At 46.6% G+C, this 72,089-nt stretch overlaps 1 protein-coding gene across 1 annotated transcript; it reads right to left on the reverse strand.

The window, feature by feature from the left end:
- Nucleotides 1-9,441: 9,441 nt before the first annotated feature.
- Nucleotides 9,442-60,271, reverse strand: TNIP3 (TNFAIP3 interacting protein 3). Its single transcript, XM_066384531.1, has 12 exons — nt 60,190-60,271; nt 45,403-45,489; nt 42,992-43,069; nt 41,255-41,320; nt 39,707-39,838; nt 37,548-37,676; nt 26,394-26,513; nt 22,885-23,010; nt 21,346-21,396; nt 20,442-20,540; nt 17,606-17,666; nt 9,442-9,839 (listed from the first exon to the last, which is right to left on the reverse strand). The coding sequence occupies exons 2-12, from the start codon at nt 45,466-45,468 to the stop codon at nt 9,808-9,810; spliced, it is 960 nt and encodes a 319-aa protein (XP_066240628.1). The 5' UTR covers nt 45,469-45,489; nt 60,190-60,271; the 3' UTR covers nt 9,442-9,807.
- Nucleotides 60,272-72,089: the final 11,818 nt, after the last annotated feature.

The following is a 72,089-nucleotide window of genomic DNA, read 5'->3' on the forward strand; positions in this document are numbered from 1 at the left end:
AAGCTTGGGCTTGGAAACCAATTGACTTTTTTTTTTTTTTAAACTACAAAGAAGACTTCTCAGCTAGGCGCGTTGTGGAGGGAGCCTCAGCTCCCAGCCAGGTGACGGCTTCCTTCTGCCTGTGTGCTGGTTTGCACCTTCAGCCTTTGCTTCTTCCATGAGAATCGAGTCCCTGCTGTGGACCAAGCCCTGTGCTGAGGACTCAAGAGTGGAGTCGGGTCAACACAGGTCCCACCCTCAAGGAGCGCCAGTTAAGTCGTGGGAAGAGCCAACCAAGTAGGTCAGCGTGTCCCGCAGAGCACTGACACCTGTCCCCCAGTGACACCGCCTTGTGAGGACACGGCTTGGCCAGCTCCCGTGGAGGCCAGGGATAGAAGGGCCGGTCTCCAGAAAAGAACATTTGCACCTAACTTGGAGCGAGACATCCAGTTATTCGTTCAACCAACCAACATTCACCAAGGGCCTCTTCTGTGTCCGGTGCCCTCGGGCTTGCAGACTTCAGCGCCTGCTGAGACCCAGCTTGCCTGCAGCGCAGCTTTGCGGGAGGTCTCTGCTGGAGTCTCCTAGGGTCCGAGTTTCTCACCTGTGTCTAGGTGATGATGGCGCTGCCGCCGGTCCCAGGTACTCGGTCTGCTGTGGATGAAGCGCTGAGAAACAGGGAAAGCCAGATGGCGCCGCAGGTTGGGCTGCACAGTGAAGGCACACCAGCCGGGGTTGGGGTGCTGGTGCTGGTGGGTGGTGGTGCTGGGGTGCAAAGCCTTCAAGCCCCACCCCTCCTGCACCGGGTGAGCCCTGCAGGCCACATCAGCCCAGGAAGGGCCCTCAGTCTGTATCCTGTCCTCCCAGAGAGACCCTTTGTAAGACTGACACCCTGTGGGTGTGTCTTTTTAACATTGGTCTGTCCATAGGTGTCCCTTTTTTTTTAAAGTTGCATGTCCATAGGCTTTATGCCCATCTGGAGGAGGCATGCAAAGCAGGGTCATGTGACAGGGGTCCAGAGATGCTCAGAAGCCGGGAGACAGTCGTGACGGTGAAGATACAGCCCCACACGGTTCCAGCTCTGCCTGTGGTCTCTAGTTCTCCACACCCTCGACCCTCCTGCACGGGTGGATTCCATGTGACACTGTTCCACCCCCGGGCCACTGTCCACGGCATCTCATCCTGTCTTGGCTCGCTCCGTCCTGTCACTGTGGACAGCTCCTCAGATTACTCACCAGGTGATGCTGCCTGATTATCTTAAATAGATACCCGGAAAAGGCAAAGATAAGGGACTCCAGGACCGAAGGAAGACAACTCATAAAATAACAGATTGAGTGGGAGATGGTGAGGGATTGGAGAAGACCCACAGGACCAAAAGGCCTAGAGAAGGTGCCCCAGGGAACAGTGCTCATGAAGAGGCCTCGGGGATTGATGTGGAAAGAAAGGTGAGAGGACATGGCCGGCTTGTCCAATGCATGAACAACAGAAAGGGTGTTGAGCGGGGCTGTGTTTCCAGTTTCTTTCGCCTTGGGCAAAAGGAGAACATTTGGAGGAAGAGATTTAGCTCTAGTAATGGAGAAAGGGAAAATCCTGCAGATAAAGATTCATATATATATATATATATATATATATATATATATATATATATATATACACACACACACACACACACACACACACACACACATATATGTATATATATATATAATATTTAAACGAAGTGGACACCCCGTGGGGCTATCTCACAGGGACCACGCGGGCTCCACAAGTCCTTGGTGTTTCCTGCTGCTTGGAATTGCCCGCCCCTTCTTCTCAACAGGCTTTCACGTTTCAGAGAATATGATCAATGTGTTAAGACGCGTTGGGCCAGATAGGAAGAGATGGACACGTCCACGTTTCAGCAGGAAAGGCACAGGGGCTCAGAAACCAAGGGGAGTGAAGGTCTTCCATCCGGGGCTTTTGTTACGACGTTAACAAGGAGGGTCTGCGTCTCCAGCACAGTCCCTGCTGGTGCTGCCGTGGCGGGTCCAGGACCACCCTTTGGGAACCACCGTTTGTACCTCCACAGCAGTGTTGTTTCTTACAGTGAGGAAGTCAGCGTCAGCGGTGGAAGTCACAGCTTTTAGGCAGTTCACAGACGGTTGGGTAAAGTCAACGAGCGAAGACAACACCCAAGTAAATGGGTACCCTTCTCCCTCTGCTGCCAAGCTATGATGCCAGCGGTGCCCAGAGATTTCATACACAGCCCGCGGGGGCAGCACGCAACCCTTTCCCTGATTTTACCTCCGTGGTCGAGGGGCGATTAGAATGTGAGACAAGGCAGATCAGGTCGTGCTGAGTCCATGGAAAATGTGAAAAATAAAGACTAGTTGTGTTTCTGAATTCCCTCCTAAAGGAGAAGATCCCCTAAAGGGAACGTTTGAGGGCACAGATTCGCTCCAGTCCGGAAACAGAGCAACATTGGCGCTCCATGTATCTGTGAACGTGCCGCCCTGTGTGTGAGGAGCGCTGTCAGCCAGTCAGTCGGGCACCAGCACAATGGGGAGCACAGAAGGGGCTTCCCCGTGCTGTCCACAGGCGGGTCTGGGGACCTGTACGGATCTTAAGTCCCAGAAGCCACCGCTGTGCTGCAGCAAGCTGCAGCTCGCCCGTGCGCTCGTTAAGCTACTCCTAGATTAGGTGGCTCATTTGGCCACAAATACGTCACTGGAGTAATTGGAAACAGAAATAGCTTCTGCACACCGTCCCTCTTTCTTCAGCGGCTGGACACGTCTGTCTCTCCTGTGACCAGTGTCACCCAGTGGTTCAGAATGGTTGTGGGGCGTGCTCAGATCGGGGAAGGTTTCTCCAGTGTTCACCCATGAGCGTCATGCTTTGGGTTGACAGGGGCTTCTGATACCAGATCTGTGCACGTGGAACCTCCCAGCGACAAGCTAATTGGGAAGAACAGTCGGTGGTGGGGTCCTCTTCCGGACGCGGTCAGTTGAGAGCATAATGCCGTTGTCCTGGAAAACAGCACTGCTGGTTCTGAGAACGAGAACGTGTGGACAGTGAACACCATGGCCCCGCTGCTGCCGGGTCTGATTAGGAAACGCTGCTGGGAGTGGCTGTGCTGAGGGTGGGGCCGGTGTCTCTCTGGGGCGGGGTGGGACTATTTAGTTGTGCTCAGCTCCCCTCATTAAAAAGGACTTAATGAAAGGGTCTGACTGTGAGGGAAGACCAGCCAGGCCAGCCGAAGGAGGAGGCGTCCACTAATGAGCCTGGCATGGGCTCGCACAATTCCCTCTCTTTGTTGATTCTGCATGGGCCGCAGTCTGGGAGAGGCGGCCTGAGGGGTTCGTTAGGGATCCCCCTTTTGAGAGAGCCCTAGAACAGGAGCCAGCTGGTGAGATAAAGACCAGCTGAGGTCCACGAGACACAGCCCCTCAGTGCCCTGTGGCAACGGCTGTGTCACACCAGACAGAAAGGTGCCTGTTCCCTTTGAGTCGCACACCACGCTGGCCTGGTGTGAGCGCCTTGAACATGCCCACATAAATGCACATCGGATGGAGGAAAACAGCCCCAGCAGGAGGCCTGCCCCGAAGCCCTGCTCCCTGCAGCCTTCGGCAGGTGCTGGACTCTGTTTGGCCATTATGAGAAAACACCCCAGGTCGGGTGGCTTGGCAACAACAGAGTTTTCATTCTCACCATTCTGGAGGCTGGAAATCCAAGATCAGAGTTCCAGAACGGTTGGGTTCTGGTGACGGCCCGCTTCTGTGTGAGTGACAGAGGTCCTCTGCCTCCCTCTCCCTGTGTCCTCACCCGGTGGAAAGACAGGCCAGCCCTCTGGGCCTCTTGCATCCGGGTACTTATCCCGTTTATAAGCTCTCCACCCTCATGACCAAGTCACCTCCAGAACCTCTATCAACTGGGGCATTCAGTTTCCAATATATTAATTTTGGGGACACACATTCAGGCCGTGGTATCAGGGTATCTCTAAGCCAGAAAGGAACACCATGATAGGTTGAATTGTGTCTCCCCCAGAGTTTATTTGCTGAAGTCCTAACACCCAGTAAGTAAGGACCTCACAGCATGACCTCATTTGGAAGATATAATTAGTTAAGTTAGGACAAGTTCGTACTGGAAGTGGATGAACACTTCATCCCATATGACCAGTGTCCTCATAAAAAGGGGAAATTTGAACACAGACATTCCCCTGGGATGTGATGTTTCCTCTATGTGGGGGACAGCAGCAATGCCCCCTAACCTCAAAGCTGGGGGAGAAGGTGGAACAGGCTACCCCTGTCCAGCCTCACCAGGGGTAACCCTGTCCACCCCCTGGTCTCGCACTTCCCAGCCCCCAGGATGGGGAGGCAGTTCACTGCTGTGGCTCGCGCCCGCCACCCCATGGTCCCCTGTCCCCGCCACCCCAGCCCATCCCACCGATACCAAGGCCAGTCCCTCACCATGCTCCTGCATTCCTGCCGATGCCACGCTCAGGAAGGACAGTCACTTGTCTGGACTGGCTCTGCTGATGTGGCTGTGACTTGTTGCGTGTTGGGAACGGTGCCTTTGTGGCAGGGTCAGGTTCTTCCTCCACACCTTGCTCAGGCCCGAGCCTGCAGAGGGCCTCCCAAGGCAGGGTTAGCAGGAGGATGTCCCCTCCACAGGACTGGGCTTCCCAATGCCTCTAGGCATGGGAGAGATGGGGGGGAGGCACTCGGGCCAGGGTGGGGCTGGGGATCATTCTTCTCCTTCACTCCTTCACCCCCTGAATGTTGACCCGTGGTGGTGCTGCTGGCCTGGCGTGGAGGTCCTGGGGATAAGGGAACACCTGCCCAGAGCTGAGGGGGCCCCTGGCTTGAGGACCGTGGCTTCAGGTGCTTTGAATTCGTCATTTTTCTGCCCTCAAGTTTTGCCCCCCAGATTAGCTCATCTAAGTACGTGTTTGTTTTCCAATTAGAGGATAGAAAAGTTAGGGGGAATTTTGACTCAATATAGAAATATATTACCTCTTAAATATCAGATTCATCATGCCTTAGAATAAACTAAAATTCCCTTTAGTATGACAGCTATGGACTATAACTTTCCCGATGCCATATTCACGCCAATGGTGTTGACACAGCTTCTGAGGTTTTGCTGAAACTTGACGACTGTTAATGACTGTTTTTTCGAATTCCTACTATGTGCCAAGCAATTTGCATACAACATTAACCTCCCAAAACATCTGTCAGAAGTGTCCCGTGTTGAAATTTGGGTCCATGGGCTCTGTGTCTCAAAATCAGCAAACTAACAAACAAGAAAAGGTCAGCAGATTGCTTAAGGTTGCCTGTGTTGTAAGGGGAAGAGTGAGCTCACACTTGGGTCTGTGACTCCAGAACCCATGCACTTTCCACTATAACATATTGCTGTTACTGTTTCTCTCTCTCTTTTTTTTCTTTAAGAAGAGAGAATTATTTTAAAATATTTGGGAACAATGGTATCTTTTTATTTTAAACATCTTGCAAGGCTAAATAGGGCATCATGTGTCATAATAGCAAATATGGTATCCCAGACTCCAGGAAAAAAAAAAAAAAGGATGTCCCTCCAAAGAATGTATCCATTACCCACTGACTGCACCGGATATTCAGTAGACTTTTTTTTATAGCATTCATCTATACAATTTAACTTTTTTTCAAAATCCCTAGTGGAAAATATCCCTAACTTGAATAAATTTACCTTTTAATGCATTTTTCGCATTCATGACACTAACGTTAAAAAGGTACTAATTAGTTTACGGGTGTTGCACGAAGGAATTTTCACATCCTAGTAAATTATGTGACGTGGTGGCACCTACCGGTGATATGTGGTATTGCAGCCTAGCATCAGAAACAAATTCTTACGAGGATAGACTAGGAAGAAGCTGCGTTGTCAAGTTGTCAAACTACAGAACAGCAGCCATATCCTTGGAAAGATACAGGACGTCTGGAGTGTACATGGTCACAGACACGCGTGGCACATCTTTCCAACATCCCAATTTTCCTTAAAATGTATATATATGTATATAAAACAAACCCATATTTGCAAAATGGGTCAGGATTTTTTTTTTAATCTATGCTGGAAATCTTCCAAAAGTATCTATGCTCCAAACACATTCATTTTTTTTTTTTTGTCTTGCCTTAAAGGTTCTTCAGTAGGAAGTGTTCAGGAACACGGGGTTGAGCTCACCTCCCTCGTATGAAAGCTGAGAGCAGGATGTGAGGGAGCTGCTGCCCACTGCACCACGGAAGGGGCGCGCCCTCAGCCCTGACTCCCAGTGACGTGGCCAGTGTGCAGACTGGGCAGCTGCCCGTCGCCAGTGTCTCGGCCATAGGGAGGCTCCGGGGTTGCTATTCCATACCCAGTGTCCTCGTTCCTTTTTTAGCTTCACCGTCTCGCAGCGGCCCCTTCCTGTTTGCAGAACGACTCAATGCTCACTCACGTCCCCGCGTGCAGAGAGTCCAGGCATACACCAAGGCTAGACCCCAGCAGGACTGGGCACTCGCTGATGTCATGGGAGAAACATCAACATCAATGAGACCTAATTTAACCTGAACTCTCCACTTCATCTTTTAAGGGAAAAGCCATGTTGACGCCGTAAAAAGGTTTTTTTGTTTTTTTTTTGTAACAGAGACAGAGAGAGGGACAGATAGGGACAAACAGACCGGAAAGGGAGAGAGATGAGAAGCATCAATTTTTCATTGTGGCACCTTAGTTGTTCATTGGTTGCTTTCTCATATGTTCCTTGACTGGGGGGGGGGGGAGGGAGGGGGCTACAGCAGACCGAGTGACCCCTTGCTCAAGCCAGTGACCTTGAGCTCAAGGTGGTGAGCCTTGTTCAAGCCAGATGAGCCCACACTCAAGCCAGCAACCTTGGGGTTTTAAACCTGGGTCTTCTGTGTCCCAGTCCAACACTCTATCCACTGTGCTACTGCCTGGTCAGGCTGTAAAAAGTTTTAAAATAATCTGTGGGCTAAGAAGAACCTTTAATGTTTTATGAGACAGGTGGATTTCTGTCCTATTATTAGAACCCTATCGAACTAAGGATAATATAAAAAATAAGGGTAGGTCATTGTCCTTTGGGGGAAAATGGTTCCAGATTTTGCTGATTACTGAAAGGATGCATTTTTGTAAAGAACTCTTGAATATGGTGATATTTTGCTCAATATAAACTGCCAGCTTTCATCTGATTGGTTCCTATGATTGATATCAGGGCGGCGAGACCTCTAGAGACATGGAAAGACCAAGGACAATGCTGGAAGTGAAAGTAGAGCCCGTCTGTCCCAGGGTTCGGTGTGTCCCCCTGTGGCTGTTAGCCGTCTCCTCAAACAACAGAAAGAACAGGACGGATGTGCCCTGGTTTCTTTTGTGTCCCCCATCGCTGCACACACAGTGTGTTTTTATCAAGCAGAAGTGATTTCTAATAAGTGACACTGACAGATCATCACATTCCGAGTAGATAACAGACTGATGGTCCAAAAACATACCGATTCACAGCAGTGGTGCAGCTGCTGGGAATCTCATTTTAATTTCTCACTGAGGAGGTCCCGTGTCTCTTGAATCGACCTTTTTGCTACAGAGTCATCTGAAGTTTACAACCCTACAGCTTCACATTGCAGGAAAGAGCAACCGCCACCCTGATCTTCACAGGACCCATTTGGTAGCATTCTTACCCAGAGGAATTCAAGGGTCCCATAATGTATCTATTAACAACCTATTAAAATGTAAATGATCAGTTACAGTCAAGTTGGCACTTCAGGATACAGAAAGAAGGAAATGAGATATGGGCTTTGGTGGCTTCCTTTCATTGGAACTTCTCCCCGGGTTGCTTCATTCAAATACCTTCTGAGGTGGCTTTGTCAGACGTAGGAGAAAATTCAGGTGCAGAATGATATTTTATTGTTTTCTGATGGTGTTTTCCACTTTACAGTATATTAGAACAGACCACGCAGTCATCCGAGGTATGATTCAGATTAAATTAGCTTCCGCCTAAATTGGATTTCCTCCCCATTGCCTCAGCGTTGGCTCACGTTGGCCATGTGGGGCCACCTGCTAATGAGTAAGAGGACGGCTTCAGTCCCAGTAACAGGACGACGGACTCACAGCCCTGGTTCTCTACTGCAGACACTTCTTGTGGGTGTGTGCGCGCCTCACCTGGAAATGTAACCCGCTACAAGAAGCCGATATTACAATAAATCTTTTATTCTTTTTTACTAATCTCAGAAAATGGGAATTAAGAAAAAAAAAATAAAGGCTGCCATGGTTCAGTGCTGCCGAATTGTTCACACTGTGTTCCTGATTAGCTGATCCTGACGGACGGGTTGCCCAGGAGTGCTCTGTCTCTTGAGTGAGTCATAGTGCATCCACAGAGCATTAGGAGAATTCCCGGAAGAGAACGGTCATCCTTTCTCAAGACCAGCAGCATTCCGGTAGCTGAAGACCGAAGCCGAAAGTTTTCAACTTTCTGAGGCTCTTCCACTTTCCTTGACACAACACTTCTAGTATTTCCAGAAATCAAAAAAAGAAAGAGTTTGAGTTGGAATTAAGCAGCCTAGTAATTTCTGAATGCTGAAGCTACGTCGTCTCAGCACCGAGTCGGGACTGTTTCATGTGACTGCAGCTTTGGCTGACAGTCCTGGTATTTAATTTTTAATAAGATTTTATTTAGAGGAGGGAAAGGTGGGGGGAGGAGCAGGAAGGACGTTGTAGTTGCTTCTCACATGTGCCTTGACTGGGCAAGCTCGGGGTTTCGAACCGGCGACCTCAGCATTCCAGGTTAGGTTCACACATTATCCACTGTGCCACCCCAGGTCAGGCAGTCCTGGATATTTTTTTTTTCCTAGGTGCTTCTGGTCGTCCCGCTATCCATGGATCTCACCTCCTCACCCAGAGGATCTCCAGTTGGTCCTCACAGAATCCTTAAGAACTGGATGAACTTAATCCTTTCATGTCCATCTACTCTTTGGACATCTGTGATGCCACTGTGTAATTTAATTGCAATGAGATGGGGGCACTTTCATTTTTCATTTTCCTTGGTTTGAGAAGTCAGGATGTGCTTTTCATTAATAACTGCACAGAGCCACAGGAACGAGAAACAGGGATCTAACTCAAGTCCCAGGGTCTCTGAACCTCTTCTCTGGGGACAGATGGACGCGGCCACGTTGTAACCATCACACCAGGACTTTGTGTTCCCTAACCTAATCTGCCTACAAAGGCAGGGGCTCACAATTTCTCATCGCCGCCAGGAAGGGTGCGTTCAAGTAGCAGTTTCAAGTTTACCATTTTATTCGGGCTGAATCACTCAAGTAGTTTAAGGCCATATCCTCGCCTGTCCGGTCCTATTTACAAGGCAGCTGAGGCCAACCGTGATGCACAGTGTCCAGTTAAAAGGGCTGAAGTCCCTATAAAAACCCTGGGGGCAAGGTTACAAATGTATAACTGCTGAAACATTCCCCCGTAGGAATATACATTTAAGCCAACACACAACATCACAACACACACCAGGGAGCCTGCTGGAACCACAGAGCTGCCCGGAAATCCAGCAGAGATGTGCTCAGGGTCTCCAGGAGTTGCAAGCCATCACCTGCTGGTCTCGTCTCACAGCCCCTGGCCCCTGTGTTGGTCGTACAGTCCTGGCCCCGCACACTCGCTGGGGACTGCAGCCGCCACCAGCCCCTTCCTCTGTCCATGCCAAAGTGAGCATCACACAATGGTGGAGCAGATGACGTGGCTGGGGGTGGGGGGCAGACATGAGCCCCAGGACACCAAGAAGCGAGGGCCCCGGCCTGCCTCTCACAGGGTCTACGGGCTCCCTCTGTTCATGTCACGCGGCTACTTGAGGACTTTCCTTTCTGAGGAGAGACCTGTGGAAGACAGCAGGATAATGTTTCAGATTAAAAATGAAAAAAGTTCACCTTTCTTCTTCTGGCTCAGGGCTGACGTCAACTTCTGGGCTGGTAAAAGGAAGCACTGGATCCACGCGCTGGCCGCAGGTGTCCACCAAGAAGCTTCAAGGCAGAACGTGGGGAGTCCTTGCTGTGTGGGCATCACCAGGCGCCTGGCATATTGCGAGGTCAGGCGCAGCCCAGTGCCAACCCCGCGAAAAGGAAAATTCCAGGCTACTTCTCATTCGTGCTGGCGTTTTGGCGACTCGGGCATTTGCTTATGGCAGGTAAGTCATACATGTTGCTGTTAGGGTGGGTGCATGATCCACAGAAAGATAACTTGCCAAATAAACGACTTTTCAAACATGGCAGTGGGTCCACGACTGTCAAAGCCTCAGGAGAGAGCTCAAATCCTACGCTGCGCTTACACGGAAGTATCTATTGGGCACCGTGGAAAGGCACTTTCAAAAATTTGGTAAATATTCGTAGGACCAAGTTAAGATGCCACACATGGGTACTCCAAGAAGACAAATTCAAAGAGGTCTCCTCTGGCAGCGGGGGGGGGGGGGGGGGGGGGGGGGGGGACACACGACACGACCACATAAATTCCAAGAAAGAAGGTGTTTTTCTTATTCACGGTTACAACTTAAAACGTGTAGATGTTTCATCCTCGCTGCCCGCATCTGGTATCTCAAAGACATACGAAACAAACGTAGCAGGAATAGAAGAAGTTTTTACCATGCTTCAAATACATGCTTCTGAGAACTACGGCCTTTGCACTGAAAATCTATCTCCTATGTTGAGAATGTAAATTTGGACCCAGAAGCATAATCCACTGATCTAAGCAGCCTGATGGTTAGACTCGGTCAGGGATACCTACTCCTGGCTATCTGAAAATGAAGAGGAGCAGGAAATGGTCATCAGAGTGGTGACAGAGGACTGAGGGGACCCTGCCCTCTAGCTGTGCCCACTAACTCCTCTTAGAGTTGGATGCTTTGGTATGAACAGGAAGGAGACCCAGGCAAGTAAACGTTCTCCCCAGGTGGGATACATTATGTGATACACACCTGCCTTCCTTCCTACAGGGTTTTAACTTCCATCTCAGGGAATTACTGACGTTTTATTCATCTGGTGGACTTGGGACTTGCCCAGTCTTACTGTATGTGTTTTTCTCACGAAACTAGTCTAGACTAGTCACGTGTAGCATGCAGACATGTATCTACATATATCCAGTTGTTCGTTAATTAGGATGTTTAGCATTTGCTTTTGTGTTTAATTGAGATGTGTAGTATTTGCATATAAAATCGATCTTAGAATAGAAATACATTTACCACCTATATTTTCATATATTTGTGGTACATTTAAAATATATCTTTATACTTTATTAATGCTCCCTTAGAAAAATCAGTGAGTTTACTGATAAGCTGACCTCCATAACATGATAAAGTGAAGAGGCATGTCCCCTGAAATTTTTTTTTCTAAAAATCTAGAAACAGGCATGAAATTATCTGTCTCTAAATTTTCCTCAAGCTTCTACAATAACCACTGGTAAGATTATTAAGAAAGTGATGTATGTTAAAAAAGAAAAATCTGCTTATTACTTTATCCGCCTGTATTGAAAACCACACTAAACATGGTCTTTAAACTTTTTGTTTCTAATGCCTTTTAAGTAGTTTTTACTATTTATAGTGGTCCCTTTTATTGCTTCACACTGCCAGAAGCTAAAAAAAAATATCCAACTAATCCAGTTATTTAACAAAGTAAAATTATATGTAACATTTAAATATACAAACAGTCATAAACAGACACAAACCGCGTAATAAAGATTCTGACTTTCAGGACAGGGCTATTAGAATATATATGAATAAAATACAAACTATGATATGGTTGTGTTTTACTTAGTGTACAGCATGGACGAAAGACTGTCCATATTGCTTAGTGGTCCAATGTGGATTTGGAGTTAGATGGGCTAGGTTTATTTATGTCCCAGCCAATAAGGAGCTGTATGACCCAGTTAAATTACTTCTCTATGCCTCAGTTTCCACATTTATAAAGCAGGGCATGCGTAGCAATACTCACTCCATAGGATTGCTGTAAGGCTTTGATGAAATAATACAGGATCTATAAAGTAGTTTATGGCACATAGTGAGTCTTATGTGTTGAGCTGTTAGGACAAGGTGTTCTTAAGTCCTAACCACTGGTAACTGTGAATGTGACCTTATTTAGGAATAGAGACTTTTTAGACATAATCTGGTTAATATGAGGTTATGGTGGATTAGCCTAATCCAATATAACAGGTGTCCCTTATGAGGACAAGCAAATTCAGGCACAGACATAGCAAGAAGACAGCCATGTGATGGTGGAGGCAAAGGGAGGCAACGCGGCCACCAGCCAAGAACGCCTGGGGCTACTGGAAGCTGGAAGAAAAGGGGGGAAGGACCCTCACTGAAGACTCTGGAGAAGGCGTGGCCATGTCAGAACCTTGGCTTAGGACTTCCGGTCTCTTGAGCCAGGAGAGAGTAAGACCGGCTGTGTGAGCCCCCCATTGGTGGTCCCTTGTATGAGAACCCTGGGAAGTGAGTTCAGTTCGTTTTTCGTTCGCTGGTTATTATTAGACATCAGCCAAAGCTCATGATAATAGTGGGGCTTTGATCTTTTACAATGTAACGAAATAGTTCCGTTGGCTCATGACAAAGCCTTACACGCCTGCCTGTCACGCCTTTCCAAATACTGTATCTGAGAAAGGAGCCCCAGCTCATTAGGTGAAGTTCAGCTCTGCACCACATGAGAAATTTGGAAGGTTCCATAGTGACTGGCAAGCAGCATGGTCAGGAAGCATGCCTTTCTGCCAAGTCACAACGTGGGGGGGGGGGGGGGGCAGACAACATGTTTTCAAGGGTATGGTCACTCCTCCCTAGAAACGCGGACGTCATTTCACATTCCATCCTGACAGCAGATGAAGTGAGATGACAAGGGTCTTCCTAAAGTCACGTGCTTCTAAACGGACACTGTAACCCGTCAACATCTGTGCACCTCAGTGCGCGAAAACACCATTCTTCAACGCGACGCAGAGAGAGAGCCAAGTCAGTCCTAAATACCTTGAAAACCTGTATTTAAATCTTTAAGTTTTGAAGGGAAAGTCTATTTTCTCTAGGTGTCCCCAGAGCACTCTAAAATAACCGCAGACCGTGACTGAGAACAGAAGCCGGGATGACTGACCCTAACTAAGACTGTTTGATGGGAGGCACTCCGTACCCACAGGCAGAGCCCCTGGCCAGGGAGCCCTTCAGAGACTTCTAGAAGTCTGTTCTGGCCATCCTTCCGCCATCCCTCCCCTCACAGTGTGAGCCTACCTTCCTCCAGAATAAGACCCGCATACTCACACGCAGACACCAGAATCCTCTGCCCCCACCGTGACCTGGGGCCTGCTTGCAGCCTCATGTCCACCTGTCCATCTCTCCCCAGGCCTGGCCACAGGACAATGCTTGTGGAGTGGGGAGTAGAATATGGAGAAAGTTGGGATGTACCTGCTGGGCTGTCCTCACACTCACAGTCAACCCCTCCCGAAGCAAGGTGGGAAGGGATGGAGCCGACCACAGCTCCGTCAGCCTGCGCTGCTGTGTCGTGATGGCCTGGGTCTAAATTCTCCTCTGCCCTTCCAGCTGGACTTGTCAGAAAGAGGACAGATGCTAACCATTTCTCAGCCAGATTCCTGGCCGTTAACTAGTGACACGGGGCTGGTGACGTCATAGACTTTCAGTCACCTTTTCCCCTCTGTGCCTGTCAAAAATCACAAGGCTTCTTATTGTTCTACAAACACTCAATGTAGGGACATCAGAGCCACTATTTTGGGTGAAACTAGGTTGAAGAGGACTAGTTACAAGGGGAAGACAGTAGGATAAAAATACAACATGCTTCTGATATTGGGGTCAGAAAAGTAAATTTGTTGGCAGCCATAGGAGGTGAATAAGAACTGAAAACTAGGACAACTTAGTATACACACTAATTATATTAATTTAAATATTCACATTCCTGAAAGGACCATGGTTGCATCAACATAACGTATTTTAAGTGCTAATATGAATGAAACGTAGAGGAGTTTTACAAAATAATTTTTGTTTACAGTTTATCAGAGAAAGAGTCTAATTTTTCCACTCATTTTTTTTCCTTCCGTTGCTTGAATTTTCTTATTTGTACCTCAAAATATAAAGTATCTTGACTGGTAGTATATTCTTGAAGAGTGAGGTCTAAACATAATGGTCATATAAGAAAACAATGAGTGCTGTTTGAACATGATCTGTATCAGAAAAGATTTCTAAACCCCTATTTGCTTAACCATCCGTACCACAAAATTATTTTTAAGAATCTGAGCAATTGGGTTGGACCTACCAATCAAAAGGAATTTTCCAATGAAATGAACCCCCTCCCAAAAAAACAAACCCAAAAAACAAAAAAGAAACCTCAAAGCCAACAGTCACTACTGGATCGAGATGACGGCACATGAGACATCTGTGACGAGGCTGATCTCAGAGCATCTGCCAGTTCTCACGACCCAATTGTGCTCTGAAACAACATCAGCTTTGGAAGCCAGAAGAGGGGCCCCGGGAGCCCCAAACAGGTAGGTCTCTGAGTAAGCCAGTCCTTTCTTTGGTGTTCCCCTCCCCACCGCCAGCGCCTGTCCTGCTGCGGAGACTCAGCCGCCGGCTACAGAGCTGTGCTGGGAGGGAAAGGAAAGGTTTGCAAATGGCAACAGAGCCACCTGGTCAGGTTCTACCAGGGACACCCTGGCACAGCTGAGTGATGCACTGATCCCACACTTAATGTCACACAGTGCCGGGCGGGTCCCCTGTGATGATCTCAATGTCAGATGAACAGCGTGGGCGGCACGTGCTGTGAGTGCATAGGAAGAAGAGAGGGCTGGGCATGGGGTCCCCGTCACCTAGTTAGCCGAGTGTAAGCTCCCATTCTCGGTTTTTCTATCTATTGTTTTAGGAAATTTTAATATAGCCACCGGGCTAAGTTTTCCAGGGCCCCATTGAGTGTGATTCAAAGCACACGTGGAGGTGGAGTTTAAACCCAGGGCTGAATCTTTTTTTTTTTTTTTCCTGAAGTTAGAAGCAGGGAGGCAGTCAGACAGACTCCCGCATGTGCCTGAGCAAGATCCACCCAGTATGCCCACCAGGAAGCGGTGCTCTGCCCATCTGGGCTGTTTCTCTGTTGTAGCTGGAGTCATTCTAGCGCCTGAGGCAGAGGCCATGGAGCCATCCTCAGCGCCTGGGGCCAACTTTGCTCCAATGGAGCCTTGGCTGTGGGAGCGGAAGAGAGAGACAGAGAGGAAGGAGAGGGGGTAGGGTAGAGAAGCAGATGGGCACTTCTCCTGTGTGCCCCGGTCAGGAATCGAACCCGGGACTTCTGCACGCCAGGCCGATGCTCTACCACTGAGCCAACTGGCCAGGGCCCCAGGGCTGAATCTTAACTAAAGGTAAGGTAGGCATGTTAATTCAGATCTCCAAGCCCCAGCTCCCTCGTTTGTATGATCGTGTAATAATAAAACCTACTTCAGAGTCCTGTTGTGAAGAGTAAAGCAATGTCTTAAAAACACTTAGGTTAGTCCATAATAGAAGCTTATTTTTTATGTTAATTTCATACCCGTAGCCACACACAGCATGTTTATACATCACCAAACTCATTATATTTCTTCCTAAGGAGACAAAAAGCAGTAGGTCTCATATACTAACTATAAAATTTTATTTTTTACATGATTTATTTAGTTTCTGGTGCTCATCTTGGTTCATTTCTATTTTGTGTAATTATTAGCTTCTCTAACATTGCTCCAGGAAGAATCCAACAGTGACATAGACCTGGATTTATGATGCTACTGAATTCTTTTCTGAGCAATTGCATTTTCTTGTGATCAAACAAACTTCAACTCAGGAAGAAAATCTCTTGACTATTCCAGACTGATACAAAATGGAAAATTGTAATCAGGTGACAACTCAGCTATTCAAAACCACAGAGAGGATGCCACAGCCCCTCTGGTTCACAGTATGCCTTTCTAATAAAAGATCTCCGTGGCGGCCAGAACCTAAGGATGTCATTAAACCCGATGGTTAGATTTGCAGTAAAAAACAGAGAAAAGAGAGAGCCTGCTGTGTCTTGATAAGTACCCAGCTAGACACTTTATGATAGAGTTTAAAAAATTTTTTTTTTTTTTTTTTTGCATTTTTCTGAAGCTGGAAACAGGGAGAGACAGTCAGACAGACTCCCGCATGCGCCCGACCGGGATCCACCCGGCACGCCCACCATGGGGCGACGCTCTGCCCACCAGGGGGCGATGCTCTGCCCATCCTGGGCGTCGCCATGTTGCGACCAGAGCCACTCTAGCGCCTGAGGCAGAGGCCACAGAGCCATCCCCAGCACCCAGGCCATCTTTGCTCCAACGGAGCCTTGGCTGCGGGAGGGGAAGAGAGAGACAGAGAGGAAGGCGCGGCAGAGGGGTGGAGAAGCAAATGGGCGCTTCTCCTGTGTGCCCTGGCCGGGAATCGAACCCGGGTCCTCCGCACGCTAGGCCGACGCTCTACCACTGAGCCAACCGGCCAGGGCCGAGTTTTAACATTTTATCTTGCCTCCCTACAATGCTACGATAAGCCAAGGCACTGGCCTCTCCCAATGCCACCACGCCCAGCTGTATGGGCTGTGTACCACACGACCCCAGGAGTATTCACATGGCTCCTTGCACACAGGCTACCGCGAGCAGCCCTTGGACGTGGGGGCTTCCCCACCTGTCAGACTGCACGGGGTATCCTTGACTCCTTCTTTCTACCTCCAGCCTGGACTCCTTGCACTGGAAACTCGAGTTCTGGACAGAGTGAGATCACAGGTCAAGGGAGGCCTGATGTTGGAAGATGGCGCCTCTTCAGCTTTTGCTGATAGAGTCCAATCTCCGGACACGGGTAGCTTAGGGACAGAGGCATGTGTCCTCTGAGGCTTTCCTTCTGTGCACCGCTGACTGTGGACAACATGGAGGAGGGGAGTGGGGTTATGATTATAGCTCGGTCATCACAGCCCCGTTGAGACAGCCCACTCCTGGGAGGCCCCGCGAGACCAGAGGGATACTCAGAAGGAAGGACAGCAGGTTCAGCCAAGAAGGGGCGGGGTGAACCAAAGAAAAATAAGATGAAAGAGCCCTTTCCGTAGTGACCACCTCCTCAGTGACTTTTTAGTTTTTCCAGCATCCTCGGCAGTGGGTGCGCGTGGGCAACCCTGGCCTGAGCTGGAGCCTGAGGTCTGGGCCTTAGGGAGCCAGTTCTGAGCCTTCTGTTTCCTCTGTCCGTCTGCCAGGGACATTTAAACCATCTTCAGAGCCCATGCAACCTGGAAGGGTGGGTGTGCATCTGGCCTCTGGAGAGGAATCACAGAGCCTTGTTGTTATTACAACACGACTCTGCTCAGAGCTTTCACTCCAGGACTCCAGATGGGGAACGTGGACTCCGAGGTTGGGATGGCATCGGGAGCCAGAACCGAGACCCAAGAACCTGGGCATCACCGCCCTCAAACCTTCTCTTCCTCTCAAGGCGCTGACGCTTACCCTGGGTATGTCTGATCAGAGCCGTGCGTGGTGTGCAACTTGAGAGCGGGGCCTCCCCGAGTACGCGGAAGCGTGTGCTGAGGAAGCCCCCCCCCGCCCCCAAAATGTCCCATTAGAGGGAAAACATGAAAGGACGCTCGGTCCAGCTGGGTCTTACCATTCGCCTGATGCTGCACAGCTGGTGGAAACGGGTCAGGAGCATGCCACTGAGAGTCCGGCTGTGCAGAACAAGAAGCGTGATTATAACAATATGGACTTCAAACGGAGCGTCATGGCACATGACGGCTATAATTAGGCTCTGTGGCTTTCCTGGCGTGGGCCACGCAGTGTCGTTTTCACCCTGACCGGGTGGCTGACTTGCTCCTCTCTGTCTCCTCTCTCAGCCCCACCCCCCACCCCTACCCCCCAAACCCCCATGACCATCTCCTGACCACCCCCTCCTATACCCACTCTCTGTAAGGCCAGAACTGAGTGCTTTGGGGTGGTGGCAGTATTTGCTTTTTTCCAAACAGATGAGTCTTAGATGTCTGCAGAAGTATAAACACTTCTGTAAAACGTACTAGAGCTCATAAAGAAAACAGAGCCATTTACTATCAACAAATATCCACTTAAAAACAAAAAACCATCACACAGGAGGCAATGGGAAGACCGCAGGGGGAAAAAAAATGACAAGTCTAGTGTTTTCTGGGGGATCAAGAGAGAGATCTGAGCTGTGACACGGGGAACGTGGCTTGCAGATGCTCAGCGTGGAAACGCGGGACCCATCTGCCGCACCTGCCACCGTCTCTGGCTCTGGTGGCTCAGACTAGAGAGGCTGTGAGACAAGAGGACAGACTGCTTTTCTTCTGGGGACTTTCTCCTGGGTTCACACCCACTCAGAGCACCAGGGAACACGTCACATAAATTGCACGGCATACGTCAGATGCGATGGGCCAGGATTTCAAGATACCGTGCCAAGGTCTGTCTCTCTGCACTGAACCTCTGGGTACAGGGCAGCCTTGGCTTGACCTGCCTGCAAGGTTGTTCTGTCTTTCTGCTCCAAGCGCTCAGCCCTGTCTCCTCTGTCTCCCCAGGGCACCCGGTGTATGGCCCTACCTTCTCTTACTCAGTGACCTCTTGAAAAGGAGTGGTGGGGGGCACTGTCTCTAACAGTATGACAGAGCGAGCAGCCACGGGGCGGCCCAAGTGTCACATCTCCGGCCAGACCCTAGAAAGCAGCATTTAGCATGGCCTGACCCCCACTCGACTGCCTCTCAGACCCCTCTGCTCTTGGCTGCTTTCGGTACAAAAAGAGTTGAAAGAGGAAGTGATCACCTCTGGTTTTTTTTATCTCCTCGTTTATTTTTAGACGTCTCAAATAACAGCTCGTAGGATAAGGGATGTGGGCCTTGGTCTGATGTTCCAGGCGAGTGGCCAAAAGAAGAATTGGGCGTGCTGCAATTTTACAAACGTTCCCATAGGGGCTTGAACTTGGGATGAGAGATGAGCATGACATAGTGGTGTCAAACCCATTCTGGGCATCTTTGTAAATTCCACTGTTACACCCACGAGTCTTGGCTTACTGAACTCCTGCTTGCCCACGGAGGCTGTCAGACATGGCTCGGAATCTTTTATTTTCAAACACAGACCTTAAGGCGGTGATCATTGGATGCAATTTGACCACCTTACCTCCTGTGACTGATGGGGAATGTTTGATGAGCTGTGATGGCAGGCAAATTCCTACCATCTTCCCGTGAAGGAATATTTGAAGGAAATGGTCATTTTTACTGCTAGATCAACTTGAATGACTCGTGGGTTTTCTAGCTAACCCATCCATCACAAGACTATTCTTTCCAATTCCCCAAACTGTCGGAGCTCGCTTCTAAGTCAATTTCTATCTCTTTATAGTTACCACAGTATTAACTTACTTCCATGTTATATAAATGTAAATATAAATATAAATATATAAGTGTATATATATAAAATGATGACATATATATGTATGGAATCATCGCTGCATTGGGAGATTTCTGGGAATGTATCTGTTGAGACTGAAATGTACACAGAAGAAAACTGAGTTGACGGGGAAGGGGCTGGAAGTCACATTCAAATACAAAAACTATGGGATCAGGAGGGTCACGCTCTCCGGAGGTGCTCTGCTAGGAAAACCCAGTTAAAAAGTCTCAAATACTTTGCCAGATTAGAAACATGGCGAATGAAAACAAAGGGAGTTGTCTGACCATGTGCAAAACATAGAAAAATGCATATTCTTTTTTTTTTTCCCCTGTAGAAAGATTCTGTCTTATGGAGGCTGATGCATTGAGGTCGTGGGGTCGAGGGTTGTGGGGGAGTGTGGGGGGAGTACTGCTCCCGAGAAGGGGAGGGAGGAGGCGTGGCAGCTGACTCCATCTGGCGGACTGTACAAACCTGTCCTGCTCACAAGTAATTGTCCCACTGTTCATTCCCCTTCTCTTGGGTTAGACACCGCTGTGGAGAGCCATAGGAGTGGGTCACTTTTTCTCAGGATCCTTTTAAGACTATCTTTTCAACGGGACAACATCAGAAACTATTTTGCCCAGAGGCAGGGCCACCCACAGTAGTTCCATATAAGTTTACCACAGGAAAAAAAAAATCTCTCAGACTGTTTTTGCCCTTATTCACTTTGCTTTTCTTTACACACACACACACACACACACACACACACACACACACACACACACACGTGTCCTCTCGGGAGGGTCAGGTTTGTCGTTTGCCATGACCCACCTAAAACGTGGTCTACGTGTTCGAGGAATTATAGCTCAGTTTCATGCCTTGCAGCTCATATTGATATCTATGTGTCCTGTGAACACAGTACTGCCAAGTTCATGGCAGTGGACGTGGACCCTGTCACTCTGCAAATTAGGGGCTGAGATAACGCAGAGACTCTGTTTGTGCCAAAATTCCAGAGAGAGATGTCATCAAAACAGAGTACCAAGTATGTACTTAAGGGGTAAGGGAGAGTTCTTACTTACTGGGTGCTTCTCTAGACCCTGCGTGGCCATGGGGCCAGGAGGGCAGCACGGGTCCAGCGGCTGGCAGCCCGAGCCACAGCAACAGGTTGGGAAATACACCTGAGGAGAAGAAGGCCGTGGGTCACCGGGAGTGGGTGCAAGTGGGGACTCACGCTGGCATTAGCTTTATACGACCACAGGGTCTGCTTCCACTCTGAAGGTTTAGTCCAACTCTGGCGTGAGCCTAACTCAGAATAGCAGGCAGGTCAGAGTGGTCCCAGGGCCAAATTTACGTCAGGTGAAACTATCATTACCTTCTAATTTTGGAGGAATTGGAAAGACCTGAAGGGTTTAGAGAGTTAACTTTTTTATGTTTCTGAGTCATCTTCAGAGAGGGTCCTCACTTAAGAAGAACCAGCCATTGAGCCATAGCAAGTTTTCTTCCCTCGCAACCGGAGACCCTCACGGCATGACCGAAGCCCAGAGAGCAAGTAGAAAATAGGTGACCAGTGTTAGGGCTACTAGAGAACCGATGGGGTAACAGTACAGAATGTGTCAGTGCCCAACAAGATGTGCTCTTTTCTCAGAAGACGCAAATAGGTCTTCGTTGCAGTTTTCCTAAGCCACTGCAAGAATACCAAGGAAATGTATTTCCCAGATGTTTGTGGGTCTGCGCAGGGATCTCCCTGTGTGTAAACACACACCAAGGCTTGTGGTCCCGGTCACGTGCTCTGCCCAAGTCCGTGAGTGTTAGGGGAGAGGGACCCCAAGAACTAACTCTCCAGCCACTGCCATGTTGGCTGAGAATGAAAAGCATGTGCTGTGCCTTTAATTGGGACTCTGAGGAACATCTGTCCTTGGAGATAAATGTGAGCATTGAAACCCTGGGAAGAGGCTTGGTGAATTTAGGTAAGGGTCCACATACCTGTTTTAATTGCTTTTCTACTTTTTCTTTCTCCATCTGACACGCTTTTATCTGCGGACAAAACAAAGGTGCTTGTTTATCAGACGGAGTCTCAGTGGCTAGTTCCAAACCTCCCCTCAACCCAGCCGTCAGTCCTGCGTGCAGACACTGAGGCGGGTGGACCATGGATAATGGTAATGCCAAGGAAAACAGCTGAGTTTGGGTTTTCTAGACATGCATTGACTCTATCTTGAAATTTCCAAGTTAAGTTTGGAGAGTTGGGTAGTCTTCAGTTGTTATTCTAATTTGTTTGGGGCCATTCTACTTCACGACTTTAGGTTGATATATTTAGATATAGATATATAGATATAGATAGATATAGATAGATAGATAGATAGATAGATAGATAGATAGATAGATAGATAGATATAGATGTAGATATAGATATGGATATGGATACAGAAACAGCTTCTACTGCTTATTGACTGTAACTGGAATTAGCTACACATTCAGAGGCTTCCACAGTGTCACACTCCACAAACGTCACCGCAAGTCGTACGACAACTTCCTATTTGTTGAAAAGCACTGTATGATCTAGCAAATCAAATATTTTGCAGTTCATTTTCTTTTCTCAAGCCAACATGGTGTTAGCTACACTTTTCTCATTAACAACAATATTCATCCATCATGGTAACTTCCTGCATCTACTTTGAATATATTCTGTCACACTTAATTGAAGTGTGTTGACTACATTTAATATATTCTATTCCAGTAAGCTGGCTAACATTATCTGGCTTTCTTGAAAGTGCTCCAGTTACATTTAATCTTTGAACCTGCTGAAGGAAATTCTGAGTTTCACTAGCTATATAAATGACATTTGGAAATATGTGTGCTTTTGGAAGGCAGGGACATTCCAACATAGCCCTTCAAAGAAAAGAATAAGAATTTAGACACAACTTCCCTAAGCTGGAGATTTGAATTGGAGTACCAGGTAGGTCAACTCTCATTCTACCAAAATAAATATTTTGAGAAAAAGATAAAAAGAATTAGACTTTATAATAAAGACTTTGGAGTCCTACTGCTGGGTAACTCCTTACTGTACTTCAGTTGAAAGAAATAGCCAGGTGTTTTAAATTCCTTACAATATTGTTTAAGAATGGTTTCATCCCAGGTGCTAACCTCTCAAAAAGAAAAAAAAGAAAAAAAGAAAAAGAAAAAAAGCAAAAAATCCTATGTCAATGAACAGAACCCAAAGATTGAGATTTTTCTTGAGTCTTGAGATTATTTTCTTAAGTGAGAGAATGAAAGAATGATTCGAACGTGCTGACAAAGATCACTTTGTATTTTTGTTTTGTTTTAGATTTTATTTATTCATTTTAGAGACAGAGAGAGACAGAGACAGAGAGAGAAGGGAGGGAGGAGCAGAAAGCATCAACTCCCATATGTGCCTTGACCAGGGAAGCCCGGGGTTTTGAACCGGCAACCTCAGTGTTCCAGGTCGATGCTTTTACCCACTGCGCCACCACCGGTCAGGCAAGATCACTTGGTTTTGATGTGTACCTTAGACTTTAGCCTGTTCAACTGGGATTGAGAAATTTCATTAACTTTCTGTAGCTCCTCTTTCTCTTGATTGAGTCTTTCTCGGTCTGAGCGCTCCCTTCGGAAGTCCTCTTCATATATTTTCACCTAGGAAACATGAACGTGCTGTTACTGTTAGTTTCCTTTGCTCAGAAGTTGTTTGTGGGATTTCAGAAGCGGTGTTCCCTGAACTTGTCTGACCTGCGGCATTTCTATCCCCTTTTTGTGACTCTTTCTTTCATGATGGGGCACCATCCTAACCCACAGGGCTATCACTGTATCTTTCTCTTTGTTTAGAATGGCAGTTCTCAATGTTTTTCCTTCTTGAGCATGACCCATGAATTCAGATGTCAAGTATTAACATGGATACTCCAGAAAAATGGTCCTCATCCACTATTTGGCTGCATATCCCATTATCGCAGTGACCTCTTTCAGTGTTTAAGTGTCACTGTGTTCGAGCAAGCCACCCATCTCCAGCACAAAGCTCAGATGCAGGAATACCGCATGGCGTCCTAAAAGACAGCGCACTAACCATACCTGGAAAGTCGAACCATGACATACTGACATGCCCTTTCCAAACATAAATTATAAGTTGAACTTGAAACAAAAGGCTCACATAGGAGGAAAAGCAAGATGTGCTTGTTCAAAGGTTTTCACAGGTGTGGCTTCCAGAATTTTGGAGGTAAATTATAAAAAAAAAGAAGAAGAGAAAAGAAACATAGTCATATTTCGGTGGAACACCTCTCCTGAGCTACTCCGAATATTCCAGAAAAGTCAGCACACCAAAAAGAAAACCAGATTTAACTACCGTTGTTTTTAATGGGCATAGTGTTGACTATCAGCTGGAGGATGAGGACTCGGAGCTGTGAAAGTAAATTAAGCTTTGGGAAGGAAGCAGAGGAAATCCCCCACGCCCTCCAAGGCCATGATTTAAATTACAGCTTCTGTTGGAACTAGGAGTTAGAATTCTGTCCAGTAACACCAATGCACATTACACTTTCATCACCAAGAGTGCAGCAAGCTTTCACCAGAGGGTTATCCATTTTAAGTCAACAATAATACATCAAAATTGTAATAGACAAGTGAGGAAGAAATGAAACATTTTATGTAGACTTAGAGGCAGATATGCACATTTAGTTTTTAAGGCTTTCTTCTCCACAACAGCAAGGAAACCACCCCCAGCCAAGCTGACATTTGTGCTGCTGCTGTTGTTGTTGTTTTGGTAGAGACCCAACGTTCACTTTCAGACACAGTTAAACAAATGCCCTGTACACAGTTACTAGAGGCATTTGAAATGGGGGGAAGCCCCTCTGATCACAGTTGAGCAGGGCACTGAGAGGGATGGCATCTCTTTACTCAGGTGACCCAGACTCTAGCACAGCTTCTTGGTGAATTTAAACCCTTGCGTGTTTCATGTGGCACTGGGTGATGCCATGGTGGTGGGTGTCCAATTGAAAATATGCATGGTTCAAAACGAGTGTGCAGAAGGTTAGCAAAACATCATGAATCAGGACATGCATTCTGGTCTGCTCTTGGGGATTATGGGAAAAAGAAAGAACAGCTTTCTGTTCTTTGTTGTCACTGTCTACATCATACAGAAGCGACCTTGCACCATTGCTGTAACTCCACGCGTGACGGTGGCTCTTGTGTGCCGTGTATATGAGAGTATCACATGACCCTAACGTCTGACCAGAAGCAGCACTGTTTCCAGAGGAAGCCTGGCTAGCGCCCATGCTGCTTTCAGGGTTGAGGATCAGGCCGACCTCCAACAAGGAATGCCACCTTACTCTCTGCACGGGGGTTATTTTTTAAGCTATAAATAAGCAGATTATTTAAATGGGGTTCATAGACAAGAAAATCTAACTTGACCATCAAGAGCTCTGAATAGTTTTGATTTACAAACTGGCTACTTCTTATGAAGTAACAACCAAAGTCCACCACAACAACAACACAATGATCGCTCAGTTCTTTTGTGTTTTCCATCAAGAATCCTTGTAATTGGCACTTGCTCAGAGACAAACAGCCAATATAACTATACCCAGGGACATCAGAAAAAAAATACTTCCCAGCCCTTCCTTCTGTGACCCCCTCTCCCCAGCGGCTAATGCGTTATTGATAGCGTGTGCTTCTGGGGCTGGAGTCCCTCTATGCCCCTGTCGCTGTGAACTTTGCAGCCCTGAGCCTACACTGGCCAACTTAACCTCTTATGGGAAGGGAGGTGAGATGTGTATGGGCGACCCTTTAGCCAGTTCAGCTCCAGCAGGTAGGACTATACTGAGACCCAGGTTGCCGAGGCCCTCCTACACCCCCACAGCCCTACGTGCAGAAGTCGGGAGAGAACACCCCCTTCCTCTCGCAGGCCGCTTGGCAGCAGTGAGTGAGGCTGGTGAGTGGGGGAGCAGCCCATTGGGCATCAGGGAATGGCTGGGGGGGCCTCTGCAGGGGCAGAAGAGCGGGTTTGGCTCTTCAATGATTATCAGCCATGCGGAGTGTTGCCTCTCAAACTGCCCTCATGGTTCAAAGGCCCTGTTGGTCAAATAAGTTTGTAAAATATGATTTTCATGTTTGCTCGCTTATAGTTTGTGTTGGGGGCTGGGCAGTGTCAGGTATATGTGGTCTGTGAAATTGCAAATTACCTTCCTGCTTGGGAAGGGCCACTGTCTTGCTAATGTTTGCTGGAGGAGAGGTTTTCAAACCAGAAAGTTTTGAAAAGAGAGAAGATGGAGAAGAGGCAGAAAGAAGCCATGTTTGCAGAGTGAGAGTGGAGAGAATGCAGAGTACTGAAGAAGAAGCCATGTTGGCAGGGAGAGAGAAGGTGTGCAGATGGGGACCAGAGCTGAGGGGATTTGTGAGCTCCTCTGATGTTGGTGGGGCCTTTGATTCTAGGAGAAACTGGAGAGAATTCTCTTGGTTGTGGAACTGGAGAATGTGTCAGTGGCTTTGGGAGCCCTGTGTGTTTGCTTGTTGGCTGGTGCGAAACTTTAATAAAAGGAATGGCCCACCATTTTTTGGCTCCACTGTTTCTTTTCTGTCTGTCCGAATTCAATGGGAACCTGCATGGCCACAATGGTGGTGGCCACTGGCCATACAGGCCCAGAGGCCAGAAGCTGCCACCTAACAGCCCAGTGGCCACCATTTTCTGAGAAGGTGCAGAGTTGGATTTAATAGTGTTTGCAAAATAAGTCACACCTGTCTGAAACTCTCTGGACCCAGTGCTCACAGAATCATCCTGGAAGGGTCATCAGTATGATCTTGGGCAAGCCATTGAACCCATCGGACCCTTAATACCTTCTTGTAAAAAGTGTGAGCTAGACTAGCTGATCTGCGTTCTCCCAAGAAGCTTTAACATTAGATAATTCTAATGAAAGTAAACGCAAAAGCCTTCTATACGTTTTGAAAGAGCAAACTCCCCAGAATGTCCAGAGGTGCCAGTCTGTGGGCCCCACGCTCTCTCCCTGCCCGCGATCATGCGCCTCCGTCCAGTGTCTCACCTGCTGCTTGAGGACTTCCATTTCCATTCTCAGCTCCTCACAGCTGCACTCCCGTTCAGGCTTCCGCAAACCATCCTCAGGAAATGAAGAACACTCGATTTTCAAGGCATCCTGAAGAGCCTATGTTACAGGATAAGTGCACTGTTATCTAAAGTTACAGGGTATGAATTCCTCTATAATTGTCACAGTCATCTGACACACACCCACGTGGTAGAAGTTCCCTTTCAATGCTACTTTCTTGGCTGAATGACTTTTTTCTTTCCGATTTTCTAGCATATGTATACATATAATATTTTCTTTCAGAATTGGTCTCTTCTCCACGACGATGCTTATGTTATCTGGCCCTCACTGTTACTCCAAAGGGCTTTGCTGGTGAAGCCCCCTCTGCCTAGCCCACCACGAAAGGATGACGTAGCTATACCCTTTCTCTCAGGTTCTGTCTTCCTCTGAGTCCCCTGCCCTGGTCAAATATACACTCTGGCAGTAATGATCACAATGTCAGGTGCAGCAGAATCCCCCCACCCCGGAGAGAGTGCACACGCCCCTTGCATGGCACAGCCTCCAGGTCTGGAATCAGTCAATCTGGAGGTAGGGTCTGAGAGTCCGCTTTCCTCCAATGATATTTTTTTTTAACTAGATGACATTTTGAGCAGTGTTCTGCTGTCTAATCATGCACCCCATGGGAGAGAGGCCAACACGCAGGAATGCCAGCCCATGCAGATTCACTGTCTGCTCCATCTGGGGTACCGCCTTGCCCTGTCCTCCTCACAGGGCCCGCCAGGCCCAGCCACACTCACAGGGTTCCCTAGTAAAGACACCCAGTAACTCATTCAGGGTGGAGAAAGTGCCCCGCTCTCTTGACATTCAGAACAACTTGGTGTTTTCCTCTCTGGGGTGAGGAGGTGAAGGAAATAAGAGACATTTAAATTTGCCAACAGGGTTATCATCCTCACTCATTAGCCTGCGATCCCTCGTGCGTACACGGTACTTGGTCAGATCATGTAAACGACACCACCTCTATTCCCAGGGCCTTTGGTTCATGAGATGAGTTTAATATAATGGATGCCAAAACGTGACAGAATACACGTCATCCTGGTGCAGTCTCAGAGCACACACACTACATACACATCTACATGCTTATTATCAGATGAGTCCTCAATACAATGAGGGAGGTTCACTTTCAGAGCTGCAATAATTCACTTCCTCTATGTTTCTTGAGTAGCTTCAATGGTGTCATTTTGATGACACTATTAGTAATGTACCTCCCTGTATTTCCATACGATGTAATCATAAAGGGTAAGAAAAGAGACACGAATGTATGGTCCTGAATAGGTGTGCCAGTCTAGGCATCTGTAATGGAATGTCTTTGTGTCTGTGAATGCTACTCATTCAGCCTAACAAAAATATCAACTTTCAAGAAGTTGTAAGAGAAAAAGAACTTTTTCTTCCTCCAGGAAGAACTGAAAGAAACAACAAAAGCTGTTTTCTAATTCATGGTCTCTGTTAAAAATGTTTTGCTAAGCTCCATAGTTCTAGGAAATATCATGATAGTTTCCATTTTTACATGTTAATGAGCAGTACAGAATCTATGGGATGGAGAGCCAAGAGAGTCAGCCCCTCAGATGTGCTGGTGCCGTGCCCTACACCTAGGCATAGACTGTTCTTGTGGGTTTGAATTTCCTGGTCTACCTTTCACGTTCCTCAGGCTTCTAGTAATTTTGCAAATGAGTTACAAGTGCAAGGTGAGTCTAAAGACATTCATTCCACCTTGGGTTTTTTTTTTACTTATGTGAACCAACACCTGTCACCTATTCTAGAAGAGCAGGAGAGTTATTGAGTATCAGTACAGATATACTAAACAGGTCCACCTATCTCACAGCGAGGAGACCCCAGACAAACAGAGTTTGTCCACAGGTGGCACTGGCTGACAGCCTTAGGCAATCTCTCCCACTTCAGTTAAACATCTCTGCTTCTCTTCTAGAACTTGACAAAGCCTGACCAGGCAGTGGCACAGTGGTTAGAGTGTCGAACTGGGATGCAGAGGACCCAGGTTCGAGAACCCAAGGTCGCCGGTTTGAGTGCCAGTCCATCTGGCTTGAGCACAGCTCCCCAGCTTGAATGTGGGGTCTTTGGCTTGAGTGTGAGATCATAGATATGACCCCATGGCTGCTGGCTTGAGCCCAAAGGTCGCTGGCTTGAGCACTCTGCTGTAGCCCCCCAGTCAAGGCACATATGAAAAAGCAATCAATGAACAACTAAGGTGCTGCAATGAAGAATTGATACTTCTCATCTCTCTCCCTTCCTGTCTGTCTGTCCCTATCTGTCCCTTTCTCTGTCTCTCTCTGTCTCTGTCACAAAAAAGAAAAAGAAAATTTGACAAACCATGTCTTTGGGTATTTCCTTCAAAGAAAATAGGTTGAATTGAGTACACACAGTGGAGTGAGCTTCTAAAAGCCACATGTTAATGACCAAGCTGGCATGCCTCTTCTGTTGTCTAAGGAAATACCCAAAGACATGGGTGGGCCCTGAGTTCTGTGTGGTGACGGGCAATGTGAGTGATTGGCCACCCAAATCAGCATTCTCACTAACTTCTGTTTATTACATGGTTAAATGGTTAAAAAAAAAAAAAGGAAAAAAAGTTTACTGTGTGAATTAGGGAAATAACCCCTTACCTTCCATTAGATACTACTGCATATGCTCAGATGAGGAGAAAGCTGTTTCATAATGCAGATGCATCATTCTATATTTCTGTTGCTTTAAATGACAGTCTTAGTTATAGAGGGACACGTAGGATGAAATGATTCTGGCCTGAAGGCCCCTTTTATTTTTCCTCACTACTCAGAGGTGAGGGGCTACGCCCATTAATGCGTGAATCTCTTGTTTTCCCAGGTCCAGAGTGAGTTATCGGACCTCCTGTGTACTAGCTAACCAAATCCATTTGGCCACTCAGTTATCCATTCAGCAAACATTTAAGACCCTCCCGTGAGCAGGGTCCATGTTCTAGGCCCCCGGGACACAGCAGAGGACAAACGAGGACAAGTCTGGGCCACGTTATGACCTGGTCTTTGTGTGTCTGTCTCTCTGTATCTTTTCAATCAATAGACACTGGAGTGATACTTTATAACTGCATTCTTAGAGGATGATGACAGTATATAAATACTAATACAGAAACACTGTTTTCCACCTTCAATTTTCTTCTTTATTCTTCTGATGTTAAGAGGAATTAACATATTCACTGACCTCCCCACTAAGCATCCTATGGGTCTTGAACACTGTGCCCAGTCTGTCTAACAGATAAGGGGGGCTTACAAAAACCCACCCTTCCTCCTGAGCTTGCAGTCGAGATGGGGAGTCCAGAAACACAGAAGGTAGTAAACATGAGACATGAGACATATACTATTAGATAGCAATAAGTTCCACGGGGAAATTACAGAGGAAGCTGCTCAAGGTGGAGTTGGTCATTTTAGTGAAGAGGGGTTAGAAGAAGAAAAAAATTCTCTTTGAGAAGGGGGCATTTCAATAAAGGCCTGAATGTCCCTGGAATTAATTTTTCTCACTGAGCTTTTCACCATTATAATCACCAGGCTAACCCAATGAGTGTTTGTCTAATGTTTTAAAAAGATTTCCTGATGACCATAAACAAAGGTACATGAAGAGCAAGGGAGCACATGGGGGACATTTCTGCAGGCTCTGTGCCCTCGTGCCAATGTTCAGAGACGTGGATTCGGGGAAGGAAGAAAAGGCCTCCAGTACTGGGTAAGAAGTGGAGGGGTTTCCCATGCAGTCTCCATGCTAGTCCCTCTAATTCCTCTGTAAAGAATGTCCAGAAGGGGGGGAAAAGATGGCAGCAGAGTAGGTGGACACACAGACGCCCAGCTCTCACCACCAAACTGGAATACAAATCAATTTAGGAAAAATCAGCATGAAAAACCAACTCTGAACTGCAAGAACAGCTCTCAAAAACCAAGGAGCAAAGAAGAAGCCACACAATCCTGGTAGGGAGCACCTGAATCTCCTCTGCTTACAGGAACAGAAGGGGGGGGGTGAGGCTGAGAGCCCAGAGGGGATCTCACACAGGGAAAAGAGCAGAAACTACTGCTCACAGCCACTTGCCTGGCGACCAGGGAGCAAGGTGTGTTGAAAAGACCAGCTTATCTCCCAAGTGAAAAGGACAGGGAGAGGGACAGACTGTGAGGGGCTAAGGAATGCAGGAGATGATCTAAAAAAACTGACTCATCTGTGCTGGAGGTGGCCATAGCTGGGAGAGGGACTGATCCTTCCACAAAACAGTACTGAATTGCTTCCGGATCAGAGATCTCAAGACATCTCTCCAGCTCCAATCAGCGAAACAAGACACAGCTGAAAACAAGAAGTGGGGAGGAGGGGCAGTAACTCAGGTCTCCATGGAGATCTGAGATACACCTCCCCCTACTGAAGCTGAGAAAACAACCTCCCCCCAGAGAGATTAGTTGGTGAAAGAGGACTTCAGAGTCTCAGGTTACACCCATCGCATTCCTGGATACAGTTTCAAGGAAGCTCCCTGCTGAGATTAGTAAACAAGACTATAACCTGTTAAGAAAACAAATAAATCAAGACTTCAAAGCTGCCCAAATCCGAAAGTGGATTACAGATAACAGCTGATACCAACCCAAGAAGACCTAGAAATAACACAACTGAAAAGTGGAGGCAGACAAAACCAAGCCTAGTCTCAACCAACTCTACAAATAAAACATCCAAAAACAGATGATGAGAAGACAAAGAAGTGCAATCCAAATGAAACCACAAGAGAAACCTTCAGATGAACTGAGTGATATGGAAATAATCAAACTTCCAGACACGGAGTTCAAAATAATGATTGTAAGGATGCTTAGGAATCTTAGAACAACAATGGATGGTCAATATGAACACCTAAATAAAGAAATAGCAAGTATAAAAAAGAATCAGTCGGAGATGACAAATACAATATCAGAAATAAAGACCACAATGGAAGGAATTAAAAACAGGATAGATAGAGCAGTGGATCGAATCAGCGAGTTAGAGGACAACTGGAATAAAGGCATGAAAGCAGAGAAGAAAAGAGAAAAGAGACTCAAAAAGTCAGAGGAAACTCTTAGAGAGCTCTGTGACAACATGAAGAGAAATAACATCTGCATCATAGGGGTTCCTGAAGAAGAAGAAAAAGAACAAGGGATAGAGACTTTGTTCAATCATATCATAGCTGAAAACGTCCCTAATTAATGCAAGAGAAACTCTCACAAGTCCAAGAAGCACAGAGGACTCCATTAAAGAGAAACCCAAAGAAACCTACACCAAGACACATCATAATTAAAATACCAAAGCTAAGCGATACAGAGAAAATATTAAAAGCTGCAAGAGAAAAAAAAGATATCACCTACAAAGGAACCCCCATAAAGATGACATCTGACTTCTCAACAGGAACACTTGAGGCCAGAAGGGAATGGCAAGAAATATTCAAAGTAATGCAGAACAAGAACCTACAACCAAGACTACTTTATCCAGCAAGGCTATCGTTTAAAATCGAAGGAGAAATAAAAAGCTTCCCAGACAAAAAACAACTCAAGGAATTCATTACAACCAAACCAATGCTGCAGGAAATGTTAAGGGGCCTGTTGTAAACAGATCAAAGTGGGAAAAGAATATAGCAAAAAAGGAATACACCTTTAAAGAAGAAAATGGCAACAAACAACTACATATCAATAATAACCTTAAATGTAAATGGATTAAATGATCCAATCAAAAGACATAGGGTAGCTGCGTGGATAAGAAAACAGGACCCATACATATGTTGTCTACAAGAGACACACCTTAGAACAAAAGACACACATAGATTGAAGGTAAAAGGATGGAAAAAACATTTCATGCAAACGGAAATGAAAAAAAAGCTGGGGTAGCAATACTTATATTAGACAAATTGGACTTTAAAACAAAGGATATAGTAAGAGATAAAGAAGGCCACTACATAATGATAAAGGGAGTAATCCAACAGGAAGATATAACTATTATAAATATCTATGCACCTAATATAGGAGCACCCAAATATATAAAGCAGACTTTGATGGATTTAAAGGGCGAGATCAACAGCAATACTATAATAGTAGGGGATTTCAATACCCCACTAACATCACTAGATAGATCCTCAAGAAAAAAAATTAACAAAGAAACAGCAGACTTATTGGAAACACTAGATCAACTCGATTTAATAGATATCTTCAGAACCTTTCACCCTAAAGCAGCAGAATATACATTCTTTTCAAGTGCTCATGGTACATTCTCTAGGATAGACCACATGTTAGGGCACAAAAGTGCTCTCAACAAATTTAAGAAGACTGAAATCATATCAAGCACTTTCTCCGATCACAACGGCATGAAACTAGAAATGAATCACAATAGAAAAGCTCAAAAATTCTCAAACACATGGAAACTAAATAGCAGGTTGTTAAATAATGAATGGATTAAGAATGAGATCAAAGAAGAAATAAAAAAAATTCCTAGAAACAAATGACAATGAGCACACAACAACTCAAAATTTTTGGGACACAGCGAAAGCAGTGCTGAGAGGGAAGTTCATAGCACCACAGGCACACTTTCAGAAGCTAGAAAAAGCTCAAACAACTTAACCCTGCATCTACAAGAATTAGAAAAAGAACAGCAAGTAAAGCCCAAATGTAGTAGAAGGAAGGAAATAATAAAGATCAGAGCAGAAATAAATGACATAGAGGCTAAAGAAACAATACAGAGGATCAATGAAAGTAGGAGCTGGTTCTTTGAAAAGGTAAACAAGATTGATGAACCTTTAACTAGACTCACCAAGAAAAAGAGAGAGAGAGGACTCAAATAAATAAAATTAGAAATGAGAGAGGAGAAATAACAACTGACACAACAGAAATACAAAATATTGTAAGAAAATACTATGAAGAAATGTATGCCAAAAAACTAGACAACCTAGATGAAATGGACAAATTCCTTGAAACATACAATCTTCCAAAAATCAATTTGGAAGAATCAGAAAACCTAAACAGACCGATTACAACAAATGAGATAGAAACAATTATCAAAAAACTCCCAACAAAGAAAAGTCCTGGGGCCCGATGGCTTCACAACGGAATTCTACCAAATATTCAAAGAAGAACTAACTACTATCCTTCTCAAACTATTTCAAAAAATTCAAGAGGAAGGAAGACTTCCAAGCTCCTTGTATGAGGCGAGCATAATTCTGATTCCAAAACCAGGCAAAGACAACACAAAGAAAGAAAATTATAGGCCAATATCTCTGATGAATATAGATGCTAAAATCCTCAACAAAATATTAGCAAACCAGATCCAACAATATATGGAAAAAATCATACACCATGATCAAGTGGGATTTATTCTGGGGAGGCAAGGCTGGTACAATATTCGTAAATCAATCAATGTGATTCATCACATAAACAAAAAGAAGGAGAAAAACCACATGATAATTTCAATAGATGCAGAAAAAGCATTTGATAAAATCCAGCACCCATTCATGATCAAAACTCTCAGCAAAGTGGGAATACAGGGAACATACCTCAACATGATAAAAGCCATCTATGAGAAACCCACAGCCAACATCATACTCAATGGGCAAAAATTAAAAGCAATCCCCTTAAGATCAGGAACAAGGCAGGGGTGCCCCCTTTCACCACTCTTATTTAACATAGTCCTGGAAGTCCTAGCCACAGCAATCAGACAAGAAGAAGAAATAAAAGACATTCAAGCTGGAAAAGAAGAAGTAAAACTATCATTATTTGCAGATGATATGGTATTGTATATAGAAAACCCTAAAGTCTCAGTCAAAAAGCTACTGGACCTGATAAGTGAATTCAGCAAAGTGGCAGGATATAAAATCAATACTCAGAAATCAGAGGCATTTTTATACACCAACAATGAACAGTCAGAAAGAGAAGTTAAGGAAACAATCCCCTTCACAATTACAACCAAAAAAATAAAGTACCTAGGAATAAACTTAACCAAGGAGACTAAAGACTTGTACTCGAAAAATTACAAAGCATTGATAAAAGAAATCAAGGAAGATACAAACAAGTGGAAGCATATACTGTGCTCATGGTTAGGAAGAATAAACATCATTAAAATGTCTATATCACCCAAAGCAATCTATAAATTCAATGCAATACCAATTAAAATACCAATGACATACTTCAAAGATATAGACCACATATTCCAAAAATTTATATGGAACCAAAAGAGAACACGAATAGCCTCAGCAATCTTAAAAAAGAAGAATAAAGTGGGAGGTATCACACTTCCTGATATCAAGTTATACTACAAGGCCATTGTACTCAAAACAACCTGGTACTGGCATAAGAACAGGCATATAGATCAATGGAACAGAACAGAGAACCCAGAAATAAACCCACAGTTCTATGGACAACTGATATTTGACAAAGAAGGTAAGGAAATACAATGGAGTAAAGACAGCCTCTTTAACAAATGGTGTTGGGAAAATTGGACAGCTACCTGCAAAAAAATGAAACTAGATCACCAGCTTACACCACTCACAAAAATAAACTCAAAATGGATAAAAGACTTAAATGTAGGCCGTGAAACCATAAGCATCTTAGAAGAAAACATAGGCAGTAAGCTCTCCGACATCTCTCGGAGCAATATATTTGCTGATTTATCTCCACGGGGAAGTGAAATAAAAGACAGGATAAACAAATGGGACTATATCAAACTAAAAAGCTTTTGCACAGCTAAAGACAACAAGAACAGAATAAAAAGACAAACTACACAATGGGAGAACATATTTGACAATATGTCTGATAAGGGGTTAATAACCAAAATTTATAAAGAACTTGTAAATCTCAACACCAGGAAGACAAACAATCCAATCCAAAAATGGGCAAAAGAGATGAATAGACACTTCTCCAAAGAGGACATACACATGGCCAATAGGCATATGAAAAAATGCTCAACATCACTAATCACTAGAGAAATGCAAAATAAAACCACAATGAGATATCACCTCACACCAGCCAGAATGGCGCTCATCAACAAAACAACACAGAATAAGTGCTGGCGAGGATGTGGAGAAAAGGGAACCCTCCTGCACTGCTGGTGGGAATGCAGACTGGTGCAGCCACTGTGGAAAACAGTATGGAGATTCCTCAAAAAACTGAAAATCGAACTGCCTTTTGACCCAGCTATCCCACTTTTAGGAATATACCCCAAGGACACCATAGAACGGCTCCAAAAGGAGAAATGCATCCCCATGTTTGTGGCAGCATTGTTCACAATAGTGAAGATCTGGAAACAGCCCAAGTGTCCGTCAGAGGACAAGTGGATTAAAAAACTTTGGTACATATATACTATGGAATACTACTCAGCCATAAGAAATGATGACATTGGATCATTTACAATAACATGGATGGACCTTGATAACATTATACAAAGTGAAATAAGTAAATCAGAAAAAAACCTAAGAACTACATGAATCCATACATAGAAGGGACATAAAAATGAGACTCAGAGACATGAACAAGAATGTGATGGCAACAGGGGTGGGAGGTAGGGGAGGGGGGATGGGGGAGGAGAGGGGCACACAGAAAACCAGATAGAAGGTGACAGAGACAATTTAGCTTTGGGGGAGGGGTATACAGCACAATCAAATGTCAAAATAATCTAGAGATGTTTTCTCTCAACATATGTACCCTGATTTATCAATGTCACTGCATTAAATTTAATAAATAAATTAAAAAAAAAAAAAGAATGTCCAGAAGGGGATAAGAAGGGGTGGGGGGAATACAGATTTGCCCTGAATGTGTGTCTGACCACTGTCCTTCTCTCTGAGAGGCAGAGAAGTGTGTAGTTTGTGAAGTCACTCTCCTCTCCCCTGCTTCCTCCTGACGTTTAACTGGGCCTGCAAGTTGATCAAATAGTGTGTTGCCTGTGCGAAGCCCTCAACCAAGTAGACGGGCATGAGCTTGGCACTTTAAATGACACCTCTAGATGCTAGTTAACTACAACACCCATGCATTTACAAGGCCAGCCTGTCACCTACTCTGGTACTGGAAAACCATATCTATGGTTTTTGTTGAGAAATATCCAATGGCCCTGGCTGGTTTGCTTAGAGTGTTGGCCAGGTGTGTGGATGTCCCAGGTTTGATTCCCAGTCAGGGCACACAGGAGAAGTGACCATCTGATTCTCCACCCCTCCCCCTTCTTTCTCTCTCTCTCTCTCTCTCTCCCTCTCTCTCCCCTCCCACAGCCATGGCTCTCAAATGGTTCAAGCAAGTTGGCCCACGGTGCTGAGGATGGCTCCATGGCCTCATCTCAAATGCTGAAATAGCTCAGTTGCTGAGCAATGGAGCAGTGGCCCCAGATGATGGGCAGAAGATTGGCAGAGAATGGGCAGAGGATGGTCCAATAGGGGGCTTGTTGGGTAGATCCAGGTCATTGCACATGCAACAGTTTGTCTCCCTGCCTCCCTGCCTCTCACTTAAAAAAAAAAAAAAAAAGGAAATATCGAGCTTGAGAGATGCAAGTCTCTACCATGTACTATGGGAGCTCCTACGGTCCACATGTGACATGACTCTTGGAGGAGTCAACAGCAAAGGACTTAATTTTCCCCTTGATCCTTTCCCCCAGAAAATTAAGGTATTACTCCACACACCACGCACACACGCACGTGCACACACACACACACAAATGTGCACACATCCCACTGAGTTGGTGTTCACTCCCTGTGGCCTTAGGATGACTTTAAAGAGAGCAGCCCCATTTCCGCAGGAAGCTTCTGTGGTTGATCAAGAACTACGCTATTGGTCACACGCACCTGCTTGTTCTCTGTGGTTCTTTGAGCTCAAAGAACCTTGCTGACTGTCTTCTAAAATGCCTCCTCACTTCCTTCTCAGGATGATTCTTTGCAGGGACATGAATTCACCAAAGCCTCCCTGAGCCGAGTCAGGCTGAACCCTGCCAGTAGGAGGGGTTTATAAAATGACAGAGCCACTCCTGTGCAAATTGGCCAGGGTCCCGTGGCGGCGTGGGTCCCGTTGCGGCGTGGGTCCCAAGGGCCACTGGCCCGGTTGGGGAGGCGTTCCTAGTACAGGGCCTCCCGTGGGTGGCCCCCAGCTCCCCCGGCCTCTTACGAACCTTATTGAGGCGCCTTATTTCACATTCATAGTGTTCCCTCTTCCTGTCCACAAGAGCATTTTTCTCCTTTAGCAGCTTATTTTCTTTCTTCAACTCATGGAGTTCTTCACGCAGGTTCTCCTGTCCCTTCTGAAGCAGAGAGCAAGAAAACAAAAGGGATGCCTCTCAGGTGATCCAGGAAGGCAGGCTGGCTTCTGAACTGTGACACCCCCGCCCTTCCGGGCTCCCACCAGCATCGCTGCTGGGCAGCATTCTCTGGTGGAGGGCAGGGCTGGCACGGTAGAGACCTTCCTTTTATCCCTCAAGCTATGAGGTCTGAAGACCTCACAGAAAAAGGTGTCAGAAGTTCCCCATCTCGTGTTCAAGCCAGTCTGCAGAGTAAGCTAGTTCCCATGCCCTGTTCCAATGTGAGAGATCACTGACTCAGTCAATGTCATCAAAAATCCTAAAAGGACAACCATGTCATGGCAACAACAACAACAACAAAATGACGATCTCCAGGCCCAGCCGGGCCCCAGCCTGGACCAGAGGGAAGGATCAGGGGATACGGTTATCCTGAGCTCTGCACTGCTATGGTTACCGCATTTCAGAAGGTGAGAGCAGCAGGTCCCACCTCCATCACGCCTCCCACCCAGTTACAGGTCACCGTCAAGGCATCCAGGGTGTGCGGTGAGTGAGGCAGGTTTCGTTGCTGGGACAACAGCAGGCTGTGGAGTTAGACCACCTCTGAATCTCTCGGTTTTATATTCCAGATAGTGACCTTGGCATGGAGTGAGCTGGATTCTTAATGGGCCTGAGACTTTTTAACCCAGGAAAATGAATATGCCCGAATATAGTAGGCAAATCAAGATGAGAGAACAGCTCATCTGTGCACTGAAGTATATTATTTTAGGAATTAATATCCCTCAATACAGTGATTAGATGCGAGACATCTACTGTCTGCGAGTCGTTTTCCTCCAAGTGCAAACATTTCTGCTTGTGGTTATGTGAGCAGAACAGGCCCATGCCCTCAGAAAGCGGACCCGTGGTCACTTCCTGACGTAGCCCCATCTAAGAGAGAATGATTTCAACTAGAAAATGGTCCCAGCTGCGTGAGGACAAGGCTGTTCTGCTTCCCGGTCAAAGCAAAGCTGGGAAAGGGGGAGGGTTGCCTGGCCAAGAGGGAGACTGAGCCTGTGTCCACTGTCTCACTGTGACCAAGGATCCCCGAGCACATCCGCCTGCCGCTGTCGGCGCTGCTCTGAGATACACTGTCAAAGTGCAGCTGGTGCCTGGAACCCTCAGTTGGGAGGCACCGCCTGGCGGTGTTTGCTTGTCTTATTTTTCTGCATACACCTAAGAAAAGAGAGCCGTCAGAGCTGAAGGTTCTCCATCGATAGTTTTTCTACAACATCTAGGCAGGCCAGTGACTGTCATCCTGACGGCACCGCCTGGCTCTCAGCAGGGACGAATGAGCCCCCAGGGTCCGTGCACATCCTCTCTCCCCATGCACTCTGCTGTCAGCGTTGGCACATCCCCCAACCCCTTTCTCTCTTGGCTTCCTCGTCCTTAACGTGGCAACAAAGACAGTCTCTTCACAGGAGGGCTGAGACTATCAAAGGCCATATAAAAAGGGGGAGGTACTTTTTTAAATGTTCTATATTTCTGATTATGAAAATATGACCTATATGTAAAGCTCTCTGTAAACTGAAAAACGGCTGCACCAATACAAGGTATTGTCATGTTATTGTTCAGTGTGAGTGAAAAAGGAAGAAGGAGAAGAAGGAAGAGGAGAAAAAAAAGAAGAAGAGGAGGAGGAGGAGGAGGAAGAGGAAGAGGAAGAAAAGGAGAAGGAGAAGGAGAAGGAAGAAGGAGAAGGAGAAGGAGAAGGAGGAGAAGGAGGAGGAGGAAGAGGAGGAGGAGGAGAAGAAGAGGAAGAAGAAGAAGGAGGAGGAGGAGGGGAGGAAGAAGAAGAAACAACTGAATTATCTCTGTGGCTGAAACACCCTAGAAAGATGTCACCCGACCCGCAGCTCAGTGTCCAGATGGCGCATCCCGCCGGCCTGTTGATGTGAAAGAGGAGGAAGTGTGGGAATCCCATTCCTGCCGAGGCCCAAGAAGTGGCCCCTGTCTGTGGCCCCAGGGACATGCTTGACTGTCCACCCTCAAACACGGCTCACCTCTTCTCTCTGCGGCTGCTCCTGGGCCAGGTCCCGGGGCCTGTCGCTGTCCCTCAGGCTGGGAGGCCGCTCTGTCCCCAGGGTGCCCAGGAACCTCTCTGTGGTCTCCAGTTTTGTCTTCAGCTCAGCAACCTGAGGAAGTCGGCAGACACAGTTGCAGACCTCTCTTCTGGAGGTCACATCTGGGGTCGGTTCCCAGCCTACGAACATGGGACAGCCAGGCCCTCCTCCTGGGCAAGTCGCCCTGGACAGGGACCACTCCCCACTGCCCTAATAAAGGTTGGGACATCTGCATTTAAAAAGGAGTGTCCTTTACGGGGGGCTGGGAGGGGTTGCCCCTCACTCCGCCTCCAGCTCCTCTCTCCCTTCTCCGAACCACACCACTCCCAGAGGAATCAGGAGTTAGAGCTCAGAAAGGGACCCTGTGGGGGCCGACATTCTATCTCAGCTCTCACAGGGTGGCAGTGAGGGGCCCGGGAGTCGGTGTGTATGCCCTCCAGCTGAGGAAAGTGGACACGACCTTCAACTCATCTAACCTGCAGCTTGACCTGCCATGAGAGGCCACGTGAGTCCTCAGTGTGAGAACCGTCCAGGGGAGAATCTTCAGGGATGGTGCTTCCCCAAGGATGGACATGACACACCCACTCTCCACCCCAGGGCTTCCCAGACCAGCGGGCTGCACAGGAAAGCATGTTAAACATCCCAGGGATCCTGCTCTTTATAACCTGGAGTCTCCAAAGCATCCCTGTGCTCTGTGCTACACGGTGACCTGCCCACGGCCCAGCGTGATGGGAACATCATCCCCCTCTTTCTAAAGCCAATACTCCCTGGTGTCAATATGGGGACAAGAGGGAGCAGCAGTGCTGCCCTCCTCCCTTGTGGGCAGGTTTCTTAATTCTGAATTCTTTGTGGGGGATGGTTACTTTCTCTTTTCTCTGTTTTTTAAAAATGTGAAATGATTCTTCCATTCTAAAATTGACTTTGACCTATTAAAGAGATTTTTTTCCAAGAAAAAAAAAAAGACTTTCTCCCCAAAGCCAGAGCTGCTGACAGAGAGAAGAGGGGCGGCCCCGCCTCCCACCCCACGTCTCCCGCAGCCACCAGGTGCAGGATCACTCGTGCTCTCTAGGTAAAGAGTTGGAGCATTCGCCTCGTGTGACACCGTGTGCACCCAAGATCATCCCTCACATCAGGTGGAATCTGGTGGGCTTATGGGTGCTTGTCACACAGCCAAGGCCAGGGGACCCTGGGGACCCTGGGAACGCCGATAACTGTGCAAGGAGGTCTAGAGACAGCTCTTGGAGGGGTGATGTGTAGTAAACTTTTGTTTTGTTGGCCTTGCTCAAGACAATTCACCGATACTGGGCATTCATCTTCCGCAGCAAGAGGCCAATAGCACATTCTGCACCTTGCCCCACTTTCCAGCTGTCAGGGCTCCCCAAGTCCCGACCCCCAAAACCACCAAAAACCTGCATGGGCTTGGTCCCCCTTCCCCCATGCCCCATGTGATTCATTTAAAGCAGATCCCGGATGGAGACGGGTGTTTACCTTTCTTTCATACAACCCCTTCATGCTTCTAAATTGCTGATCCCACTGCTGGTTCACGTCCAGGAGCTGGAACGATAAACATTTGGCAAATCAACCAAGGGGTTCTGCTTGTTTGGAAATTTGGCTGAAATGAAATCTCTTCTTGAGGTTACTAAGATTTGGGGAGCCCCTGAGTGAAGACAGGAGTCCTTCCATCATGTTCTGGTAGGGCTGGGAAGTGCGATTAAACAGTTGTTTTGGGTCTTATCACATCTAGTCCACTGACTGGTTTATTAGCAACTTGTAGTTTTGCTTAGTTATGTGAATTTTAACCTTCTTTGTTTAATCGAACCAGAATCTGATAAAAACGTGTTAAGTATAGCTGGTTTTCTGTAAGATTCATGAAAATATAATAGGTCTTTTCCCCAAAAAAAACCTTTCCATATTTTTCTACGTGCTTATGTTGATTATTTTAATAAAATATTTTTTCCAGCTTTTTAAAAGTAAAATTTATTTTAATGAGTTCCAAACTCCACTCACTGGTAATCATTTGCTTGCAATAATGGCTTTTTAAAGTCCATGCACGATTTGTAATATGGATCAACAAATGGGTAACTTTTTGAAAGTATAGAGTTTTAAGGAATAACAGTTTGGTCATAAGACAATATTTAGAAATAAATTAGCCTGCAAGCAGCTTGAAGGTTTTAAACTATATGCTAAATAGAAGGAAGAAGAAAAAAACAACACTGTGACCTGTGTCTTTAGTTTTCTTCTAAAGGGAGTCTGCAATTTCCTACATTAAGAGAAATCCCAACACTTACCAACACATACATTGAGAAGATAGTCACGACGACTAAGAAGTAGCTAGACTTTCTCCTAATTACCAAACAAAATGTCTATTCTGGAGCGGCAGTTACTAGGTAATTCTCAATGCTGGAAATAGATACGGGTGCTTACCAACAGACTGTCTAATTTATGGCAGTGTACCTGAGCTGTTGGCATTTAGGGGATTAACATTTCTCTGCCATGATCACATTACTCTGCGATAGCTCAGCAGTTTTCCAGAAGGGTGCAGTATTGTATGCGGTGTCAGAGAGAGTTGAAGGCACCAGAGTCGACAACAAAAAGGCGGCAATGCACCGAACTGTTGGAAGGGCAATGACAAAATTGACAACAGGCACAGTGCTCAACTCACTATGCCTTTCACCTCTTTCTCTCTCAAGAAGAGACAAGAGGTTCTAACATTCATGGAACTCAGGAAAGAGGAACTCAAAAAATAGGACCCATCCCATTCCCAACGTCGTCTTGGAAACAAAACTTTTGTTTTTCTGGTGCTACCCCTGAACCTCCAGCAGTCGAATGCCCGACTCATGAAGTCATAGCACCTAAGTCAACTCTACTCAAAGCCTCTGACAGTTTGAGTTTTGAGGTGTGTCCAGCTGCCAGGCATCCAGGGCACAGGTGATAAGCTCACCTGGCCTATGTGGAGGAAACGTCCAAGCTTTGAGGAGATTAAGGCGCTCATTCTGGGATTTATGACTGTCATTCAGTTGTGCAAACACTGTGAGACCCAGTAGGGGATAAGTAGGTGACTGAGAAGAGGTTTTTGTGTCAAAATAACAAAGTCCAAACCTAGAGATAATTACTGTGACCCAGTAGCAAAATGAGAGGCTCTAGGTGGTACTCTCTCAGTTTGACAGTTTGATCCTCAGCCTTAGTTCATGGTATATGTTGATTCAACGAATATTTCATACTTACCTCTTGTCTCTGTTTTTCCAAGCATCTGATCTTCTGTTCAAGAGAGTCTGTTGAGTAGTTTCTTGATGGTTTAGCACCCTTGGGGGGGAGGGGGAGAGATGAGGAAACAAAATGAACTATAACAAACGGGAAAAATACTGTCCTTTACAAGCGCCATGGTTTTGGCAAACTCATGTTGTGATTTATAAGGCAACATCTTATTCTAGCAGTAACAATGCTCACACCATAGTCCTTCACCAAGACCTGTAGATGAATAAGCTCTATATGACATTCTAGACTCTTGTAGATAAATCCATTACCAAAAATCATTCTCTAATAAGTTACAAATGTGTCTGTGTAATAGGCAAGCAAGGAATTAGAATTTTATGAATCTGGACTTCAATTCTTTGAAAAATAATTAAAATTCAGAATCTAATGCATATAGAAATCTGGTATGTTGAAAGGATACATGTTAGGTATTTACATAGCAAACATTTCTTTAAAAAATCACTTTTGTAGGTGTGTTTATGATCTGGGGAGCAGCCCTAGTGAATGTCCAAGGAAGGAATAGAACCAGCCAAGAAAACAGACCAACACATACAGTTAAAAGGCAGAAAATCGATCCACCGGCCACCTCGATGACCTTTATACAGTTTATTTATAGAGGTGGCATGGGCGTCGGTTGTGTAATTTTAACCAGACTTTTGAAAAAAGCCGCTAGCTGACAAATTTAGATTAGTTATAAATCATGGGCACAGTGAAAAAGTTAACCACTTTTTTTTTTTTTTAATTTTTAAAATTTTTTTGGTTAGAGGTGGGAGTTTCCTTTAAAGAAAACACAAAAGCTCTGGAAACTGACTGCCATCTGCCTACATTGACCACCAGCAAAGCTCATTTGAGTACTGTTTTCTCCAACCCAACAGCCCTGCTACCAGCTCCCCTCTGAGTCACGTAGCCATACAATGAGTTGGGTGATAAGGGTGGCCCCTATCTAAATCCGCTGCCCGGTTTTGGGCTCCATAGTTATTACGGACCACATAAGTGCTTCAAGATAGCCACAAACAATTAAGAAATGTATTCAGAACACGGTGGCCTCTGCCAAAAACATTGACAGGAAATGCTGTTTTGCAATCATTGAGGGAGTGCAAGGATTTTTTTTATTATTATTAGAAATGGTTTATAAAACTGTCTTCCTATCCCTTCTCTCTTTACCTCAGTTTCACTCAAGGTTTTAGGCTTTGATGCTATTTTACCTCTCAGTAGATGCACTGCTGAACTTTCTTAGCTTATTCCTGTTCGGATGCGTGTACAATGAAAACCGCTTGTTAACCGGGACTGTGACACTCTTCCATGGGTCAACAAATTCAGAATGAGTATACTTGTTTTTTACTTCAAGCTGCCTTGGCTGAGTGCCAGAGTGACATCAAAATCCAGGTGACAAGTATGTCGGGTCCTATAATTGGGCTTTCCCTTTTTAGGGAGGCTTCCAAGAGACGCATTCTGGATCAGAACAGACTATAAACCTCAGGCAGCTTTGATCTGGACAACGCTGAGATCCATTGCTGCTCAGCGGATCCTGAGCTCAGCCGAGCCCAGGTGCGGGGAGCCCGGACTGCAGACCAAGTGGTTCTCAGCACCAGAAGGCATTCGAGTTGCCGTGGGAGCTGGCTGGCCACAGGGTACCATGAACCCTGACCCGAATGTTGGAGAAGGGAGCCAGAGCACCTCTATTTTCTTTCCCATAGACTTCATTTTTTTTCTTAGAGCAGTGTAAGTTTGTCGCAAAATTGAGTAGAAAGAACAGAGATTTCCCATATTCCTGCTGCCTCCCCCACACCGAGGTAGCTCTCCCCGCCATCAACCACCCCTACCGGAGGGGTACATCTGTTACAGCAGCTGAACCCACAGTACCTTGTCATTATCATCCAATCCATGATTGTACATTGTTATTATTATTAGAAATGACTTATAAAACCGTTTTCCTATCTCTTCTCTAATTACCTCTGTGTCATTCAAGGTTTTAGGATTTGATGATATTTTATTCATCAAACCCCTCTTGGGTTTTAGACACATATATAGCGTAACGTGTCTACCTTTATGGTATCTCACCACATTCATCAATACCCTTTTTAAAATTTACACTGAACTGAATTCTTCTAAGCCAAGAGCAAACCATGAAACGCATAGCATGGGGAAGCGAAGAGGGTGGGATTCAATCTCTCACTTTGTGCAAGAAAATCGAGCCTCAGAGTGGTCGAAGGCAGTGCCACGGTCACCCGGCCATTGTTTCTGGGTGAGAAATGTTATTGGAAACTACAGAGCAGATTTCAGCTGAGGAAAGCCAGCCAGCCCCATCGGCGCTCTGCATCTTGGCCTCAGCAGCCGCTGGAAACGCCGCTCCGCCAGCCCAGCCCTGGGAGGTGTGCCCTTACCTTGGTGTGCTCTGCAGGACCTCCCTCAGTGCCCGGTGCAGCCACGCCCGGCGCACAGTGTGCCATGGAAGCGGTTTCTCCCGGCGTCTTGGAAAGCAGAAAGAAAAGAAAAAAAGAAAAAGAAAGAAAATGTCCCTTAAGGTGTGTTTTTTCAAGAGAGACCAAGTACAAAAATTTTTCAAAAAGACTGATGACACATTAGCTCATAATAAGAGACAATGGCCTTCGTCTTTTTTTTGTTGTTGTTGTTTTAGTTTTTTGGGTTTTTTTTTTTTTTTGCATTACAGAGAAGACAAGTGCCTCTGTCTGCTCATACACAGAATAAGGTTATCAGACCAGCAACTGTGATTTTAACGTCTCCCCTCTTCCAAAGAGGGATTTCCCGGGATGTCTCAAGTAGGCAGGCCGTGACTAAGCCGACAGATAGGCAGATGGATCAGCCTGGCTGTGGTATGTAAATCACCACTCCGCCTTTCCCGGCAGTGTCTCCCAGTGGTGGAGGAAGTCGCCGCAGAAAGCCTGGGTGGACCAGCTCCTGGCTCGGGTGCCCGGCAGCCATCCCTTCCTTGTACTTTCCCATGGCAGTTAGGTAACTGTTGACTTTCTGACAGCTCAGCTAATTGCTTCCTTAAAGGCAGGGGTTCCTGGCAGTGCCCCACAGATGTGAGCTTAGCTGTGTGCAACTTCGTGGGTGAGTCATCCCCCAGTTCTCTAAGGGCTGTGCATCTTAGGGGATGAAAAGAGAAAATAGTAATGCACGGTGGAGGAGATGGGCATGTGTTGGCCAAGCTCATCTCCTCTCTTGGCAGAACATTGGAAACTTGCCTCTCAGGTTGAAGGCTGTCTTTTCCATGGGTGAGGTCCAGGTTTTTCTCCAGGACTCACTGGGACTAAAATCCTCCCTGTACTACCCTTGTAGCCTTATTGGTGGGCTCTTGTCCTATAAGGGGTGCATCATAGAGCACGAGACCTCCTTCTGGACTCAGAGGAAGCAGAGCAAAAGACAAGGCAAGGCTACACGGGCAAAGAGTATGCTGCCAAAAGGAGAGGGAAAGCCTTTACCGTCGATCGCATAATTCACATTTTTATTTTGACCTCTCTCCATGAGATATCCAGGTACGTGTAGCATAAATCCTAAAGCTCCTGAAATTCAAGACTCTTTAAAAGGGAATGTCCTGGCCAGAGACCTCAGCTGGTTAGAGCATCATCCTGAAGCGCAAAGGTTGCTGGTTCAATCCCTGGTCAGGGCACATGCAGGAGCAGCTTGATGTTCCTGTCTATCTCTCTCTTTCTCTCCCTTCCTCTCTCACTGAAATCAATAAATAAAAATTTTAAAAAATAATACAAATAAAAGGGAATAAGTGGGCATCCAGAAGCTGGCCCTCTGGTTTCCCCTTCCTGTCGTCTCACTCTCCAACCCTTCCTGGGCCCCAGCCACACTGAACTTCCCCCAGTTCCTGAAATGCATCCCAGCCCGTCACGCACGCTGCCCCCTCTTCCCGGCACTCTCTCCCTGTGGGCCCTCCACTCTGGTGGCTGCCGGCCTTGTCTGACCTCTCCCCGCCCGCCCATGCAGAGCGTTTCACGTTGGCAATATAGCATCGGCCAGAGCGTCTTTATACGCTGGTGTGTTCACCTCTGCGTCCACAGTCCCAGGCCCAGAGCAGGTGTTCAACACATTTTGCTGAATAAACACACAGATGACTAGCTACATACCAGATTTACAGACATTCTGTGTGTGTGTGTGTTTACTTTTTGCTGGTTTCTCGATCTGTCTGGGGGTACACTTGAGTCAAATACACTGACATTTCCTTAAGGCAGGGGTCGGGAACCTATGGCTTGCGAGCCAGATGTGGCTCTTTTGATGGCTGCATCTGGCTCGCAGACAAATCTTTAATAAAAAAAAATAATAACGTTAAAAATATAAAACATTCTCATGTATTACAATCCATTCATTTCCTACTGCTCGTGTTCATGGTTGCGGGTGGCTAGAACCAATCACAGCTGTCCTCCAGGACAACACCAAATTTTTATTGGATAATGTGTAACATACATGGGTCGTTGTATGGCTCTCACGGAATTGCATTTTAAAATATGTGGCGTTCATGGCTCTCTCAGCCAAAAAGTTTCCTGACCTCTGCCTTAAGGCAATATCCAAACATACGAATGAGGATCAAATTGTTCAAAGATCTAAATGGGAGAAGGTATGACTCATGTATGACTCTGACTTAGGAGAGAGAAGAAGAGAATTCCTGGAAACGGACACTTCATTAACAGTAAAAGCTGCTGGCCAGGAAAAAAAAAAAAGAGACAATAATGTGACAATATTTTTCTTCTAATGCGTGCACACGGACACGCACACACCTTAGTTATATAGATAGTTCTAAGTTCCCATCAGCCTTATCTGTGTATTTGGTAATCATCGCCGAGCAGATATTGACCTCTTTTTCTGGCTAGGAGGCACATCCTGGGCGCTGTCGCCCATGGGGGCTCTCTGTCCAGGTGCCCCAGGCACTCACTGTTGCACTGTGGTTGCTTCTACTGAACAGAAATCCTCATGATAATCCCTTTGCCTCTTCTCTTGGCAGCTGAACAGCAGACGGATGACGGATTTGCTGCTACTCCAGAGAGTCGCGGGGTAACTGATCAGTGAAGAGTAACTCCTGGAGAGCTCCAGTTTGGCTTGAGACCAAAGAAACGTGCACCAGACCAGCCCCAAACATTCCCCACGACATGTGCCCGCCCCTCCCTTCCCCCCCTCACACGGGCTGCATGCTCTGCGTCTGGCTTCTAGTCAAGCCTTTTTTTTCCACACGATGTCTTACTGGCTGCTGTAACTCGCAGAGAAACAGACATGCCATTCCATGTTTCCAAGGCAATGGTGAAGAGTCCTCATCTCTCAAGTGACGACTACTATTGATATATATGTTATCAAGTAACTGATCAGGAGAAATATGGTGAAGAGAAGGCCCAAGCAATGACTAGTCACTAGTCTGTGACTATCATTTAAGTTGAGATAATCTTCTCAAATGTAGTCCAAGAAAAAGCATCACGTTTCTACAAAGCTTAGAGCCTTTTATTTTTTTACAGATAAGATAAACAGGGTCTTTAATATCCTTGTAGAATGGGGGAGGAGGTGTTGAAAAACCTCCTTTGCTTCCTGAATCTCTTTGCGTGATTCTTTTAAGCGAATGTGCCATCTAGGTGGGAGACTGAGTTGGTCTACTGCTGACTAAAGACCCGATTGCAGAAGCCAGTCACAGGGATTCAGATCTCAGTGCCACCACCCACTGCTCGTGCCTTTGGGAGAGAGGTGTAAGGCCCCTGGTGTCAGCTTTCATCCTGTGAACATGGGGAGAGTAACAGTGTCCTCTTCCTAGCATTTCTATCTGTGACTATACATATAGGAGCTTAGATACTAATAATTACAGGGCCTTAAGGACAACACGGGCTTCTCACACCTCTCTGTCAACACTGCCCCATGTCTCTCTGCTCCCTGTCCTGGCCATACTGCCGTCCCATGAACCTGCCCTGCATACTTCCTGTTCTCTGCCAAGAATTATTTTTTTTAATTAACTCCTTTTGTGCAATTTTATTTTGAAATACCTCAAAAAGTAACATGAATTGATGGAGGAAAGAGGATGGGAAGATGGGTAGCTAAACATGGGTGGGTGGTGCATACCATAACATCCTTTCAACTTTGCTGTGTTTGATGTTTTTATTTATTATTTATTTTTTTATTAAGTGAGAGGAGGGGAAGCAGAGACAGACTCCCACATGCACCCCAACCGGGATCCACCTGGCAAATCAATCCTCTGCTCATTTGGGGTGTTTCTCTGTTGCTCAGCAACTGAGCTATTCTTAGCACCTGACGCAGAGGCCACAGAGCCATCCTCAGTGCCTGGGGCCAACTTGCTGAAACCAATCGAGCCATGGCTACAGGAAGGGAAGACAGAGAGAGAGAAGAGAGGGGGAGGGGTGGAGAAGCAGATGGTCACTTCTCCTGTGTACTCTGACTGGAAATCAAACCCAGGACACCCACACACTGGGCTGATACTCTACCACTGAGCTAACCAGCCAGGGCATGCTTGACGTTTTTATAACAAAATGTTTGAAAGAAAATCAGAATCAAGGCATAAAATATTACACCATAATCAACGGATAGAAAAGAAGGCAGGTGAAATGACCATCAGTCAAATCATTTATGCAATAAGTACTATGACAAACGGAAAGGGACATCATCACTCTCTCTTTTTTTTTCCTAGCAAGAGAAAGAGAGAGAGATGGACAGATGGACAGGGACAGACAGGAAGGGAGAGAGATGAGAGGCATCAACTCATATTTGCAGCACCTTAGTTGCTCATTGATTGCTCTCTCATACGTGCCTTGACCTGGGAGGCTCCAGCTGAACCAATGACCTCTTTCTCAAGCCAGTGACCCTGGGCTCTAGCCAGCAACCTTGGGCTTCAAGTCAGTGACTTTTGGGCTTAAGCCAATGACCATGGGGTCCTGTCTATGATCCCACACTAAAAGCTGGTTGACCTCATGCTCAAGCCGAATGAGACCACATTCAATCCGACAACCTCGGGGTTTCAAACTTGGGTCCTCAGCATCCCAGGCTGATGCTCTATCCACTGCACCACTGCCTGGTTAGGCAGGGGGCATCATCTTTTTAGATATCATTTTCTATGCATTTAGCAATGAGTGGGATTCAAGTGCAAATAAGCAAAGGTCCCTGCTTCCAATGAAATTTTTATCTACATATAATATAGGTATACATAATTATGTGTGTGTACATGCACATGAGTGTGTGAGTGTGTGTGTATGTGTTTTAAGCACTTGAGGAGGGTGAGCTCATTGTCAGCCTTAACTGTTACACTGGGCCTTGTGGGGTGCGCAGGAATTAGATGGGCAGAGGAAGCTGAGACAGCTGCTGTTCGGGAGAAATGTAAATGGAACAGAGATGGCCAAGCTTAGCAGGCAGGACTTCAGCCGCCCTGGAACAAGGTGACACGCCTCATGGGAGCCTCGAGACCTCCCTGTTTAATGAGGCAGTGGTGAGGTGAAATCAGCATGCCTTTTTCTAACTTCTCCAAAATGGGAGCTTTTGTGTTGGCTTCCTGATTTTATTCCCATGGAAATTCTTACGAGAGCATCCAGTAGCGATTGGTATCTGCCTCTGTGTCAAAGCCTAGCACCATCGTTTACTAGTTAGGTAACCTTGGTCAAGATGCTTGGCATCTCTGGACCGACCCAGCCATTGTCATCTTGTACCTGGATGATGACAATAACCTGATGTCCTCCAGCATCCACTCTCTCTCCTCCCTCAGCTCTGATCGACACAGCAGCCACTGTGAGTCTGTCCAATATGTCATTTCCTGTCATGGCTCTGCTCAAAACCTGTCAGTGGCTTTCACCTCACACAGAGTGAAAGCAGGACTCCTCAGAGTGGCCCCAGGGTCCTCTGCATTGCAGCACAGGCTTCTCACACCTCTCTGTCAGCACTGCCCCATGTCTCTCTGCTCCCTGTCCTGGCCATACTGCCGTCCCGTGAACCTGCCCTGCATACTTCCTGTTCTCTGCCAAGAATTATTTTTTTTAATTAACTCCTTTTGTGCAATTTTATTTTGAAATACCTCAAAAAGTAACATGAATTGATGGAGGAAAGAGGGTGGGAAGATGGGTAGCTAGCTATGCGATGACCAGGTAGATTAAAACCTTAACGGCAAAATCTAAACGTGGGTGGGTGGTGCATACCATAACATCCTTTCAACTTTGCTGTGTTTGATGTTTTTATTTATTATTTATTTTTTTATTAAGTGAGAGGAGGGGAAGCAGAGACAGACTCCCACATGCACCCCAACCGGGATCCACCTGGCAAATCAATCCTCTGCTCATTTGGGGTGTTTCTCTGTTGCTCAGCAACTGAGCTATTCTTAGCACCTGACGCAGAGGCCACAGAGCCATCCTCAGTGCCTGGGGCCAACTTGCTGAAACCAATCGAGCCATGGCTACAGGAAGGGAAGACAGAGAGAGAGAAGAGAGGGGGAGGGGTGGAGAAGCAGATGGTCACTTCTCCTGTGTACTCTGACTGGAAATCAAACCCAGGACACCCACACACTGGGCTGATACTCTACCACTGAGCTAACCAGCCAGGGCATGCTTGACGTTTTTATAACAAAATGTTTGAAAGAAAATCAGAATCAAGGCATAAAATATTTCACCATAATCAATGGATAGAAAAGAAGGCAGGTGAAATGACTAACGATATGACCTATTCTTTACGTCTTCCATGTGAGCCTACTCCCCAAGGTCTAGGGACTCCTCCCTCATCTATCGAACCGCTTAATTGGACATCCCAGAGCAGAGAGCTGCAGCCTGACCCCTGGGTTGGGCTGGGGAGGGGACAAGTCTGGAGAGACTTTTTCTGCACCACCTCGGTCCACAGCGGGGACCCCAATGCTCCAGACAGAGAGGTCCTGAGATGGACAGTGCACCTAGAGTGGTAGGATAGTAGAACCAGACCATTCCTGTGTCCTCAAGAAAGATGCAGACGTGGCCAACTAAGGTTTCACCGCATTCAGGAGGCTTCACCATCAAGCTGAGGAGTACGTAGTAGTTCTGACAGGGACCTGAGGGAAGGGGATGACTTGAGGGGCCTGGGAGCTTCAGTGATTGGCAGTGGGGACGCAGGCCAACACAAGGCCACAAGGAGCAGGTGACATCAGCGCTAAAGGCTGTGAAAGATGGCAGAGGCCTGCAGCGCGAACGCCACCACCCTAAAGATACCAGAAAAATGCAGAATATCCTGATGAATTTGAATTTTAGATACACGATGAATTTTTTTGTTAGTTTTTGGTATAAGCATGTCCCCCCCAGGCAATATTCTGTTGTTTATCTGCAGGTCAAACCTAACTTGGCATTCAGTATTTTGATTTGCCGCCACTGGCAACCCTGCTCCACCTGCATCTCCGTTGCGAGGAACCCTGCCGCCCAGACTGTAGGTGCCACACAGGGAGATGGGAAGGCACGCTCCCGCATGTGCCCGCCCTGAAGACAGCCCACCTGAGACAACCCGGACATGGCTGTGGTCCCCTGTCTAGAAAGGGGATGGCTTGCTTGACAAAGAAGGCTTATAAAGGCACAGGATTTCAAGCCCCGCATGGGGTTGGAAGTTCCCCGGAGAGGTCCACAGCCTGTCACGAAGCAGAGCCGAACATCAAGAACACAGTTGCTCAACATCTCCCTTCCCGGTCGCTCCCGAGCAAATATATTTTCCTTCCTTAATATGGTCGCGAGTTTACAGCATTTCTTAACCCAAAAGCTTGTTATTCTTGTTTACCTAATGAGGAAGGCACACCCGATGTTTTATTTTTCAAATGCGCCTGCTGAATTTGTACACATCTGGGAGAAGACAATCAGAGGCGGAGGCAGAATTCCAAAAGTGGGGAGGACACCTTGGCTCCAAGCACCTGTTCCTGTAGAAAGCCCAGACTCTGAATTCTCTTTCCTCTCTTCGCAGGCTCCTGGGTGCCTTGGAATCTAATCGGTTAGTTGTGACATCTGTTAGAATTCCTACCCAGCCCCTTCACTTCCAGGTTTGGTGGTTTCCTCCACCAACCCCTCAGTGTTGTCATGCTGTTCCTCTGGCCACCCAAGTGGTGTGACCTGGAGCTGCCAGGGCTTTGGTTTCCATGGAGGCAGAAGGTGTCCCCTGTCCCCTACCACTTGCCCCTTCCAAGGACAGCCTGTGTCTTTTGTCTCTTGTGGAACCAGGGGAAAATCCAATGATGGACAGACAACCTTTGAGTAAGAAGGTAGCTTGCTCAAAAGTATCCCTCCTCACCCAGAGGGAGCCTCAGTTTATGGCCTCCCTTCTACCCTGAGAAGCCTTCTATCCATCAGGAGGATTCCTCTCAAAATCTAGGAAGAGCTTTTGTCTTCTTTTGTATGTGTGTGTGACAGAGAGAGGGACAGATAGGGGCAGACAGACATGAAGGGAGAGAGATGAGAAGCACCAATTCTTGTTGTGGCTCCTTAGTTGTTCACTGATTGCTTTCTCATATGTGCCTTGACCTGGGGGCTACAGCAGAGCAAGTGACCCCTGGCTCAAGCCAGTGACTTTTGGGCTCAAGCCAGTGAGCATAGGGTTATGTCTATGATCTCACACTCAAGCCAGCGACCCCATGCTCAAACTGGTGAGCCTGTGCTCAAGCTGGCAACCTCGGGGTCTCGAGCCTGGGTCCTCCGCATCCCAGTCTGACGCTCTATCCACTGTGCCACCGCCTGGTCAGGTTTGTCTTTCTTCTTTTTAAGAGTTTTAATTCTTGTGTCCTTGCGTCCAGTTTCAGCTTACGGACCCGTGTCACTGTGTCCCTGTGGCACCTGGAGATACACCTAATGGAATAGAGTTCGAGGTGGGTGTACACAGCGAGATCTCCTTATCTGGACGTCTACCCTGATGGTCGTGCACAGTGGAAGCCTTTGACATCTTCATGACGAATGGAAGGAGGAATAAGCTACAAATAAGCCACAGGCTCAACCTAACTCTCTGGGGATGTTTTGGGAAACACAACCTGGCCTCTCTCTGCACCAATCCGCTTAGTTCTGAGGTTTGAATATGCTTTTAGGAGAAGACTGAAAACTGGGAGCCGGACTTGTGGATAGGAGACAGATACACAGCTCATTTAAAGGACTTCATGCAAGCTGCAGACCCTGGGCTTCAAACACCAGGCGGTGCAGCTGCCGAGCTGAGGGAGACAGGCCTTCTCTTCTCCCAAATGTGCCACCTGTTCAAACACTGCTGCGACAGGTGCACAGATCCTCACTCAACAGTGCAGCACAGATCCAATATTCCACAGCCTCTTCCCATGGCATTACGTGATGGGATTCAAAGAGGAAGACAGTGATTGTATTAAAAAAAAGAATATTTTGAGGCTCAGACTAATCCTACAATAAAATAATAATAATAAATGATGACGATGGTGTGCTTCTTTAGCCCTTATACTTATAACGTGCTTTCACATTTTCGCTTACTTTGTGTTTTTGTCAAAACCCATTTTACAGCCTGACCAGGCAGCAGCACAGTGGATAGAGCATCAGACTGGGACGCGGAGGACCCAGGTTCAAAACCTCAAGATCTCTTATCTTGAGCGCGGGCTCACCAGCTTGAGTGTGGGGTGGTCGGCTTGAGGCTGGAATCACAGACATGACCCCATGGTCACTGGCTTGAGCCCAAAGGTCACTGGCTTGAAGCCCAAGGTCGCTGGTTTGAGCAAGGGGTCATTCACTCTGTTGGAGCCCCGAGGTCAAGGCACATATGAGAAAGCAATCAATGAACAACTAAGATGCCACAATGAAGGATTGATGTTTCTCATCTCTCCCCCTTTCAGCCTGTCTGTCCCTATCTGTCCCCTTCTTTCTCTCTCTCTCTTGCTAAAAAAAAAAAAAAAAAAAAATTACAGATGAAAAAACAAGATTCTGGTTATCAAAATTCATGTTAATAAAGAATAGCGAGCTTAACTTTCAAAAAAGAGAAATGAGAAAATGGAAACTGGATCTTATTTTCTTTTTCTAACCATGTGGTTCCAGAAAACGTGTGTCAACTTACCGTAGTCTGCAGGAAGTCCCTCCCTCGCAGCCCATGAGAGTGTCGTAAGTTCACATCATGCTCTGCACCCCCCAAGCTTTCGCCCCGGGCTTTCTCCCCTCGAGAAGAATGTCCAGATCTAGAATTTGTCCTCAGTTACTAAGAAATCCTCCCTCAACTTGGACCAAATATATTATTTTGGTAGGGGGTGCTGTTTCCTAGCTAAAATGAAAAGAAAATTCGACTCTCAAGACAGGACAAAGTTCTTAGGCCACTCAATTCTGGGGGATGTCTTCCAGTCTGGACACTGCTCCCTCCTGCTCCCACACCGTGTCCTCGGTCCCAAGCATTCCCGGAAGTGGTTTGTCCATGAAATACCCTCCAGGCCTCATATCGCTTCCTTTTGTATTCGGAGACATAAATTTCGGGTCATAAATTCATCTTCCTAGCTTCACATCTTGGTTCCATGTAACTTCCACTTAACACTCATTTTGGAGTCTGAGTCATATTCTCACTTAGACGATTGCTTTTCCTTTATCTGCAAAACCATCAGCACCCCCCCCCCACCCCCTGTCGGCCAGCATTCGGTGGCATCCCTCTCAGAAGGAGGGGGAATTCTCTCATTCCGATGGGGCTCTTCACGCTCATCGACAATGCTCTTCTGTCCACTCAGAGCAGTGAGCCAGTCTGTCCATTTCCTCTTGAAGTGATTGTCCCTCCTCTCTTACTCTTCTTGGCCAAGGTCGTTGTTGAGCAAAAAGGGAACTTGACGAATGTCTCAGGCCCTTGCATCACAGCCTGTCTCTGGTATTCAGCCACAGGCTTCCCATCTCAGAGTCGCAAAGAACTTCATCTCCTGCCCCGGGAAAGGGAGTAACCCACTGTTCCGCTTACTTCGCTCCGTGGGAAAGCAGGGACAGCCCCTCCGTCCCCCATCGTTAGCCCATAGAGAAGTTTCCTCCAGAGTTTCCAGCTCTGTCAGAGAATGCAGAAGTGTTTGCCTTGTTCTGAGTGTGCGATGTCCTTCAGCAGAGGGCTGTTGTGCAAGCGGGAGTCCAGCCAAGACTCCAGCTGGCTGTCTACATAAGGAGTCGTATGTGTGAAGGTACCTTCCGGTGCCGGGGAGGAGGCTATGCCACATCCATTGGGGGGGGGGGGACTTCCAGGGGCTTTTCTTGGGAGACCTTGCTCTCAAGAGAAGTGAAGAAAGGCACCGTGGCTTGAGCCATGGCTGATGCCTTAAGCCCAGAATGGAGCGGTTGCTTCGACAATGGCATGAGCGCTGGCCCAGTCACCTTGTGATCCAAGCGGCAAGTGTCTCCATGGAGAACAAATCGCACGTGAAAAGGCGCAGAACGCAAAAGTGCACGGTCTGTAGGGTGACGGGGTGACCAGGACGTGGGTGCCCTGTGGGGGTGTGTGGATATTTTGGAGACACCATGACATTGTAAAAAGAAAACACACACGAAGCTTTGCTTCTTATCCCGAGACTAGAACTTGACAACTTTGGGAACTGAGGCACCATTTTCAAATTTCTGTGAACCTGGGTTTCTTAGAGTGGGAAACAAGGATAAGAATAGCCATGTTTGTGTTGTTACTGATGTCGAACAAAATATAAATAATGTCGATTCCCCCATACCTGTTAGGGTAGGTGCCCAACACCTGTTAGATCCCTTTTCTAATGTTTTGTTTTAAAGAGGGGCAGGGGCTAGATCACGGAGCACATTGTAGATCCAGCAGAAAATTCAGATGGGCTCTGTGATGCGGGGACAGGACCCCACTGGGAAGATCCGGGCGCTTGCTGATCAACAAGATCGAGATTGGTAAATAAGCATTAGTGTGAAGTAAAAGTGGGAGGAGGGAGCTCCTGGGGGCCATCTAGACCAGGAATCCTGACTATCAAAGCTTTGGCCCCGTAGTAAGAATGCAGGAAAAGGAGCAAAGTCCAAAGAGCACAGGAAGTCAGGATGGCATTCAGGGGGAAGGAGAGAGAGCGCTAGCCTGTGAATGATGCCCCTCAAAGTTGTGTCGCTGGAGGCGCTGGAGGCACCCAGGATGGCGCCCAGCTGTGGATGGCCTGGTGGATAATAACCCACTGCCCAGTGTAGGAAAGGGCAAGGGAGGAGACCTGCTGTTTTAGCAGGAAAGACACCGAATGCACTTTAGAGAACGCTGAGTGAAGTGGACATGCATGCAGAAGAACCCCATGGTCCATGAGTACAGGGGCCCGGAGCCATCAGCGTATCTCCTGTCATGTGAGGGACCAAGGACTTTGTACCGATCCCTGGGTGACACTGAGACAGTGTGGGTGGGCTGGGTAAGAGCAGACGGTGAGTGAGAGGAAGGATCGGAGAAGGGGGGGGGGGCATTGAGAAATGAATACTGCAATGGAGTAGGACATTTAAATACACAAGTTGTGTCCAATGCAAGTAACAGGCCAGGTGAACAGTCAGATGGACAATGACCATGAGATATGTCCAGGTGGAGCTTGTTTGTAGTGGACGAATGGCAGGGAAGCCTCGGACGCTGTGATCACCAAGCTCGGCTGCAACGTGTACGGAAGGGACCTCACTGCCCGTAACATCAGGTGGGCTTCACATCTGTTTAAAAGTGAAGGGGGGTGGAGCACGTGCTATGCTGGTGAGGGGACAGAGATTCTGAGGGGACGGAGATACTGAGAGGATGCAGATGCGGAGGGGACGGAGATGCGGAGGGGACGGAGATGCGGGGGGGACGGAGATGCGGGAGGGGACGGAGATGCGGGGGGGACGGAGATGCGGGAGGGGACGGAGATGCGGGAGGGGACGGAGATGCGGGGGGACGGAGATGCGGGGAGACGGAGATGCTGAGGGGACGGAGGTGCGGAGGGACGGAGATGCGGGGGGAACGGAGATGCGGGGGGAACGGAGATGCGGGGGGACGGGAGATGCTGAGGGGTCGGAGATGTGGAGGGGACGGAGATGCGGGGGGAACGGAGATGCTGAGGGGACGGAGGTGCGGAGGGGACGGAGGTGCGGGGGGACGGAGGTGCGGAGGGACGGAGATGCGGAGGGGACGGAGATGCGGAGGGGACGGAGATGCGGGGGGGACGGAGATGCGGGGGGAACGGAGATGCGGGGGGACGGGAGATGCTGAGGGGTCGGAGATGTGGAGGAGACCGGTGCCCAAGCACGGGTCAGCGGCCGGTCCGTTGGACTTAACACCTCAGCAACTCCTCGTATGTCCACTCCTCTCAGGTCATTCTGTCCTCTGACTGCCATTTCACATAGACCCCAAATCCGGCACACGCTGGACATCACCTTTCACCCTGCCCTTCCTATAGATGTCTTTGCCGCACGCCTCACCAGGAAAGTAAGAAAAGAGGGGCGAGGAACTCCCTCTCTCTTCCCTGGGGGCCAGAGCACAGGGACAATGAGCAAATCTCCCCCAGGAAGTGACGGGGAAACAGGAACCTAGGGGAGATCAAGTCGCAGCTACGTCCCTCAAACAGAGGGAACTAATTGCCAAGAGGCTGGTTGTGAGGAAGATGACGAGGTCGCTAGCACGGAAGAGGGGATCCAGGGACAGAGGGAACAGGCTGGTCAGAAGGGCAGTCCTGAGCAAAGGAGTCTTAGCGGCTGACCAGCAGCAAAGGGGAGGATCAGGGTGCCAGAGGGGACTCGGATGTTACCTTTACATGTCCGTCCGGGACCAGATGAGACACTCGAAAAGCATCCATTTCCATGATGGAAGGACGTCCTCCCTGGGAGTTAGAGGTCTACACAGGAGGGTCAGGAATGGCGGGCAGGGCGTGGAATGGGAGGGGAGAGGGATGCCTTCCTTTGCTCCGAGTATTAGCAGAGAGTCATTTCTTTCTTTTTTAAAAAATATTATTTATTCACTTTTTAGAGAGAGAGGAACAGAGAGAGAGACAGAAACATAAGTCTGCTGCTGTACGTGACCCCAGGTATCGAACTGACAACTTCAAGCAGAAAGTCATTTCTAACTTTGAAAAAAAAAATGACTTTTTTTCAGGGGTAGGAGGGGGGAGTGAGTTTCTGAACAGGAAAAAGTGCCCAGGTGCAGAACGCACACAGTTCTATGTGTTCATTAAATAAACGAGAGGAAGAGGTACCGGGTTAGCCACAGCATATTATTAAATGAAGGATAATTTTAACAAACAGTGTGTGTGTGTAAAGACAGAGAGACCCCAGTGCTAAGCCATGGGTGCTGCTCTGGAACAAGTGGCCCAGAGATTTCAGAAGCACATCCAGGTTTTGTGAGGCCTGATACTGGCACAATTCTAGGGCCTCCTTTAAAAAAAAAAAAAAAAAAAAAAAAAGATAAAAAATTGTGAAATGCAAATTAGGTACAAAGGTAAATCCCTGCTTAAGGGCAGCCAAGCTGGCCCAGCTCCTCAGTAAATCTGTCTCTACATGTTTTTTTACAGTTTTCTCTGTGCTTAAGCTAACTTTCCCAAAGGGCATGAATTCCCTTAGAAGGAGGAACTAAAATAAAAGTTAGGCAACATTTTTTAATATCAGCCATGCTGTCAAATTTATTGACATTAGATTTTTTTTTTTTAATGTCGATTAGAGACAGCTTCCCATTGGGAGGGTGACAGAGCTTAAGAATTTGTGAATTTATGATATTGTTTAGGATGTGTTCCTAGAAAGAAAGCCACCCACACCACAGAAAGAACTCCAAGCTCGAGCTGGCCCCTGAATTTTATTGGCTCACATAAAGCACCAAAGACAAATATCCGGAAACAAGGGGAGATCGAAAGCCCAACAATGCTTTTAATCAGGAAAGCTTGGCTTGTTCTTGAAAGAAAGGAAAAAAAATATGGACGTGAGTTGTTGCTGAGCCCAGTAGCCCAGTGGCGTGGGTTTAGGTGAACTGGGCTGCTTCCTTCCCAAACAGAGTTGTCGCCGAATCCGACGTTATTTCTAATCGCAAGCCATCCTCTGAGCTTTCCTGTCGTCCCAGGTGCCACCCTTGACGGGGGGGGGGGGGGGGGGGGGGGATGCTTCTGATGAAGGGTTTCCTTAGCAACAGGAAGTGACTGTGTCACACCACCTTATCCTCTGAGCCGTCAAGGAAGTATGTTCCTGGAAATGATTTGGGGGGACTGTCTCCATTCATTTTTTTTTTCTTGGTGAACACATGGCTGACGGTGGTACCAAGACAAAGAAGAAAGAAAGAAGGTGTGTCCTTACCTTCCGAGGGTAGGGGCTCCTGTGACTCGGTGTGGCCCCTGCGGTGGCCCTTCTGGGACCAGGAGAAGCATTCCTCTTGATCAGAAAGCAGATTTCACGGTCCAGCTCCATGCTTTCGCACCTGCCCAGGGGGACATGGCAATGTCAAACGTGACAGTGGTCATGAGAAATTTTTCACGGGTTTCAATGAGAGTGTGAATGATGTGGAGGTGTTGTTTGGGTTTGGCACCCCTCTAAAATATCCCCTGATCTCCAAGCTCATTTGTATTCAGGAGTCCGGGACCCTAGGAGTCCTTTGAAGAATATCCGGTGCTTAATCTGCACTTATTTGCACATCTACACGAAGTGGTAAAGTAAGCAACAGGCAAGCGCATAGATTCTCTGTTGGACAACGCAGACCAGAACTGAGCGCATACAGTGACCGGGCACTTTACATACATTGTCTTCCTCAGTGGACACAGTATTCCCTACTTCTTACAGAGGAACACACCTGGGCTTACGTTGCTCACCAACCTATTCATTTATGGGAGGCTTTAGAATTGAACACAATGGTGGGACCAAGGGTACGGCCCTTAACTTCTATGAACCTGATCAGCCTGGCTTAGAAAAAGAGGAAGACAACGTCCATTGTGAGGCGGCGCTGAGGAGGGTTAGTGATAGTGATAGCATACGTACGTGGCTTCGCCCAGGGCCAGGCATGCTGGGCTCACTAGTCGACACCACTGCTATTATTCTGAGGGGCTGGCATGGTTACCTAACATTCTCCCAACTGAGTTTGGAAAATAGGATCCCTTACTTAAATATATCGCCGAAAACAAAAATAATTTTTGAAAACCACGTACAAAAAAAATCTCAGTTTTGTTCCAAGACAATGAAGAGGTGTAGTCACACCTTGGGCAGAAGACAGCCGGGCGACCTAACTGGTTTCATAATACTCTTAGCAAATCTTCTAAATTATTCTTTAGCATAAGAATTCAGTGGGTGAAAATATTGTTACCTTTTGTTTTAAACAAGGGAAACTGGCTCTAGTTCCTGAATGTCAACTGGTCTTCGACCTATTTTGCAAAAGAAAATGTTTATCAAGGTCTATTTCTCTCCTATGAAGCTCAAAGTTCTGACCGTTGAGAGACAGTACGATCCCTGGTACACACACTCTGCTTTTCTCTTTCAGGTGACCGAGGTGCGGTATATATTCTTCACGTAGCATTATGACCTCAGCTTTGGAGTAGAGGGAAGAAAAAAAGAAAAACACTCTTCAAACCTTGTAAACACAAGCAGAGCAGACCCTACGCAACCTTGTATCTGTTCGCCTGTGTCCCTGTGATCCTCACCTTGTGGTCCACTCCCTGATTCTACTCAGTGGACCCGCTGAGGGTTATGGCTCAGGGTTACGGTTCTGGGGGGACTGTGCTCTGCTCCGTAGTCAGCCTTACCTTGTAGGTAAGAACCTCGAGCCCCAATGAGGTTAAGTCCCTTTTCTTGAGGTCACTCGGCTTGTAAGGGACAGGGTGAGGATGCACTCCGAAGCCCGTGACCTGGCCCTCAGCCACTGGGCCCTTAGTGATTCTAGGAACTGGCAACACAGCAGGCCCATGGAGGGCCGTGCCATCCAAATAACTGGGTTTAGGGTTTTCCACTGTGATGGACATTTCTGCTTTAGTCCCAGCACAAACAACCTGGCAGCTCCCACATCTGAAATGTAGCTGGCTTCTCAAGTCAGAAGTTAGGACAGGCTCTGGAGACCAGCTGCAAGGGTCAGGTATCTGTCTCCCCATGGCCTGGCTTTGTGGGGTTCCTTGTTTTTCTAAGTTGTGAGTTCTTGACCAGGATCTGTGGATGGGATCAGGGGTCCATGAGTCACCTCAAATCAAATTATGTACACAATCACATGTGTTGAATGCTCTTTGACTCTGTGTAAAGAAAGAGCCTCTAGTGTTTATCAAGTTCTCGCTGCTCCAAGAACGTAAAAACTCACTAACCCAACTTCAGCTGTCACGAGGGACCATTTTAAAAATCACATCTCATTGTGGCTTTCTTTATCCTAAGATACACACTATATTATTATTATTATTATTATTATTATTATTATTATTATTATTTAACACGGACTATGAAAGTCCAGAAATGACCCCTTGAATCAAACACCGTGACCAGAATCGTAAGTTTTGGTGGCCTCCTCACTAAACTGCAAGTGAACAGAGAATGACAGAAGCAATATTGTTAGGCTAAGAATTCTCCAAGACGAGGATTACTGAATCCAGGGACGTCCAGTCCACCCCTGCTGGACCCCTAGCCAATTCAGGGCTCACTCTCACTCTCCGTTGTCACCAGCCCTCCTTCCTACCCTTCACTCACAAGAACAAATTAACATGGAAAGTAAATAGAAATGAAGTTCCTATGCATTAGCTTTTATGGCTAGGAGAGTAGGTTAGGCCAATGTGACAAACTTTTTAAAAATATCCCCCTCCGTTGTATCTGATGGGTACACCATTTCTCCCTAGACTCCCATGGGAAAATCGCCACATGCCCAGGATCCCAGGGAGGGACCAGGGGGAACAGGAGAAAGCAAAGGGGCTGCAGGATCATCCGAGGCCCTCGGACTTTTACTACAAAGTCAGGAGACTCTGGCATAGAAATCTCCAAATTATTATCCAGAGAAGCAGAGGAGGCATCATGTCCTTGAATGTCATGGTCCAACAGGCTCACCCAGGGATTATTTAAATTTGAGTATTTGATGAGAGCCTAGACATTTTTAATTTGTAAACATCTCCCTGGTAAATATATATATTAAAGGTTATTCTTTACTACCTTATAGGGCATCACCAAACTTTGTTATCTTCTCTGTCTCATCTAACTATTTCTTTATTAAGTTGCCTGCAGATACCCAGCTCTTCCAATGAGCCATCTAATCTTTCTGGGTCCCTCACTGAATAATGAGTGGAATTAAAAACATGGACATACGTTCATTTTATAGTTGTAGGAATGTCATGTTTTTAACTTCCTGTGCATCGCATGTGAGCTCTGCTGGACTGGAAGACCGTGGACTTCCCCGTGGCTGGGAATGACTGGTGATGAGACAGCAACCCAAACTCACTGGATTTAGTTTTCATGGTTCCATGATATGGTTGCCTCATAAGGGTTGGCAAGTTGCGTATATTCCTGAAGAAATAATCACGCTAAGAAGACAAAACAAAAAAACCACAATCTTGGAAATAACTGAAGATGATTTAATCCGTCTCCTGCATTTAGAAGACGGAGCACAGGTGGGGGTGGGGGTGGGGTGGGGTTCTAGGAGAGAGCAAAGCTAGGGCAAGAATTGAGGATGCCAGTGTGCCTGCTCCTACCTACCCTTGTCCTCCTCGGATGTCCACATCTCCTCCCCACCTGCTGCCAAGGTCACATTGTAGGCTTTGATCTTCTGTCATAAGCCAAGTCTTTTTTTTAGGGAAGAGTCTGGAGAACAAAGCACATTTTCAAATAGATGACAAAGAAAAATTGTTAGTTGGTTCCTCTAGAATGGCAATGTTTCCCAGATGTCTGAAGACCGGGAATTGTAACCTTTGGTGGCTCTGAATGAGAGTATTGTCTCGAAACCACAACCAAGCAGCGGTTTTTAGTTTTTACTTTCTGTTATGATGCTTAGTACTCTGAGTATGCCCCTGGCTATTCTGGGTAGAAATAAATTGCTCAACAGAGAAATCGCTCTATGTATATATATGTGATTTAAATGAGCAAGTCATGGTGTCTTACTTATTTTAGTACATGGGAACTTTCACAGTCATGGCTTTAGCATGTAACTGGAGAGGAAAGGTTGGCTCAGAGAATTTGTGGGCCTGGGGCAAGAATGCATGTTTCTAGAATTTAACCCAAAGCGATGCGGTTTTGTAATTGAAACCAGTGTCTAAATTGGTCTTCGCGTGTCTGAAACAAGAGTCCAGAGGAAGGGGGACGTTTCTTAGCAACGTGGACCTGTACCCGCACTCAATCTGCATTCCTGTCTGGATTCCTATTTATTGATCCTCTGCCTTTGTGACGTGCTGGTCACTGAACTGACGCCAAAGCTGTGTGGCTGCGCCAGGAGGACCGCGCCGCTGAGAGGCCCCATCGGAGCCGAGACACGGAGCGCCTGCAGGCACCTGTCAGACTGCGAAGATGAACTAAGTTCTGCAGCAACCCCTTCCTAGACCGCTGCCCTAAGGAGACACGGTTAGCCTCCTGCTGGAACCGCTCTGCATAGGTGGGGGCAGCCTTCTCATTCCCCAGGGCAGAGCAACAGGTGGAGACAAGGTGGCACATCTAAGAACACACATTGCTTTGACAGAAGATATTCTGAGACGTGCCTACCTAGGCTCTTGCCCAGCTGAAATGCCGGCCATCCTACAGGTCTCACCTACATGGTGGGTGGACAACTGAACCCTGGAGTGCACAGATCAGTGGTTGTCAAAGTGTGTGCCAGGATGCACTGGTGCGCCCTAGAAGATTCCTAGGTGAGCCCTATGGTATTCCAGAGAAATATGTGCCTGTTGGGGACCAAAAAACCAACAGGGTTTTTGGAGTTTAGATTTTTGGGGAACAGAGGGGTGGGGAATTGGCTGTAAACTGACAGTCTGCCCAACCCCCCACCTCCCTTGCCTGATTAGGTTGCAAAAGGCTGTTAAGCTGTGGTGCTGGATTGTTTACACTCCCCCCACTCCCCCCCCCCCCCCCCCCGTGTTCCTGGGAAAGACTGGAGGCAAGTTTCTTGTATCCTTTGTTTGGTGTAAAGTTAAGATGATATGAATGGTGGGGGTTTTCTGCACTCAACACAAGAGTAAAAAGAGAGGAATTCTTTAATGTATTGATGAGGAAATGAGAGTTTGCCTTCCAAATATAAAATAGATGCCTAAACATTGAAGAAATTGCTAGGACACATCAGGCTCATGTTTCTCATAAACACAAGAATGAAAAAACACATTTGCACCGGGACCTGCTGATTTACTAAATCTTACTAAGAATGTATCTATATATATAAAAAGACATCTTTTTTGTGGTTTTTAAAAAATTTTTAACCCCTCTTTTTTTACGAATTCTAAAAAGCATAACTCAAAAAACGTAACCTAAAAATGTTTTTTAATGTCAGAATAGATTTAATTTTGTCATCTTTATTTCTTTTAATTACCATAAAAGCATGCTTAGACTTTATTTTTTTCCTTAATATTTTACTTAATGATTATAACATATTTCTCAAAAATTTGTATATAGTGTACCTACAATTATTTGTAGGATTTTAAATGCGCCCTGACTTCAAAAAGTTTGAGAACCACTGGCTTCGATGTTCCCACTGTGTATCTCCATGGCAACCCGAATTCCCCCAAATCGCAGTTCATGACACTTGATGGTGACTGTGTGCTCATCTGCATGTATTCCTCATTAGATGATAGAGCCCCGGAGGCAGGGACAGGTGTAGGCGGCTTATCCATGCCTTTCTGGAGCCTCACATCACTGATGAAATATTTGCCAAGAGAACAATTAGTCAAGAACAACTAGATCTCAGGTCAGCAAGGACAGAAGGCAGCCCTGGAGCAGGAGAAGCTTGTGTTAAGAAGCCTGACCAGGCGGTGGCTCAGTGGATAGAGCATCAGACTGGGATGCGGAGGACCCAAGTTCGAGACCCAGAGGTCGCCAGCTTGAGCGCAGGCTCATCTGGTTTGAGAAAAAAAAAAAAAGCTCACCAGCTTGGACCCAAGGTCGCTGGCTTGAGCAAGGGGTTACTCAGTCTGCTATAGCCCCACGGTCAAGGCACATGAGAAAGCAATCAATGAACAATTAAGGAGCCACAACAAAAAACTGATGATTGATGCTTCTCATCTCTCTCTGTTCCTGTCTGTCTGTCCCTGTCTATCCCTCTCTCTGACTCTATTTTTGTATTAAAAAAAAAAAAAAAAAAAGCCATGTGTAGGCTGCAGCTGTCCCCACGGGAGGTGTCTCTCTTCCTGAGCCCCGTCTAATTCCATTTCCTCTTTGTCTCAATGCATCTATCTGCCCCCGGGAAAGGTGGCTGGCGGAGCACTGTAATGAGGGGTGCACCGTTCTGCTACACGTCTTTGAGTTTTAGGCAGCGGCAAGCAGGGCTCTGCAGGTATTTCAGAGTCATGTCCTGTCCAACTGCCTGGAATTACACCTATAGCCAGGGCAACAACACACGACAAGAAATAGAATAAGGCTAAAACCTCAGCCAGGGCAAGTCTCAACCACCATCCCCTCCTAACCGGCTCTCGGTGTGCTAAGAGGACAGTGACACCCTGTGAGAGCTCACGGACAGGTGGGTCCTGGGAGACCAAGAGGTGGGTTTCTCTCCTCCAGGGAGCTGGGGCGCTGGTGGAGAGAGATGGAGAAGTCAGGTAAACATGGCTACCCTCCCTCCCAGTCCTGACACAGTGAGGGGTGACCCCAAACGAACCTCCGAGCGATGTAGGAAGAACACAGCTTGGTAGCTTTATGGGCCAGTGGGTATATTTTTTTGTTGTTAGTATTGTTGTTTCCATATGCCAGTCTACCGTCAAGGTTTTGTTTTTTTTTAATTAAAATGTCATCCTCTTGAAGAGGACTACAAAGTGAATATACTCTTTTTTTTTTTTTTTTTTTTTTTTTTTTTTTGTATTTTTCTGAAGCTGGAAACGGCGAGGCAGTCAGACAGACTCCCACATGCGCCCGACCAGGATCCACCCGGCATGCCCACCAGGGGGCGATGCTCTGCCCATCTGGGGCGTTGCTCTGTTGCAACCAGAGCCATTCTAGCACCTGAGGCAGAGGCCATGGACCTTCCTCAGCACCCGGGCCGACTTTGCTCCAATGGAGCCCTGGCTATGGGAGGGGAAGAGAGAGACAGAGAGGAAGGAGAGGGGGAGGGGTGGAGAAGCAGATGGGTGCTTCTTCTGTGTGCCCTGCCGGGAATCGAACCCGGGACTCCTGCACGCCGGGCTGACGCTCTACCACTGAGCCAACCGGCCAGGGCCCTGTGAATATACTCTTAAAGGCCTGAGGCAGGAAACACGGATCCTAACCAGCACCATGAATAAGCGAAGCCTTTATTCTTCAGTTAAGAAAACACCGGCACTCTCTAACATGCCTCTCACCCGATCCATACTGGGTGCCATTGCTGTGGGCGTAGGCATCCCCATATTGATTTACTGAGGAGTGCCTGGAGGAGGAGAAAATCAAACCAGCTGTGCAAGCACAGAAGATCACATATTTTCCTGGGACTGTCGGAGGGCAGCAGCGAAAACCTCCACCCCCAAGGGTGCTGCAGCCGCACAAGCACGATCTTGAGCTAAAGGCCCTTGAAAATCAGCAGAGACTAGACAAGTGCTCTGATCTCCCCCTTTCTCTTCCCGAGAGTAGGATATAAAGAACTCCCACGTGGTCAGCACCTCCAGGAGGGAGGGAATGCTCTCCTTGCCAGAGACAGGGAGTCAAGTGTGTGTGAGACAATTCTGCAAACACAGCCCTCGTGACTGTCCCCTCCTCTCTTCCTTCAGCCTCGCCAGATAGTTTACTTTCCCACAAAAGTTTCTCTTTGTTCAACCTACTAAAAAAAAAGGCATTTAAGGTGTTGTGGGGAGGTCTTCATTTCCCCAGGATGGTTTCCCTGTCACAAAAAAACATCATTTGTATGTTTTTCTCCTGTCAGCCCCAGCGAAGACCCAACAAGAATAGAGAAAAGGACTTTTTTTTTTCCTGTCACTAAGAAGGATTTATGCCTTAAAAAGAGAGGATTTCAGTTTGGAGCAGGTAGACATGCACCAAAAAAAAGGGATTTTCTTCCCCTAGAATGTTCTTGAAAAGAAGCAGCATTTCAAACAGAAAACATGAATTTTAATGGGCTTGACAGTTGTGTCTCGAGCCAAAAAGCAATGAGATCAGCTTAGTTAGGTCTTGTAGGCACGCGTGATAGAACCGCTTTCTTGTGGGGGCCATGGGTTTCTTCAATTTACCAAATTGGAGTTAAGCAAATCCTACGTGTTTCAGGAGAGCGGTTTCTAAAAACCTACCCAAGATGTAGCCAGGTCCCTTGGCAGCCGGAAATGCTGCATTATTTCAAGGTGCCTCTAGAGGGCACTCTGCATTCAGTTCAGCTGGAAACAAACCAGTTTGCAAAGCTCTCATTTCTGGACTGAGGTGTTTTTTTTTCATTTTGAATTTTGAGTTCAGGAGAGAGAAAGAGGTGGTAAACACAGGTGCATCCATTGTCGCTCATGTTTCGTTTTATTTACTTTAAAACTTCTAATGAAAATCATTTATTTTTTAATAGTTGTCTTTTTTTTTTTAATCTTGTTGTGACTGTTTAACATTTATGTAGTAGACTTAAGCCACGTGGCTTTCTTTCTGTACTGGTGACCGGATTTTGTTAAAGATGATAATGGTCCAAATTCATTAATTTTCTGTGTGGGGGGTGTTGTTGGGGTAGGGGGAGGAATTAATTAGCCTGGAAAATCTTTTAGTGCCGGAAACGAGGAAGTACTCAAGGAACTTTATTGAATTGGGACGATGCCAGCATCAAAATGAATAACAATTAAAAAAAATGTCTGACAGCTCATTATATAAAATAAGAATCCTTTAATCTGAACTTATAAAACGTGTTTAAGTCAACACAAATGGGGACAGGCGCTATCTTCTCTTGATATTGGCATGGCCAATAATAAGTCAAGAGGAATAATAAGGTTAGGCCTCGCTATTTGGAAGCCATTGTTGTCATAATTTAAATAAAAAATATCAGCGGATGCTAAAACGGGTGGCTGAAGTTTTGATGAGGAATGGGACAGTTACATAATTTCAAAGATCTCCCTCCCACAATACTTAACTGAATACTGAAGGAATTACTAAAGGGTAACTTTATGCTGGAGATTCTTGGCAGACACAACCTTAACCAAATAATAAAGTTGAAATGACCTGTAATAAGAAAAACCCAAACTGATCATCTGATAGGATGCATTAAAAATAACATAGCGTCACATCTGTGGTATTCCTGCCAAAGAAAAGGCACAGACTGAATCTAATTATTGAGGGATCATTAGACAAAAGCAAATAGAGAGACGTGCTACTGACTAGCAGGCCTATCATTTTCCAAAAGGTCAGGTCACTGGGACTCCAGCAGAGTTGGGAGCTGTCTCAGATTTAAAAAGGCTAAGAACCGTGAAAACTAAGGCAACCTAAGATCCTCATGGGATCCTTTTTTTCCATGAAGGATATGAACAGGGTACTTGGGGACAGAATTGAAGGGGTTTGAGGATTAGCTGGTGATCTTGTGTCCGTGTTCATTTTCTGACTCGGATGTGGAGGGAACCGGCTATGCCCCCACCTATCCCCCAAATATATATGTCCCTTTGGCATAAGGGTTATTTTGAGCTGAAGGCAATCAAGAACCAACAACAAAGACAGGAAGAGTTCTCTGCCCTCCCCTGACCTCCCTAAAAGCACAGAAGAACTGTCCCTTTGAGGAAAGTGCAGAGACCCTGCCCCTCTCCCGTGTCAGGCTGAGCAGAGCGATTCCCCAGGCGATGAGTCTGTATAAATGAACCTGCCTGACATGTCTTTCAGGTTCCATAGTGCCCCCACACACACACACTGCCTGGCTACCTCCCTGTAGCCTGCTATCTCTTGAAGTCCGTACCCTCTTTCTTTTGTGAGGAAGGGAATACAAGCACCCAAGTCTGACTTCTCCTTTGTGTTTCGTTTCCTCTTTGTGAAGTCCTGTGCAAATAAAAGTCCTAATAAAGGTGCATTCCTTAATTAGGCTTGGCCAGTTCAATTAGCAAGCCCTCCCGGTGACACGGAACCCAGGAGAGTGAAGGGAAAGTTCTCCCTCCCAGAGCGGGGGTTATCTTGTGGTGACACGGGAGAATGTTCTTGGTCGTTAAGACGTGCACACTAACTCAGCCGCTGGTGACTTATTTCTGAACAGCTCAGGGAAGAAGAAAAAAAAGATCTTCATAAATGTCTGAGAAATTTGGGGTAAGTTTGAAATGATTGTTGAAACTTAAAATGTACTTAAATATGAAATCTTTAAAAATAAAACCTGATCTGATACTTCAAATGTCTTACGCTCAATGTAGCACTCATCTTATAAAAATGAAACCAGCATTTCATTGGGCAGCGGAAACGAAGGATGCAAGACAGTAAATCTCCTTTGAGATGTGTGACGTTAGCGCTTGTCAGAACGAAGCGCAGACGGTTTAGTGTTTTGTTTTGCTTTTCCAGAAGAATGTGGAAGAGCATTTCATAAATCAAATTACTGTGATGGTCCATCCTAGCCCAAAGATTCTAGAAAATAAAATGCTCTATTGCAGATATAAGATTTAAAACCCAAATAGGAAAACACACACACTAAACCTCTATACCTTGAATGTCCTCTATTCTGCTCTGTAGTGACTGGCAGTTCACCTTCCTGTGGACTTATAATAAACACATAAGCTCTGTTGAAAATTTCAGATTATGGAAGCCTGTCTATGGGAATGGGGCTTCCTACTGAGAATTATGCACAGTAGAAAACAACAACAAAAAAACCAGGGAGACTTCTCTTTCTCATTTAATTCCATAAATAGTTCTTTCAAACATCTTTGCATAAGGCCCACGGACCTTCAGAATCAGCCCAGCCCCTGTTGGATGAGAGCAAAAAGAAGAAATGTGCATAAAAGGGGATTTTTTCCCTTTTCATTCATTCATTTATTCATTCATTCATTCATTTTTTTTTTTTACACAATGATATGAACTTTGACATCAGAAAACATAAAAGTGATTTAAAATGGAGTTTTATCGCAGTACTCCTTTTAGTCACCGCAGTTACGAGATGGACCTTGGACATTTATTTCTGGCTGCACGGGATGGGTCACTTATTTCCAGGTGGAATGGAAAATAATACAAGGTCCTTTTTCTTCACTTTAAAATGCCAAGCCATTGAATGCAGATGGGAACAGATGGTCAAGGGTCACGATGATGTGCGAACCCAGAAAGGCGAGAGTGACCGGCTCTAAGATTGTTTTTGTTCTTCGCCAGGGCGGACCTAAAAGCAACGCTGAACTGTGGAGAAACACAACTATACCAAGGCTGGGAGAGGAGTCCCGGCAGCCGGATGAGTGAGGGACTTGGCACCTGAGGTGAACCTGCCCCGAAACTGGCAGGCCAGAGACCAAAAGGGAAAGAGAAGAATCTACAAAGTGGGCGGCAGCGTTCTGTTGGGAAAACGAGGATGGCAGGTGGGCAGGGTGACATGGTTTTTCAGGAGTACCGATGGGGACACAGTGGTATTCCACTGAAGAAATGACACTTGCCCGCTGTCAGCTGGTGCTTTTGGAACGTGTGCAAACACCCATCCCCCTGGTCACAGTGACGTCGACCTTGACCGAGCCAGGCAGCTCATTAAACGCTGCGTGTGCTCTGCCTCTTTGGGTCCCCAGAGGGCCCTTGAGGCAAGAGTCACTTCCCTGTTCTGAGCAAGGAAACTGAGGTTCACAGAGATGAAGTCACTTGCCCCAGGGGAGCCCCCAGCCATGGTCCTTCATGGAGCGGGGGTTACGTGCAGATTGCCAAAGGTAAGGAGTTAGAACTGATCCACTAATGATACAGGGTGGAGGTTATGGTGATTAACAGACAATTTGTTCTTTATTCCACAACAAGGAAGGTTCAAAAGAAATGATAAGAAAAACACACTGTTTGGTCCTGAGCACCAAACCGTTAGGATCAGTACAGAAAGCAACTGCGGGTGGTTGGCTGTAATGGAGATCATCACGCAATCAAATTTAGCACCCCAGCGAGGTTGGAGAAATCAAAGAATTGCTCAGGCTTATTTTTAGAAAAATGAAGTTATTAAATACCCAGGGGAGAGTTCTGCAGGTGCAAAAAACAAAAGTTAATGATTGCTTAAA

This window comes from Saccopteryx leptura, chromosome 1 (assembly GCF_036850995.1).
Source record: "Saccopteryx leptura isolate mSacLep1 chromosome 1, mSacLep1_pri_phased_curated, whole genome shotgun sequence".
NCBI classification, from domain to species: Eukaryota; Metazoa; Chordata; class Mammalia; order Chiroptera; family Emballonuridae; genus Saccopteryx; species Saccopteryx leptura.

Bases quoted from the DNA above. Each gene is read 5' to 3' on its own strand.
- TNIP3 (XM_066384531.1), bottom strand. From the start codon at position 45,468: ATGGCACACTGTGCGCCGGGCGTGGCTGCACCGGGCACTGAGGGAGGT. The intron at 37,677-39,706 runs GTGAGCCGTGTT...TCTCTGCTTCAG, and splicing joins AGCAGCCGCAGAGAGAAGAG to AAGGGACAGGAGAACCTGCG. The intron at 26,514-37,547 runs GTTCGTAAGAGG...CCTGTAACATAG, and splicing joins AAATAAGGCGCCTCAATAAG to GCTCTTCAGGATGCCTTGAA.